The sequence below is a fragment of the Sturnus vulgaris genome, chromosome 2 (genome assembly GCF_052056855.1).
Source record: "Sturnus vulgaris isolate bStuVul1 chromosome 2, bStuVul1.hap1, whole genome shotgun sequence".
NCBI classification, from domain to species: domain Eukaryota; kingdom Metazoa; phylum Chordata; class Aves; order Passeriformes; family Sturnidae; genus Sturnus; species Sturnus vulgaris.
In genome coordinates this window covers 60,901,396-60,973,484 of record NC_142244.1, presented here as the reverse complement: position 1 = coordinate 60,973,484, position 72,089 = coordinate 60,901,396, and the positions used below count along the sequence as shown (strand labels likewise).

General features: G+C 40.5%; 1 protein-coding gene across 1 annotated transcript; it reads right to left on the bottom strand.

Annotated features, from left to right (window-relative positions):
* Positions 1 to 44,514: 44,514 nt before the first annotated feature.
* On the bottom strand, positions 44,515 to 67,218 carry OLFM4 (olfactomedin 4). The gene is made up of 6 exons (XM_088159723.1): positions 67,138 to 67,218; positions 64,848 to 64,925; positions 61,229 to 61,381; positions 55,068 to 55,280; positions 54,009 to 54,162; positions 44,515 to 46,680 (listed from the first exon to the last, which is right to left on the bottom strand). Exons 1-6 carry the CDS (start codon positions 67,216 to 67,218, stop codon positions 45,887 to 45,889), a joined length of 1,473 nt encoding a protein of 490 aa, XP_088015849.1. The 3' UTR covers positions 44,515 to 45,886.
* Positions 67,219 to 72,089: the final 4,871 nt, after the last annotated feature.

The window sequence follows — 72,089 nt, the reverse complement described above, 5'->3', positions numbered from 1 at the left end:
ACTTGATGCAGAGAATATTCTAAATTAAACCAGTTGGATCCAAAACAGAACAAAAATGCCACTTTCAGAGGATCAGTCTTCCATTTCAGTTGTGCCAAGCTTAACATGTCAGCTGTTATATATAGAGAGAAAAAGCTTTCCACTGAAAAGACACAATTATCATAAATAAATCCCTGAAAGATGCCCAGGATATGACATTTGAGAGGCTAAACGTGACTACATTGTGCTTTAGTAATGTATATTGGTTCCTAAGTGCAGTGCACTTAGCACGGAAGAACCCAAAATAACCACCTGTAGCTGCAGTTGGCAGGATTGCCACTGTCACTATCCTGATACACAGGTCAAAAGCAGCCAAAGCCCACACCTCTGAGTCTGCCCTGATCGTGTGCCAGCAAAGGCCTGTCTTTTACCATACTAGTGGTAAACCCAACCACACAGCATAATTTGGCCTGAAATCCCAAAATCACTGAAATCATCCTCACGTAGACAGCATAAGTGCTAAACCCAAATTGATCTGGAACTGTAAGAACTGGGTTTCAACAACTCCCTTCTAGTTGTGACTGAGTCGCCCCCCCTATTTAAAAAGCCAGTCAAGAAAGAAAAGGGGAGAAACTTAGCAGTCAGCTAATAAACAAAATTCCTCTATGGGTTTCTTGTATGGATGCTTTGAGCAGGCTGTGAGCACACCTCTGCTCTTCCAGAGTTAGTCATTTCAGTGTGAGTGAGATGATAAAAGTACCCAATTTTAACGTCTATTGGTTTTTCACTTCAAAAAGACTCTCAGAACTTCTGCAGGACTGCAAAAATTCTTAATGATATTTGCTTGTGTGTCCCAATTCACCCAAATGTGACATTTAGAAGCGCTTTTGCTAAAGCAGAAACAAATGTCTATTACAGACTAGGAGAGATATTATGCCATAATGACTCTTTGGCAAGCTACTGAAACATAAAAAGCTGCTGACAAATCAATATAAGAAGTGTTTTATACAACATAATAATTGCTTTAGCTATCTACAAGACACATTTTTTTAATGTCCATTATCTTTTCACTATAAAAGCATTAGAGAATTAGAGAATTTAGAAACATGTGTGTATTTTCATGTCTGGCTATTCTCATGTGTATTACAAAAAAATAATCCTTTCATCAGTCATTAATCATTAGTACTAGGCAAATACTGCCCTCTTCCCAAATAAAAATCACACACATCCTTGTAGATGGCCAAATTAATCCACTTCAGTCCATAATGTGTTTATTTTCTCCCATTGTTTTAGGGAAATTTTCCTAGAGGAAGGGGAAGAACTGTTGAGATGGGTAACTATGAATATCAGAAAACGGAGAGCTTAACTTACAACAGAAGATAACTAAATATTTTTACTATAAACTGAGTTCAGTGTGTTGTGACACATTGCAACATGCTGCATTACTTATTAGATCAGTCAAAACCATCCACATTCTGAATAACAAACACACACAAAAAGTCACTTATGAAATGGAGAATTATTTCCATGGATTAATTGGGAACAGATTTCCTCACATCTATGCCCACAAAGAAGCAGCTTGTTCCACAGACAGGTTTTTTTGCTTCAAGATGAGTAACCAGGCAAGTATTTGACCCTTGACAAATTATTTTGAAAAACGATTATGTTTTTTAAATATTCCAATCTGCTCATGGGCAAATTCATCAGCAGAACAGCAGGCAAAATATTCTAATTTCATTACTTTTTATTATTTAGCCATCTATTCTAATGTCTCTTCGTAAGCTCTCCCTTTATAATGCTCCTGCCCCCTCCCTCTTTAACTCCAAATGCAGCAGTAGAGGCTTTTGTAAAAACCTCCTGTTGATAGCATTCATTACATGTTAGTCTGCAAAGTGATGAGGTAGAGAATGCTTGGAATGAAAATAGGAAAATGATTACTACAGAGGAAATGCAGTGGCAATAATTATCAAGTACACTAAGTTTTCACTCTTTGATTACGAATCTCAACCAGCTACCATAATTTTGCATTCAGAGGTGATTGGGGTGGAGGAAAAAAGGAGTATGTTTTTTATAACTTTGTGAGGCTCCCTCACTTCCTCTTTATGTCAAGCTTATCTACACAAAAAGATACTATAAATGAATGTAGTTCAGATTGTAAAGTCAAGCATTCCAGTGTCAGTAAATGCCAAAATTAAGATTTCCTGAAAACATTAATTCAGTCCCTTATACATATGCATTGTGCTTCACTCTTTAATTACTTGATGACATACTATTTTTTCCACAGTCCTTGCCTCGTTCTGTACTCGTGCTTGGTGGTGCTCACTTAATGAGTAAGCTATTCAACCTTTTCTTTTATCCTCTATATCCAATGTGGCCCCAATGCTTTACTTATGGCACACTATTGAAGCCCTGCTATGAAGACAGAATTAATTTTCTCATGGGCTTTTCTATGACTCTCATCACTATCATATCTTAAATATTCATTAGGCCAGAGAGGGAGAGTGAGAGAAAGAAAAATATGCTGTAGTTTGGTGTCTGGAAGACACACCTGGGAGAGACCTCCAACGCAGTATCTGCTCCTATGAATACTTAAATAGCATGTATCAAACAGAATACTCCAAAATGAGACACTAATCTGGTATTTGCAAACTCCTTGTTATAGCAGTCATCAGAAGGGTGGGAAACTTGGGTTGGAGACCTTCCCAATCGGGCAGACACTGTCCCTAGGCCTTCAGAGGGTTCAGTATCACACAGCAGACTGACGCTTGCTTTTCCAACAGAAGACTACTGTGGATAACATACTTAACTACAGGAGATGGCTTACCACTATGTGAAGAGATGAAAAGCTGGCTTTCCTCTAGCTGGAGTCACCTCTCCATGGCCTGTTCAGGAAGGTCCTCACCAGACTTTCTGTCTTCTTCAGAGTCTTCTTGAACATCCAATTCCCTCCATGTCCCCTACCAGGGCCCAGCATAAAAGACCTTAAGTCTTTAATGGCAAGTCTAAAGTAAGCACCAGTGAAGGACCTAAGCCTAGACTAATCCATAAGGATCTTAAAATACGGCAATCCTTCTTCAGCCCCACGTTTCCTAGCACTCAGTGCACATGGTGTTACACCACTGCATAAGGCACAAAGTCATCTACCCCAAGCACTCACAGCTCAGCACTCACCTCTTTCTCAGTGAGATGTTTAACAAACAAGCCCTTGGTGAGTTAAATAGTCTCAGGGTGTGGACAGAAGCTTGAGGCTGAAATACACAATTCTTTTTATTTTTTAGGCAAAGGACCAAAATAGGCTGGAGCATCTCTGTGCTTCTTTCCTCCCATGCTTAATCACAGCCCTGCTGAATCGGTAGCAGTTTCAAAAGGAGGAGAGAATACCACTCCAAAACATTTAGTCTCTTGACTAAGGTGGCTTCCTACTAAACGTGGTACTGGGTCACAGAAGCAGCTTTTCGGCTGGGAGAGATTAGCAGCTTGTTAGACTGGCTGTACATGAATGCAGCTGTCTTTGCCTTTTAAATTTGTTCTCAGCTATGACAGTGGTAAACACCAGTTTTGCAAAGTGAGAGTGAACCTCCACCCACTTTAATTTAACTTCTTTCTAATTCAAATAAAACTTATTTATGTACTGCCTCCTTCACAGTTTCTTATTTTGAGGGCTTGGTTTCTTAATTGCAGAGGATTGAAAATTAATTGCAGAGGGTTGAAATATTTCAAGTGATTTGCTGACAAATATATCTTATCAGCAGGTTTCAGCTAGCTGTCTGCTCTTTTTTTTTTTACCTTACATGTCTGCCTGTGCTCCATATAAAACATTTTTGTAGATTGCAGACATTTTTCCTGTGGGATTTTCCACCTTTCCTGAAAATCATCCATTTTTGAATTTCAACTTCTCTTTTAACCGTCAGAGCACACATTTAATTTGTCATAGAAACACAAGCTTTGCCACATCTAACATCCCAATTTAAATTTAAATGAACACTGATGGAGCCAAAAATAATCTAAAATTTCATCTTCCTGCCGGGGAACTATTGGAAAGATTACAAGAATATGAAAATCTTTTCTCCAAAATTAGTCATAAACACAAAAGCAATCCTTGACTCATTTCACTTATGTCTCCCAGCTGGTCATCAGGTGATAGTAACACCTAATCACCATTAACAAGGGTCAGATCTTAACTCCAATGTTTTATCTGAAAATTACCAATTCTTTGAACTGTCCAGATGGTATAGTAGGCTCTTTTATTCACTCGAATCTAATTACTTGTCTCCTCCAAATATTTGGTTATATTCATTAGAACACTATGTGCTCAGGAGACACCAGTCAATTCATAAAACCTTTATTGGAGGTTACAGTTTAAACAGCCCATTGCCACCTCACCATATTTATCATCCATTGGTCCAGATTCCTTCAGCAGGCTGTGAGCCAGTGTCATTGAAGGGTGAAGTCTTAGATAATACAGACCTAAAAGTCCAATTATTGTAACTCTGTCACCAAAGGACATCTGAGAATTGGTACTGTTTAGCAGCTAGCCTAACTTGCAGCACATCTGAGTTTCATCTCAGGGCTCCACAAAACATATGTGGCACTGTATAAATAGTGCATAGGGACCAGAAAACTACCAAATAAAGAGCTCCAAGAGATATAATTTGAACTGAACACATGGTGCTGGCAATGATTGGCATTCGAGTGCATGCTGAACACAGGGTTAGAGGAACAAACAGATTACACTGTAATGGCAGGGAAAAGGATCATTAGGAGAGCACATGACACAACATATAATGAAGTAATTATTTGTATGAGAAGGTGGATCATGCCTGATTCTTTGGATGTGTGCTTCTTCAAGAAGAGCAGACAGACCTATGCTTCCTAGATGTCCTGTGGCCTGAGAAAAGGAACTTGTCTTACCCTTCCAGTGCTAAGCCAAGCTGTGCCAGAGGCCTCATGGTGTCTACAGGAAATACCAAGATTGGAGCTGGCTTTTCTCTAAAAAGCCTCAGTTGTCATGGGATCCCTGAATGCCAGAAGTACAGGAGAGCCAACAGGAGCCAACTCAAAAAAAAAAAAAAAAAGGAAAAAGGCAGATGACAGCAGAAGTAGCCCAGCAAATAATAACCCTAATTCTCTTTCTTTCTCCCCATCTGTGGCCATACCAAGAACCTTAAGTTTGTTCTAAGTCACTCACATTAATCCTCCTCTGCTCCATTCCTACTTACTGGAAAAACAGAAAATATTTCATTATGGGCTGGTTACAAATAATCTCTTAAGCATATACAGGTTGCCTAAATGAAAACTGTAACCATAATTTTAACCAAAATTGTCCATTTACATGTATCAAGGGCCTGGAGTTAAATAACAACTGCATCCAGCTCCTGGGGACCATCACTCTTGCCATGGCCTCATTTTATCCCTATCAGCCACAGCAGAGCCCTGCCCTGCCCCAGAGGCAGCCAGGTCTGCACTCACCGACACTAGTGACAGGCGAGCCTGCAGGCAGGGAGCAGAAAGACAAACACCTTCTCTTGCTAGTGGGCAGCCTCAGCAGAAGCAGCTGTGAATGAGGATTTGTCTCCCCTTCTTCTCCAAGGCTTGGTAACCTGCTCACACCCCCCTCATTTCTCTAATGAGACCAAAATTAATGGGATGGAGTGCAAGGAGACAGCTGACTCCTGTAGCAGGTTCCAGCTGTCTTCTCCATGGTGCTCTGGTGTTCTTCTTAGTACCTGAGTGGGCATTGCTTCCAAACAGCTTGGGGACAACATCCTCTAGAATTTCATACAGGCAAAGAATTCAGCATAGTCTTACTCATTAATGTCAAGGCTACATCTCCTGCCATCCTGAAAGTGTCCAAGCTCCAGAGCACAGATTTGTCAGAATGATGGTTATGCATCCCAGGGAGTGGAACCTTTTGACCCTGCAGCATTCAGAAAGGAATGAAAAATTTATGGAAGGTTGAGGGGAGGAAGAGGGAAGACGGTGAGATATGAACTTAGCAACCCAGCTAGTAGGTAGCTCACCTGTGTTCAATCTGAGCCCTGGGCTCTCAGGACTATGTCCGCCTTCATTTACACTCAGAATATGTTTTAATGGTGTTTATTCCCTAACTGTGAATTCACAAACATTATTGAAAGCAATTCATCACAATTGGCAGCTCAGGTTACACTCTTCAGAATGATGGAAGGTGTGAATGGGATTCTGTTGTGCTAAGGAGAACCCTGGAAAAAACCTTTTCTCCAAAGTGAGTGCTCTAACTACCACATTTTTATGCAGAAAACTGGCAGAGATATTTCCTCTTTTGACTGTGGGATTGTGGTTCTTTTCTCCCAAAGGAAGAATAATATTTTTACAGCTGCAGGGATTCCAGTTCAGTGCACTGCAAAGGGAGCACAGGGTAATCCCCTGAAATCTGCAGAACTGCTGCAGGAGCATGGGGAAGGGCAGGGACTCATTCATCTCTCTTTGCTCAGTGTTCCCCCACTCAGCCAGTCCATGGGTGGGTTTGGATTCCAGCCCAAGGCATTTTGCCTCCCTCACACACAAAAGAGGGAGCATGTGTGTCTGCTTGGGGATTGTGCAGTACATAATGAGAACCAAACACTTCATTTCTAATAACATCTGTCTTCTCCTGTTTAAGCCATAGTCTTTCACTCTCTGATACTAACATATCACCCAGCCTTTCTGAATATTGTATCATTTTGAAATCACGATGAGTAATGTTACTATTTTTATTTCTTTACTGCTTTCACAAACACCCCTCAGTTTGTCATTTATCTGACTATTACGTTTGCTAATTTATATCTGTGTCTATGAACTTCTCTATTTCTCATTCATTTTGAAAATATCTAAAATATATTGATGCCTTCTTTTTCTGTCTGGCAGAATGTCTTGATTTTAAGGAGAAGAGGGTAACACCTACAGAAACATTCATTTAAAAATTGCAATTTTCAGATATGTATTCTTTTTCTCTCACTGTTTCACTCATAGTTATTTTCGTCTTTGGTAAACTGGCATTCTTATGGACTCACCTCAATTTAACAGTAGTCATGTTTTGTTCAGAACAAGTTCTACAATGCTACAGAGCTGCTACAGGTCTCAGGTCCCTGAGTGCCCTGAGCTGCACTGAGCAGATTGGCTTCATCTGAGACCTGCCTTATCACTGAGGACCTGTCTGAAGGCCCCTGGGTTCTTGGACAATCTCCAGCCCCTGTCACTACTCTGCTGGCCTCACTGAGGCACCACAACTTGAAGGGAAGGACACTGTCCCTGCCTGCCTCAACATCACCTCCACTCACTTCCACTGTCGAGCAGCCCTGTCTGTGCACTGACACCAAGAATTTTGTTAATCCTTTGTGCTCTGGCATGCTATTTTATGTAATAATTAGATCCTCTAAACTAATTTCTCTTAGCAATCCTGTCATGGGTCCAAGTGACAAGAGTGCACCAAAAACATGAAGAATGTGTCACAAAATAAGTGCAGCAACACCACTGACTTCAGGCATGGTGGGATTTTCACAGCAGTTGTATCTACTGGGATGCCCTTGACTTTCTCTGCTGGGACTGCTTATCTATGTCTCTGCACTGCTTGGAGTTGGGGCAGCCCATACAAAACAGTGTGAGTAATTGATTTCTCAGTTCTGCCAACAAAGGGGGAAAAAAAACAAACATCATTTCAGAACCTTTGGAATTTCTTTCATCTCTTCATCTCCAGAAGAATAAAAAAATTAAATTATAATTGTTTTTTCAGTGCATATCATTACATTACACTGTTAAAATCAACAGAGAAGGAGAGTATTTTGGACACCAAAAATGAGCAAATACCCATTTCTCTCTAAAGAGGGACAGACAAATTCACAAAACTTACTGGTGATATGATTTCCCATCTAACCTGTTAGCAGAACAGGGGCCAGGATTTTGCAGTCCTGGATTTAAAAAGTCTTCCCTCCTTTATGGTCTTTGAAGTTACATCTCACAGACCCACAGCCTGGGCCAACCTGGGGTTGAGAGCACCCCCAACAGCATTTCCCCATATGTTGTTAGCAGAACACCATCTTAATGTCTGCTTCATAAAGTGGCACAGCTCTGGGAAGAACATCCCAAACCCTGCTGCTCAGGGCTATCTAACCAACAGGACACCCAAGCCCAAGGCCACCTTCTGACCAGTTTGTCACAGACAAAAGATCCAAGGTTGCATGTCTTCACTGAACAACCCAATCACCACGAGTCAGAGTCTCCTGCATGGCTTTCCCTCAAGCTGCTAGAGGAAACATCCTGTGTCCTAAAAATTGCAGCACTCGAATTTTCGGGTGAGGATATAAAATGAGACATTATCCACAGCAGATGAGAGCTACCTAGCCCTGAGTAGCTTGACAGGAGGAGGCTTTCCCAGGATAGATCAAGAGAAATGAAAATTGTTTCAGCACACTTGAAGTTGTCAGTCCCAAACCACCCAGAACCTGAGCAAATGCTGCACCACCCTATACTGCTGAGTAAAAGTTGCTTCCCAAATTAAACCTCACATTATCCTATTTCCCACATTATTCAACCAGATTTACACTGTTAATCTAAGTTTACGACAAGCTTTAGGAAAACTAAGATCATATTTTCCAAAGACTTTAATTAGTCACAGAAATAAATACCAGTTACCACCTAGGTTTTCTACTTGTTCTACTTAAATAAGTATGGAAAATCATACCAGTCCATGTAAAACAGATTACAGAGATACTTTGAAATCAGTCCACCACCCAAAATCACTTGCACAAGCTCAAAAACAGTGCCAAATGTTATAATCTAAATTAACAGAATTTTGCAGCCAATTTATATTGGCAATATGTATTTTAAGAGAGAAAGGCTTCTGACTTATTTATGTCTGTAAAACTGTCTGGATGAGAAAGTACTCACTGCCCTCTTCTCTTTTTCTTGTCATCTCTCTCAGTCACTACCCTAATCATAAGCCATCTCTTCAGATTTCCCTCGTAAAATGATCTCTACATCTATCTGTCATCTAGCCTTGAGTGAAGTGGCTCATTCACTCATCTGACAGAAGTAGAGTTGGTTTGCCAAATTTCCATCACTATCACTGCATGGCACAACTCTGGGATATTAATAAATAGTTTATTACCTAGGGCCACCCAACATGGATTACTTTGGAAGCATCTCTTATCTTACTGCAACAATTATAGCATTTAATAGGTTAAAGGATATAGTGTATGTAGGATTTCAGGAAGCCCTTTTGCAACATTTTCATTCCTTAGTTGAGATGCAGGGCACAACTATAGAAGGATTAGCTCGTCCTTCTCCCAACACATGCTTCTTTGATGATACCACATCCTTCTATCTTCCTCTGTGGAACAGAAATGGAGAATAGTCACGCTAGGGGAATTATTAGCCTCAGCCTCCTTTATACCTTTAAGGCAATTACATTCCAAGACAAGAGTATCTAATGTGCAGCACTTTCAGCATGTGTAACTTAGGTAGTTTTATGAAGTCATAAAAACCTCCAGATATATTCCTCTTTTAAAGACTGCCACATGCTATAAACCTTAAGCCAGGTTTAATGCAAGTGTTGATTTTTTAGTGTTTTGAAGATGGAACATGTTTTCAAATAAAATATATGGGCATTTTTTTTACACTGGAAAGAACTCTGTGAACCTTTTTCTTTTCCCCTGGTGGAGAACTAAAGGCAGAATTTCCTAATAACCCAGGATAATTAATTTGGTTGTTTGTATGTTTTAATTTGACACTCAGAACCATGGTATCTGAATGGAATATTGCTGCAATGAAGGAACATATGAAATAATTTATGGAGAGTGACGTCTTTCAGCCCAGTACATTAAAGACCTAATAGTTGCATGCAGGCATCTTTTGCACAGTACCTTGGACTGGGCAGATAATGTAAGTGTGATTTCTACCAAAGATGTCCCAGGGAAAGCCAATCCAAACACATCAGTCTTAGTCAAGATGTAGGGACGAAACCAGTTCACAGTTTCCAAGCAGACATCTCTGGCATCACTGCCTAAAGTGATAGAAGACTGGGCATAATAACAGGCACAGAAGGTGCCAATGTTGTTCTGTGTTAATCAGGCAGAGCTACTTGAAAATTTCCCATCAACATGATTTTCTGAAGGAAAAGGATGTACCAGATAGTTATAAACAGAAGAATACTTATCTCTATGTATTTTCCTGCCTGGCCAGTCCTGATCTTTGTTCAGCTTCATCTGCTCAGAATTGCTCTTCCCTCTCACAGGTAGAGCTTCTCAGAATCACACTTCCACCCCACAATCAGACTTCTTTCTTGGCACCTTTGCTATGAAGTATTTCTCCCCCCTCCATCTATCCTTTCATAGGCTTTCTTTTTGTCTGTCAGTCCTTCTGACTTCAACTTTGTTGAGAAATTTTCCCCTAAATTTCACCAGGTTAAAACGACTTCCTCCCAAGTAATCCATCACTTCGTTAACTCTCCTTGAAGTGCAGAATTGAAAAACTGCTTTGTCCAATAACGCTGCCTTTACTGGCAGCCATTCAAGGTTGTTATAGCTCTGTTATTATTCATACACTAGATGCAAGACTTTTTCCTATTGCAAACCACGGATTTCATTCTAATAGATGAAGAAAAGCATATCAGAGAACAAAAATCATATCCCCAAAATGTATTTTTTAGCTGAACAGTTGCATGCATGGCAAATTCCTTTTATCAGTCTGACCTAGCCTTTGTACGCAGGCAGGATGCCTTCACTGGACAAAAACTGTCTCTATGGGGAAACATCTGTCTTACACACAAACAAACAAACCCACAGTTTCCATGAGGAAAACAAAACCGAAACCTTTAATTTTCCTCCTCACAAATAAACATGTTCTCAGTTACAAGTTTCCATTCCATCAGGATTTTTCACAACAAAAAGACTTGTCTCTCAAGCTGTTGTATCCAAGGGGCTTGCAAGGTCATAGCTGACCGAGTTTCACCTGGCAGCAAGCTGGAAGAGATAGTAGAATGCAGGGAGAGCAATGGTGTTTAGTGACCAGCCCACTTCTATTTCTGGCAGACATTTATAAATCCTTTCAAAGCAGAATAAGTTGCAGAGATCTTGCTTGGAACGACAAAGACGTGAGTAAGTGTGACAAGCTCCTTGTCAAAGAAAAAAAAATGTTTCAGTCCTCTGTCCAAATAGATTTCAAAAGACTCAATGAGATACAAGTTTTGTCTGGAAATGGACACAGAGTGACACATGAAGTATGGCTTTCAGCTGATGACCACATACTAAATAGGAAGAAAATTACTCCATCAGACAATTTAGACACCAACATTATCCAGCTTTCCTGATACTTCCATAACCATTTCTATCTTGCCTACTCTGTTCATCCTAGTCATCTGGGGTCAGGAAACATGAAATTCTTCAACAAAATGAAAAACCAAAGCAACACTTCCATTAGCAGTGCTGACATCCTTGATGGCTCACAGTCTAACCTGGTGGATCAGCTAAGTCTCTGAAGGAAAAGAAACACATCTGACCTTCCAGAGTCTTAAGAGGCAGGATATTCCCTTTGAAGAGGAGCAGATAAAACACCTGTACACACACAAACACATGTACCTACACAGCATTGGCAGAGGGTCGTGGTGCTCCAGCCACCCCGGCTCTGCCTGGATTGTGGGCAGGGTGCACATCTTACCCAGCCTGTGTGGAAGTTGTGGCTGTACCCAGCAGTGTCCTTATTCTCCACGAGACATTGAGGGGACCTCTCCAGCTGCCATTCCAACTCTACTCGAGTCTGTAAATCCAGCAGCATATCTGTTATACCTCTGCAGATGTCAGAGATGCATTCATGTATCTAATACAGAAAAAAACAAGCGAACAAACAAAAAAATACAACCTGTTTCAGGCACCTGCATCGTTCCCTTGGGGTAATACTCAGTCTGAGACTAAGACATCTAAATTTAGGAGTAGTATTCAGCTGACTAAACCAAACCATGCAGTGCCATATCAAGCAGTCCTCAGTATCTAGGACAGTCAGGTGGAGCATCCTGAGGCACCTCTAGTGGCAGGTATGACAGGACATCTACCCCCCCCCTCCTCTCTACCACAGATAGTTGGTGCATAAAGAGACAATCTGGGCTGAAAGGCTCACCAAGGGGTCATCCCTGGAGTCAATACGGCTCAGACCTCAGCCAAGAATCAACATCTTAGTCTAGAGAGGTGATGTGGGAAGAGATAAAGGAAATATTCTTGACTAGGAGACACTGTTTTACAAACTATAAAAGGCACACGTGTTGTCACAGAGGCAGAAGCCTTCTACACATACACCTGAAAGTGTATGAGACAAACCTCTCCCTGGAGCCTGGATACAGGTTCCATGGTTACTTCTCTGGGATTGAGGGAGGATCTCGATGTTTGCTGCACTAACAATTAGATGGTAAAATACGTTAAATCCTAGGTTACATTATTGCTTTGCTAGCTGTAACATTAACAGGTACCTTTAACCTCGAGTTGTACATATCTACTAGTGGTTCCTCTTTCATCCTTATTCCTGTGTAGTAATAGTTTGTTTCAAGTCTTACGTCTGTTAGTTTTCTGTCTATTAAATAAATCATTCATTCTATAATAGACCAAGTCAGCCATTATCAAAGAACTTGTGAATGAGAGTGGGTTTTGGGGTGCTGGCCACCTCAATAAAGCTACTGCCTGATTAAACTCCCACATCCATTCAGAACAGCAGGAGACTCTATTGTTTAGCTCAGATGCTTACCTGTGACATGTACAATTCCCATTACAGTCAATGCAGATTCTGACTCAAGTCAGTTGAACACACATATGTTTGGAATTGCATTATTGGACATTTAAGATGTCCTATAATATGGAAGACACTCATGTGAGGAGGATGGGTATGACAGCAGGCCTACAAGAAGCAATAACTTTTCATAGCAGCAAGTGAAAACCAGGGAGGGTGTCTCAGGGGATCTAAAACATCACAGAGTCCATGTGTGGGCATCTGAATTCAGTTACCAGCCAGTACATTCAGCAGGGCCTAGAAAGTGACTCAGGTAATGATGAAATACTGCAGTGGGGCTTTAGTAAGATTACAGTAAATGTCTTCATTTCGACATTTACATTTAAGCATCTCTATCTGGAGCTGAATCCCATCTTACTGATCAGATAGATGCAGTCAGAGCAGACACAGGATCTAGTTTGTCCACCATTTAACACCAAGTCTGCAAGCCTTGGTTCAGAATGGCAGGAGAAATTCTGGGTCACTACACAACTCAGCACACTTGGACAGCTATATAGTTCTTGCAAAAGGGAAAAAACAGGGTGAAATTCTCCAAAGACCACATCTGTCAAAGTGGTGTGGATACAGACACTGAAGTCCCACTCACTATGCAGAGCTGGTAATATAAATGATCCTAGCAAGTGCACTGGTTTTACCACCTATGTGATGATCACATCACTTACCTCAGCTAACCACTAATAAAGCAAATTATTCCATGATTCCTGGAGGTAAAAGTAACTGGTTTGCTATAATTTCCAATCTCTACTGTTTAAGAAAGATTCGGTTTATAACCAAACTACCAGCAGAACATACTTTCCTTTCCTCTTCTCACTTCCTTATTAAACTGCATAAATTGGAAGTCACTAAAAGTGTAATGAATGCCCCAATGCTATAATAGCTCCCACCATGACCTGCAGGTGTGCATTTAATCTTGGAGAGATGGAACAGACTAATCATAGAAGATATTAGGTCAGCTTACTCTTCATAGATGCCATTGAGATTCAGGTCAGATAAAAATATGTCAAATATTTAGGCTGACCTCTACCAGAGGGGAAAACAGAGAATTCCACCTGATACTTTCTTGTCAAGAAAAGAGAAGTTCTTCCATTTTGGCAGTGAATATCAGCAGGGGTAAGAGAGGACTACTACAGCTGTGCTAGAGCTCCCACATGACCAACAAACTGCCTGTGGCCAGGTATATATAGGGAAACATCGCCATTCATAACATCAAACCAACAGTAACACTCCAGTTATTTATAAGTTTTGCATTGTTCTTGCTTGTGACCTAAATTTACAAGAAGTCTGAGGTTAATTTTCATCTTGCTGGAGTTCACTGCTTTTGGGAACATTAAATGCTTCATTGCTATGTGGGATTCTGGCTTCTGCAGACTGTACTGTCATTCTGTCACCTCTATGTGTTCCCTTTAGGTGATGTTAGATCTATAATCTATTACGTTCTGCAAATACACTGCCAGTGTACTGGCACTTGCTAGTCTACTTTAAAAACCTTTCTTCCAACAGTAGCTGACAAGGACCGGGAAACTAGTCAAAGCCATTCCCCTTTGGGGACCAGGAAGGCTATGCCTCGAAGATGTGAAGGGAAAAGCCAAATTGTGTTAAATTCTGGTATTAAGAGAGCCAGGAAATGAAGGAAAGCAAAAAAGAAAGAATTGGAATTAGTTGTTGTTATTATTATTTATAACTAGTGTTTATTTCCAAAATCATAAGCATTGAGAATGAACATGCATCTATCCAGATTAGATCATTTTTTAAAGTAGCTACATTGTGCATATTACTATAAAGGAACTAAAAAAATTAAAATTAACCTCCACTAAATATTCTGAAAATCCTGAAACAGGCAGTGCTGTGTCAGTAAGCCATTTTTACTCTTTGTTCATTATTAAATGAATATATTTATTATTTACAAGAACACATTATCTGCCTTAACTGCCTTGGTACTTTAGGACCTTCAGAGTTAACTTAGTGTCTTGCAGGACTAACCTTAATAGAAGACACTGGGGTTTTTTACCTGCAAAGCCCTGGGGGTTTGCCAGCACAATCACAAATCACAAATGTGCAGGTTAACTGATGGGGCACCGAATGCTAGAACCCAAGGCAGACAAGGAGTGCTTTGCACCAAATCGCAGCTCACAGCACTCAGCTGGCACACACCTGAGCACTGCTCCGGTGCCGTCTGAAGCAAACAAGGAGCATCGCGTTACACAGCGACAGACTGAAACATCAAATCACACTCGAGCAAAGACCTGCCAGGAGGACCCGTGACCGTGGCAGCGGCAGCAAGGCAGGAATCGGCTCTGGAGCCGGGAAGGTGCCCGCAGTCTGCCGGAGCTTTGCGAGCAGCCAGTAGATGGTAGCAGCTGTCGGTCACTACCGACCTGAGCTGGATTCCTGCCACCGCCGGCATGCAAAAACACTCTGCTCTGCCTTTCGGTATCAGCCCGCTGCTCTGCCTCACAGCACACCGCCTTTGCTGTAGCTGATTCCAACTGAGAGGGCAAAAAGCTTTCAGAAATAATGCTGACCTGTGTGTGGGCTTCTTCAGCTACGCTGTTCACTTAAGTCAATATTCAGGGGAAAAGGAACACTGGGGCAGAACTGCATTGTCAGAGTGCGTGGAAATGTTCTGAACAGATGGAAAGACAAGAAGAAAAAGACTGTCTTGTCTATACATGGCTTTGAAAGAAGGGAAGTTAATAGAATAAGAACAAAAGCGTTATTACATATGTGCAGAACTTTCAAAAATCTGTATCCCCATGTTTTCAAAAACCTGTCAAGTCTTAAACATTAATTATCTTTATGAGGAAAATATAAAAATGCAATCATCATGCTATGAGGAATACATGAAAGGAGCAAATATCTCACTGTTGGAGAAAATAATGCCAAGATTTCTTTTACAGGAATACTCTCTGGTCCATGATGACTGTTACTGATCGAAAATTATTAGCTTGAAACTACAGGATGTGTCTTATAAAAAAAATTTGTAAATTTAATAACATACTTTCTGCATAAATTAAAATATTTTAATAGAATATACTTGCTAAATAGTTGAATAAATGCTAATTGAGGGAAACATCTGCTCTGAACAAGAGCATTTACCACAGGCAAAGTGCTTGTCTGCAGTGGCAGTTTGCATGAGGAATAACAGGATGCAAAGCCTCAAACTGTATTTTTACTCTGACAGGGAGTTTAAGGATATGGCACATCGAGTTTAACACACATTGTGTCCCTGATTTCCGTACCATACTTGCTTAGTTTTCACAGGAAAATCTGAAGGAGGTGGGAGGAGGTGGGAAAGAGATGTTGCAAATGATAAGAGATGACACTCAGAAGCTTAAACTGGGATACTTAAGTCAAACTGTAGTTTTCTTTCTCTCCATTTTCTTCATTATCTCCACTAACAAAGGATATTAGGCACATCTGTACAGCCTCAGAAGCATCTATGTCGTGCTCACCTGCTGACTGTGAAGAAGGTACAGCTTGCTTAGAGGTCCTGCAAATAGCTTTCCATCAAAAAAGAGGGCACGTGATGCAAATGCAACCTAAAGAGCCTCCATCAGCTTTCCCAGTTCTTCAGAGCTGCCAAGTTATATGGGTTTGAAATCTTTTTTTTTTCCCCTTCCCTCTCCTTTTAGAAAAGCAACATCTCTGTCCCTGAATAGACCCAGAGAGCAGAGCTGCTGAGTAAGAGGACTGAGAGCTGGTGTAGATAATAGCAAAGCTCTGCCTGCCATTTTCACATCCCTGCTAAGCTGTCTTTAATAAGCATTACAATTAGCTTCTGATAGCTGGCACCGAGCAGGCTGCCTGGCTGAGTGTGGGTCTTGTTAGCGAGTTGCCTCTTCACAAAACTGCCTTCACAAGTGACACCCTCTCAGCAGCCTCCGGGAGAGAAGGACTGAACCCATTCAGAGACTGAACAGCCTGCAAAGCCCCTACCCCAAAGGACACAATAACAAGAAAATAATGTAAAGAGGGATGGAGGAGCAAGGACAGGAGTGCATAGGAGAAGCTGTGCTCATGCCAAACGGAACATGATTGTCATATGGGTGTTTTTTTGACCTCTAAGCTATCAACCTGATCGTTTTCTCTTGGGCTAAATATGCTTACAGCTAGTTTCAGCAACAAGCAATTCTCGTGCCAACATCTGTAGCTTTTAGATATGGAAAAAAAAATAGCCTCCTCTTAAAACTTTGATTTATTCTCCACAATAAAATAAAATTATAGTGTAGCTGAAAATAACAGCAGCCCACAGCTCTCAAATACCTGGTAAAAACAATTTGGCTGGCTGACCTCTCGCCTGTGTTTCCTGATTATGTTGTCACTAAAATCTAGTTATAATGATATTTTCTTTATTAAATTATGTGCTCCTGGCAGGTGTGCTTGTTTTTGTAAAGGACAAAGAGTATAATGCATGATCTCAATGCGGTTAAACATCTAAGTCCTCTTGTTGTGTAGAATAAAAACAATGCCAAAATGAAAAATGTGCATGCATTGAATGAACTAAGTTTAAAGCAGGGTCTACGATTTTTGTTTTCTCTTATCATTATTATGTTATGCTGTATGTAATGATATTCCAGACATCATCAAGGACTTCTCACAAAATTCTGCATTTATGGAATAATTTTTTTCTAACCTCCAGCTGAGAAAATGTCTTTTAGTTTCATTTAAATCTGATCATTATTTTCCTTTCCATTCTGCATATATATTCCCTGACACAAAATCTCTGAACAGAAAGTAAATGTACAGGCAATTGCAGTGTTTTGGTTTTTGTTTGAAGACTTACTGTACACAATTCAAAGTTTAATTCTACTAAAAGGCAAAACTGACCGATTTCCCATCTTTGTCTGAAAAATCAAACTTGTTCTCCAGAGTGGTCTCTATCATAGAAGCATCAAAGTGAATAAAGCAGAATTTTTCCTACCAATGTCATCCATCTGTAACACTTCTTTGTTGGATCTATATATACAGGCATGTACATGCATATAGCTGGATTCATACCTACTAGAAATGCTTTCAGCAAATTTAGGAGGATTACATCACCTAAGATCTTGACCAATCGTTTTGTGTAATGCAAATTCAATATTCTGAATTTACAATTATGCAGGCACTTCTAATAGGAATAATTATGTTGGCAAGCCCTTCCTGAATGGTAATGTAATAATAGTCTCATTCTGAAATCTGTAAGAACTGACCTCAGGGGAAGATCAAGGATTCACAGCAGCACAGACAAAATCAAATTTTACTGTCCCAGGAATGAGGACAAATTCTTGCAGTCTCAGTACTGGATAAGGAAATGCAGTGTTGCAGTAGCCCCGAGCTCCTCCCTGCCGCAGCCAATTGCTGAGGATGCAAAGGAGCTGGCACAGGGTTGATAGTAAGGGTGGCCATGCAGGCAGTGGGATCTTGGCTAGCCACTGATGGGGATGTGGAGGTCCACCAGTCATGGCATTCTGAGTTGCTCAGGAAGGACTACACCAACAGGAGAAATCTGCCCTGCCTCAGGTGAGCCAGTTAAGCTCACCTTATAAGTTCAGCAGCGCAGTAGCCACTGTGATACCAAAAACATCCTTCTCATTCTTTCCCTTGCTTTCCTGGCATTATTTTTTGGCTGCCATGCCAGTCCTGGACATGACTGATCATGTTGAAAAGTACCCCAGAGCAGTTGTGTAGAAAAGCTCTCCGGAAAAACCAAAGTATCTTGATCAAGTAAGCTCCACTTCAGATGAGAGCAAAATGTGAAAGTATGAGGCTTTAACAGCCAAGCAAGACAATCAGACAATGCCATCTGACAGAAGTGACCAAAACCAAAGCACACACCAACCCTGGAGGAATTTATTTCTGCACTGAATCATCTCACTTGCTTATCTCCAACAATGACATAAACCAGAGCCATGAAAACAAGCTTTCTTAGGCCTTCTGAAATGTTTGAATCTCAGGGCTTCGGCTCAGTCTGACCCTTAGTGAAATCTTGACATCTGCAAATACAGGCCTTTCACATGCAAATAGAGGGATGTAAATAGGGAGCGCAAGCATTTTGGAAATGCTTTGACATAGTGGGCCCTTAGACCAACCTTTTCTGTGGTCATTTTTTCTCAGTAGTTAAGAAATGTTAAGACATATGCCATGCAACATTGTCAGGGATTCTTCCCCTCACTACCCATGTGCCTAATGATTTAGATGGGAACATATTCAAAAGGGTCATTCACCAATCTCCCTGCAGGCTTAAATATTTTTAACTCAGTGTCAAAGGGTACTAGAATGGGAGTGATACTCTGTCCGGTCCTTTTCACAATACAAATCATCCAAGCCATGCAAGCAGAGAGTGTGTGAAAGAACACAGGCAAGCCTGATGTTATTGTAAGGTTTCAGTGTTAGCACCCTCGTGCTGGGAAAGGGCTCTGCTCAACTTCTGTGGTGATGAGAGTTACCTCTGCATACAGCACATTTCCAGACCCTGTGACCCTGTAAAGGCAACTGCATGCCTTCACCAGATAATTCAGATTTTCCCGGCACAGAATCCTCTGCTGCAGTGTTCACACCCCACTCTCTCTTCAGGTGACAGTCTGAGTGCTAAAACAACCCCCAGTTCTTTGTATGCTGCTTTCATTTTTACTATTTTAAATCTGAAATTGTCAAAGAGCAGGTTCCAGACACTCTTAGAGTCTTGCTAAAATCTCATGAGCAATTATGATTTGTCAAAATAACCTTGATCCTCTCTTTGGGATACTGGCTTAAGTTACTTTCCATCTCATTCCAGATGATTTCCTTGGTCAACACATGGACCTTGTTATTCAATAACTCCTACCCATCTAGTTAATTTAATATTATTGAAATGCTGGGATTAGTCCAGAAAACATGATGGAGTCTGATTTTTACTTAGATTCTGATTTCCTCTTTCATGGGACTCAAAGCACTTATAATTTCACCAGCTGAAGAGCCTCTAGTAAGTCAGTTTATTTTTGTACTTTTGATATCAGATTTATAGTCAGGTCACTAAGAACTTAAATGACTACAGGGTCTTCTCCGGGGAAAGTCTCTCAGTAAGAAAGATTTCTTGGAAGAGTTTTAACCTTTCTTAACCACAAAAGCGTTGTAAAATTCCATCTTAAGGCAATATATGACTGACAGTTTTTTCCATTTTATTGCAATAATCTTGCAATCCTGCTTTACAATACATCTTAATCTTCCACTTTCTTCTGCACTATTGGATTGAGATCACCAACATCAATAAAGAAGCAGAAACAGCATCTACTTATATTTATCAGGAGGAAAGAATTTCTGTTGACAGTGATGAAGAAAGATTAAATTCTTGTTCACTTTCAGCCTGTTCCTGGGGATTTTCTGATGTATTTTAATCTGATGGATTTTTACAGGACCTATAAACAAACTGAACTAAAAATCAAAACAAAAAAAACCAACAAAGACCCTATTTAACTGAGTTTTTTCTTCAATTCATTGTATAAATCTTTCTCATACATTTTTCCTCACTTTCTCATTTCCAGGTTAGAAATCAGTGCCTGCATTCCAGATGCAAATGTTTTTAAATAGCACTGTTAAATATAGGGGTGGCCAAGACACTTACTACATGTATGTAGTGGTAAGTGACAAAGTTGTTTTGGCTGTTACAACAGATCTATGTAAAGAGAATAAATTTGGAAGGAAGGCAGGAAGGATTCCAGGAAGGAAGGCAGGCAGGCAGGAAGGAAGGAAGGAAGGAAGGAAGGAAGGAAGGAAGGAAGGAAGGAAGGAATTTGAAAATATGACTGCATGTCCCCAAAGGGTTTAAATTTGGTTAATTCTTCCCATGCAAATAGGTCATAACTCTGAAGAACTAGACAGCATTAGCTTCAGGTCTCTATGAGCAAACCATTCTTTGGATGCAGCAAGTATGAGTACATTTAGGGGATATATACTCCAGTTACATCTTGACATGTCTTGACCCTTTCTTCTTCATGCCAGCTCTGCTGTGGTCTTTTAAAGCTGGCCAAAACATCCGATTTTTATAGCACTCAAGTTCAAAGAACAGCATGAAAATTTCTTAAAAATATTTTGCTTGGTTGCTTTACTTTTATTCTTTCCTTTTCCACTTGACCACATTTTCATTTTCTGTGGAAAGCTTCTGTACTTCAAGTTGGTTTTCTTCTTGGTGGACTAAGGTAATCAAGCCTCTTGTCAAAATCTGGATGTATTTCCAGGAAATCATTTCCCCTGGTGCACATTATCCCACTAGGATGGACTAGCCTGCTAACTATATGTTCTTATGTTACAGAGCACTTACTACTAAGGTAGAGGGGCAAAGTACAGAGGAAGTGTAATTTTACTGCTTCAGTCTTGCAGAAGGGGAATTTAGGCCAATATTAAATATCATCTTAGAATATCATAGTCTATTGTAATAGCCTGAAGAAATGTGCAATACTTGGCTTCACAGTCAAGCCTTAAGACAGCAATACTTCTGTTGGTGTCACTGGTGCAACAAGCAGAAGATCCAGCTGAAATCAGGAGTTAAAGTCAGGGAGATTCAGTGGAAAAAAATGTGAGCCTGGCTCACTGCAACTTGCTACCTCATGTAATCATTGTCATTTCTACGGGACACTTTGTAAATTGGAACATGTGACAATGGAATGTTCTGACCAAGAAACATTTTGTACCCACATTATATATATGTCAGACAGAAGAGACCATGGATCCTGCATGGCCCAAGTTTGTGTTCACGGCCAGAGGATCTCTCCAAGGGGTTTAGCAAGCCTTTTGGACCACTAGAAGTGGATCTACAGGCCTCAGGTACAGAGGGGTTCTGGCATCCCAGCAAGCATATTTCTCAGTATTTCACTTACAAATAGTTCTAGTGTGGTTCTATGGACTAAGTGCCTGTCTACAGCTCATGCATAATAGGTGATCTCCTCAGTCATCACTTACAATTCAGTTCCAAGCAAAAAGAATCATGAATTGATCATGAATGCTGAGATCATGATAGAAATCAAAGCACAGAATGTGACGGAGAATTTGCTTTTAAGGTTATGGAGAACTGTTGGAGGTTCCTAAGCAGTAGAAACACATTCGACTTACTAATTCCAATAATGCATTTACAGTAGGTAGTGCCTATCACACCAATGACTCCTTCAGCGGTATTAATTGCAATTTGTTATGCATGCATTCATTAGGCCCATTCCTCCAGATCTGGCTGTGCTCTGCTTGATTCAGCACCCGGGTGCAGCATAATTTTCTTTGCACTTTCCGGTGCCTGTACTCATCATTTCAGCCCCTGGCATAATTAGATTCCCTGTTGGGAATTACTGATTCAGTCAGAGATTGCTGAAAGCAACAATGATCCACCAGTGCTCTTTCCTTTAGGAAAATTTATCTTGGGGTATGCTTGGTTCTGAACCAGCCAGGAATTACTCCCAGCTTGGCTAACCTCACAGCAGCTTGAGAAGGACAGGATCAGTTTGGTTGCATATTTCCCGATTATCATGCATAATATGTCACTTGCTGTTGTTCTGATTTGTTAACCACTTTATATCAGCAGCAGACATTAAGCTTGTGTTGATCATTCCAGATTAAATCTAGCAACACACAAAGTTCTAGTTTTCACTTTTTGTCCTACAGCTTGATAAATGTCACAACCCTGTGTGAAATGCTCCCTTTTACATTTATTAATTTTTTTAGATATGTCTCTATTCTATGCATGGGATGATTTCTACAAGAATATAAAGATGCAGCTCTAACAGAAAAATTGCCTAGGAAGCTCAGAGCATTTGAAATCAGAAGATGAGAAAAGAAACCATTCTGCAGACTTAATTAAGGCTTTTGCTAGCAGCAAAAACTATAATGCAACATGACAGTTATTTGAATGATTTTTCTTAAGATGACTATTGCTTTTCATTATCTAATTTGACATTAAGGTTGGTGCTGTGTGTCTAGCCTGCAAAACAAAAATAAAAGTTAATAAAACACATGCTAGAAATAGAATACAAGTTTACAGGGAATGCTCTGGGGGTTAGGCCTTTCTCATGCTTTGGGGAGAAATATACTACCATACCCTTGTCCTAATTTTTTCAGTGTGGTTTAGAAAAGGCCTTATGGCTAATATGTCACATCTAATATAATTTGCTATTTCTGCCTTGCATATTATTGAACCTTACTTTTTCATATTATAACTGCTCTGCTAGAAGGGCTATAGATAAAGTTGTGTCAGCATTTCATTATTAACACTGGCTTTTCAGTGCTTTTCAAGTCAGACATTAACATAATTCTCATCCCTGGCTTTAGACTGGTAGATATTTAAAACTTAGGTAAGAATCATTTGGCATAATTTTTAAAGAAACATTCTGGCCTACTTTTTATCTGAAGATCCATTTTTTCTTCTCAACAGGGAAACAAAGCAGGATTTCTACCAAGTGCTGCAGCTTAAACCAGAGCAAATTTCTCCCGGTGGTTTAACCTTCCAGGATCTCTTCTTCCCAGTTCTCCAAAGTATGCCAAAAGTCTAGTGAATAATAAAGTCTGACTTTTGTAGACGCTGAGTGTACCTTACACAGAATGAGGATCTAGTGGATCACTCAGACTTAGGAGTGTGCTTTCATAGGACAAGGAGCTGTCTCTACAGAATCTGTAGATCCACACGGTTGCCACACAGTTCAGTTTCAGGCTTGAAATCAAAGATTAAACACAGTGTTGTCTTAATGTTAATATTTTTAAATAAAACTGCATTACTCGTGAAGGTTTCACTGCATTGGAATAAATGACCAGATCTTCTGGGACTTTTACTTAAAACACAGCAAGAAATAAATAAATAAACACAGTAATTCTCCCTTGAATTATTGAACAATTGAATTGGTTAATACCCTCAATGCCAGATGCATGAAGAAAATAAAGAAAGAAGTATTTTTAATGAAGAAAAAAGGCTCTTGTCTCAAGTGTGTGCCCTTCTCTTGAGCAACGTAGATGCTGAACTGGAATATTGATTGATAGGTAATTAACAAAACATATCTAATTTAGCTGATTATTACAGATATAAGAATCTCTTTCAAGCGGATTAAAAGAAATTCAAATATAAGTATTTCATTTGTGAAACTGTATTGCTTAAGTAATTCTGTATTAATTACTTGCAAATGAGGTATTTTTGTTTCATATGCTTTAAACCTCAACAAATACCCTTAATGAATTAACTGATAATGAGTGTCTTTTTAAAGCAGATCAGATACTAATTTGAAGTAGCTTAATAGGTTCTTAGTGCTGATATTGTCATTACCTATTGCAAACATCAGCAAAATAATTTTTTCTTTTTTTTTGCTGTCTCCTTTTACTATTTTTTCTAATGCATTAATGTTAACCCTACAGAAAAGAAGATTTCATTAGTTTATGTCTTCAGTATGATATTTTACAGGATAATGCCAATGGAAAGAACTTGTGCCCCTTATCAATGGACAAATGAAAGAAAATACTACCATGTTTCTGTAATTGATTTGTGAAAAAAGGTATGAAACAATAGAGTGGCTGAAGTTGGAAGTCACCTCTGAAATAATCTCATGTGACACCCTGGTGAAACCAGGGTTGACCACGCTCAGGGTTTGAGATTTACTCAGGGCTTGAGATCTGAACACCTCCGAAAACAGAGAATCCTCAAGTTCCCATGGAGCACTGCCAGAATTTAATCTTCTCTGCCTTTGTCCATGTATTCTCTGTCTTCCTTTGACTGCTCTCACTAGCCATCCTGCACCTTCAGAGGCAGACCCAGAGCACTCAGTGCCCAGACTCTTCAGATGTTCCATTCACCTATCCTTCCGTCTCACCTTTCTCTCATCACAGTATTCCCCCTCCAAATGTCACTGTTTGTTTCCTGGTTTCTGTATCACTTATGAGTAGGTACTACTGCAATTTCCTTAGCTGGCAGTCATGGCTTTCCGACGTCTTTCACACCCTTTAGGTCAAGGTCAGGATACTTCTAATGCTGGATTCAGATTCTTCATTGGGGTTCTCTTCTAGTGTTAAAATACCACATATTCATATCAGCCTTTCTTATTCTCAAAGTGACATTCTTATTTGCAATTAGATGTTGACTTAAATTGCCTACAAAGTTATGGGGGAAAAAAATAGAAAATAAAAGAAACACAAATAAACCAAACCTTCTGGCCAAAAAAACAAACTCTGAATACTTTTAAGGAAAAAATGTAAATATTTTGGTGGAGCTGAGTGATGCTGGCACATGGAATCTAAAACTTCAGTGTCTCATGCTCCAGTTCATGGCCATACTCTGCTTCCTATTACATAAACATCTACTTTGAGGCATCTATTTAGCGAACCCTTATAGTTAGTAGAAAGGTATAATTGCTCCAGAGAAAGATCTAGCCATTTTAGGATGCTTGTCCCAAAGTACTATTACTGCATATGCTTTTCTCTCCTTGTCTCCACCCATGAGCATCTCCATCCTTTTTAAGATCCTACTGTCTGTCTCTGTACTTTACTAGTCATTGACTTCCAAAGATCTTGAGAGGGCATTTCTAACAAGGAATATTTAGTGTCAAGTCCCTTGGACCATGATGTTGGCTATTCTTCCTAGACACAGCAAATGCAATCTGTGAAACTGGTTTGGAAGAGCAAATATGTGTGAATGACAACTGAAAATTCATTATGCCCAGTCAGTGAAACATGGGGAAGACAGAATTGAGGCCAAGACAGGAGAGAAAGGAAAGGTGAAAATGCTGAAGGCAAAAAAGAAGTGTGGTTGATGCAGAATGGTCTGAGCAAAGAAAGACAGCAAACAAGTCTGAAGCGTGCAGAGCAGATTTAGATAGCAAGAATGAAACAAAACTCATCCATCAACAGATGACATGACAACTATATATGAAGAGAAGGATGCACAGCCAGAACAATGAAAAAATCAGACTGAATATGTCTAGTAATTATTGCTAATTATCAGTATATTGCTCCTAACAGCACCACAGTGATTGCACACAAAGATGAGATAAATCACTTAGCAAAGGGAAAGAGATGAAGCAAAACTATTCATAAGTGATCCTATAAATATAAATTCAGTATATCTCAGTCTGTGTCCACTGACAAACTTAGCCAAAAGGTGCATTCAGGAGCAGACCACCTCTGAGTGCCGTCAGACAGACAAGATACACTGGTAGGAGGTAAAATGGGACTGCTTTCCCATGACCACTGCCTGGTACAATGTGCATCCACCTGCTCTCCACAAGAAAGTGAATATAAATCTGCTACCAATAGACTGCTTCTGATCTTTCATGTATTCCTTCACAGGCAGGATACAAACCTCTGGGATTCTGTGACACAAAGCTACTGATTAAACACCTTTATTATGTAGCTCACAGGCATCCCTTTGAGAGCAGCACTTAATTACATGGTGCAAGAGAAAGAGGAGAGAACAGGCTACCAGAAAATTTGGGAGAGTTTGTCTCTGCCCCCCATTCACTTCAGTGAGAGGGACAAAGGCACCTCCCCACTGCCATGCTGATCCCACTCTGAAGGACAGGGCTGTACACTGCATCCTTTATAACGAAAGATGTACAGCACTGAAAGAACAGAGTAGAAGGGAAAGAGAATATTCAGCTCGCCCCTCATTTAATACAGTTTAACATATGTGCTGTATCTCTCTCTTGTTTAATATCTGTATCTTCTGGAGGAGAAGATTCATTTCCAGGAAACTACCTAGCTAAAAATATGATACTTTTGAAGGGGAGATATTGATTTCACTTCTGATAAGAACATACATAAAACCCCCTTTTACACTGATCTTTCTATGATTTCATTGATGCCTTGAGTGTTTTATTTGAAATTATAGACATTCCTTAGACAGAACTATAAGGTTTGGCTTTTAGCAAGACAATCAAGGTTTTATTCTTTTAATCACCATCTGTTGTTCAATAAATGTCAGATTGTTTCTAATGCTATCTTCTAGCATACGGGGTTTTAATTTGATTTTTTATTCTGTGTTCATTACTGGCAACTGAGAGCTTGTCATGTAAGATTTTCATTCCTTATACTGTCTTGATTCCAGTAGGAAATAAATATACGCATGCATTCAGACAAGCATGCAAAAGATGGGCAGGCTTTTCAAAGCAGAAAGCATACAAAATTGTTCTTGCAGTGCTCATTGTGACTGAGGAGCCCACCAAGAATATAAAAAGAACAAGATAACAACAAATCCTTTCAGCACTTTTGAGAAACAGAATTGTTGGACTGTATGTTTCAATCAGAAAGATAAAAAGATATTTTAGTATGTTACAGTGAGGTTCAGAGTGCAACCAGAGGACAGTTTCCAAGCCACTTAGAGAAAATAAATCAGACATTGACTCAGAAGGTGGTTTGGAAGTCACAGAGAAAAGTCAATACACTCTGAAACACCATGTAAGTCCAGACTGGTTGGACTGTGATATTCAATATGAGAGGGTTTTCTTCTGATCACAGCAGAGAAAGCAGAAATGAACTGCCTTTGATGAGCTTCTGCAAATGTCAACAGAGAAAGCAGAAATTCTATGCTGCTCCCTGATGTGGGATATCAGGTCATCTGAGAGTGACTGGTTAAATAATAGGAATACACTCTTTTCCTGAAGAGTTTTACAAATATTTCAGGACTTCTTTTTTGAAGTATTTTCTTTACAGTCATCAAGGAGAGGTGAAACATCTTTCAACTGCCAATGTGCTGTTAACAATTTGAGCTCTACATGGCACATCTGATTGCTTAGGTCAATTCTGAAATACCCTAAAAAGCCTTGGGAAACTGTATGTAAAGCCAGTTGGGACAGACTCAAGGTTAGAAATACAGAACACCAAGGTAGGTCACTGTAAAAAGTATCACAACTAGTCAGGCTGCTACTGTTTAGATCCTCAACAGGTATAAACTGATTTTAAAAGAAAATAAAGATGTCTTGTGAATGTATATAAGACAGTAAGAGGCAACTAGCAAAATTCAGGAATGAAGCTGGAGCTCAGTATTAAATCTAATTCTAGAACTGATGTAAGTCAGAAAAAGGGAAACCTTGTTGCTGAGCTGCCAGACAGGAAATGGATGCACAGACACGAGAGCAGGATTTCTGGCATGACAAGAGGCTGTTCAGACTAGAACCAGCAGCACACCACAAACAATCAAGTTTGTGTTATTCTTCACAGATGTTTGTGCAGCCTTAAAGATGCTTTTATCCCCAGTCATTCTCTTAGGTGTTTAACTGTCTTTCCAGTTAGAAAATCTTCCTAAATCTTGATCATTCTGTTTGCTTGCTGTAACTGAAGGCTGTGACTCCTCGTGCTATGTCCTCCTGGTGTGTAAAACAGCTCATTCCTTTCTCAGTTGGCACAGCCCTTTGCCTATTTATTTCTCCTCTCAGCATCCATCACCAGAAAGAAGAGCACTGATAGAATTCGGGTTTTTCCACACATTTTCACAGTTAAGTCATTCTGAAGTTGTCCAGGTGGGCCGTGATAAGCAACAATTTTGTATGGTGAAGTGGAAAGAAGCACCAAACATAGAGCTAAGAAAATAATAGCAAAGTAGTATCTCAAGGATAGCCAAACACCACAGCTATTTCTTTCCTTGCCACACATACAACTGGTCAGCAGATCAAAAGGAAAGGGATTTGATATGCCACAAACCACAGCCAGGGGACAGTAGCTTTTGCACATGGTAAAAGCAGCAATAAGGTGACGAGTATATTGTGCACACAGTAAAAAGCACGATAGAAACAGATAGTACCACCAAATAAGACTTCTTCTTTTCCCTGCCTTTGTAGCTGAAATGCAGCCACAAACTAGACCAGACTTCTTTTGCACTGCTGCAGGAGCCTGCTCCAAGGACCTTGCTGGTATACTCAGGATGTAGCAAAATCCATGTTTCCTCACCTCTCTGCAGCCACAAACTGTTGGTGATTCCAGTTCAGGTCAGTTGGTGAGCAGAACCTAAGTCCTACAACATTCCAGAAATGCTGCTATTCGATGTGCACAGATACTGACTGGAACCATGGCTAAGGTTTTGCTGAAAATGTGACCCAATTCCAATCCAGCACCTATTTTACACTAAATTTTCAGAAATCTTCCTGAGGTGTCTAAACACAGTGATGGTTTGTAAAATGAGTGGTCACGTGGGTGGGAAATAATTAGTGGCAGGGAGGTGGGGAAAGGACCACTGTTATTTTACAGGAAGAAGCAGAAAAATTTTAACATGACCTGTATATTGGGATTTGGAGAAAGGATCCAAATGAGAAAATTATGATGCCCAGTGGCAGAGGAAAGAAGGGGGCTTTAGGGGTGACACTAAGAGTTCCATTTTGTCTGCATTAAGCTTACTTACACTGATGGCTTCAAAAACATAATTGCTTCTAAAATGGTCAAATTACACATTATGAATACATTATCTCATGCATTTTGATTGCTTTTTCTACTGACAAATAATTCACAAAACAATCCAGATTTCTGCAAATGTGCCCACTCGAAGATTAGCAAGTGATGTAAAAACAGATCTTTACAGCACAGAGAGAAGCCCCTCAGCCAGCTCAGCTCTGCTGGTAGGTCGGATAGATCTTCCATTAGACATTCATTCTCTCTCACACACATACATGCACACAAGTCAGGACATACTATCCAGCTTCTATATTATGGCAGCCTCCTAAACGTTTCTCAGCTTACAAGAGCAATTGCCATGGAAATGTTGTGACAATCCCCTCAAGGCAAATGAGTGGTCTACACAACAGCATTTCTGAGCTCAAGAGGTCCCTTTTCAAGGCTATATTGAATTGAGTAAGTCACACCATTACCGAGGCAGTCTCAAGACTGGCAGTGCAAAACTATACAGTGATTTGCCAGCCTTAATCGCTTTTCAACTCTATGCAGCCGCTCTCTGGAAGTCCTGAGACATGCTTTTCCAACACTTCCACACTATAACTGAAGTATCCATTGTTAAGGAGCTGTTTTCAATTTTTCTTAGCACTCCCTTTTGTGGCAGGGTCAGCTTTTTAAGGACGACTAGCACTCCTTTAGTGTCAAAAGGACCCCAGTTTCCAAGAAAAAGATCCCACAAATTAAAAAGAATTAAACAGATTATTTAAATAGCCTAATGCTGTATTATCACAGCTCAGGTTACTTCTGTCCTCATTCTTCAGCACAGCTAACCTCCTCTGCCATTTCATATAGCTTTCAAGTATGAGCCTTTTAGGGGTTTAGGATTCACTTTATTCTTTCCATTCTTTACCTCTTCACCTCTTTTCTTCACTCAAGGTTTCTCTCTCCTGTCATTTGTGTGATACATAGGTGTTAAAAATAAGTGCTTATCATGACCTGCTGTGCACCATCGAGTGTTCCCACTGCCCTAGAGCTGTTATAACCTACCCCAGATTAGAATATTTTCTTATGTCTTTTTCTAGGAGAGACTCTAGTTTTCAGTCATTGCTTGTAACCAATACTTCTTCAAGATCAAAGGTCAGGAACACTTGAACTGAGGAAGGGGAACTTGCCAGATATATAGACTAAATTGCAAGCTCTAAGGTCTGTTTGCTTACACTCCTCTCTGGGGTCTGGTTCAGTGCCATCACTCTCTGTAAGGGGAATAACTCTCACTTGAAGAGTAAGAATGACAGTCTGGGAATTTAGGAGACTTACTCAGGGACAGAAATTATGTAGCATAAGTAAGAACAGGACAAGGACTTTAGTTCATGGTATGTGTCAATGCTGAGTTTGAGGAAACATGCCTGTAGGAGTAAAAGGCGTTCATTCTTTTCTGATACATTTGCTGATATGCCCAACAATGCAAAGCATTACAGCAACAATGCTGATGTGGGGATAACCTTTCTTTTAAGAGCCAGGCTGAAAAATAATTCATTTCCCATAAGCTGCCAAATGGCCATTTCCACAGTCAAAGCCCATGGTATGTAGATGGAGGCTTTTGTATTCAAACTGCACTTGCAGACACCCTGCTCAGCCCTTTTAGGAATACAGACTCTCTCAAGGAGAGGAATAATGATGAGAACAAATGTGAGTAACCTGCCCATAAGTAATTGGTTCACTCCCTGAACCTGCCTCCAGCATTGTCACCAGACCAGCCCCTCCTCACCAAACGGCAATGACTTCCAACGTCACACCCCAAGCAGAAGCTGGCTCACTCTTCCCACTCAACAGAGTTATGCTCATCCCTCCAGCTCCAACTCCAACCACCCTCTATTTCTCCAGGCTGTCATATGCCTGGTCCCACTGTAGCCAGACTCATAAGGAAGGTGCAGATCCATCTTAAAGTCAGAATCCTGCCCAGCTGTCCCTTCCTGGAGAAATTTGTAGCTCTGCTTCCTAATTATAAACAGCAAGCATGGAAAGGAAAATGGAAACATTTGTGACCAAGCTTGGACCAGTTTCAAATTTGCCCTGCCTGCCCAAATGCAATACTGTTTTTCTTGAAAGGCTCATTGCTAATATTATAATCCACACTGGCAAATAAATGTACACATCGCATTGATTACTGGAATGACTGAAATGAAATTATTTCCTCACGTCTTTCTGTCTTTCTTATCTCCGCACATGTAATTTTCCACTCTATTGTACTTGCTCTGAACTCTGCTTTGAAGAGTTTTTCCATTTACTGAAATACTAACCAGTCACAACAATTTATTTGCACTTCTATTGTGCCTGCCTCCCCTCAGAGAATATCAACACAAATTACAAACATCAGTGATTTTAGCCTCCATTCACTCCAGCAATATAATCCCCAGCCTACAGAGGAGGAAACTAAAGCGTGACTTGTCCAAAGTCATATAGGAAACTCACTCCAGAAATCCGTGAGGTCTTAAGGATGCTGGAGGCCATGGGTACTGTGAGCATGTGCATCAGAAACACTCTCTGTACATGCAGTGAGGCAAGCTCCCCGAGCAGGAGGTGTGGATTCACTCCATCTGAGTCTCCAGTCTTGCAGTGCCACTGCCCAGAAAGTCTGACCTATTTGGCTGTCAGGCTGCTTTTGAAGGAGAGACACAGAACCTGAGCCTTATGGTACCATAATTTAAGAAATCACTGACAAGTAAGAACCCAATTCCTGCACAGGTCCCTGCCAGCTGAAGTTTTAGGCCGCACTTAAGAAAGTGATGTTCACATCAGCAGAAACTTAATTTCATTTTCTTTTCCTCCTAGAGGTGTCTTTGGTCCTTCTACCCCTACCCTTCACCAGTGGTCCAGAAACAATGCCATTAGACAATTAGAAAAGAATCCACTCTATCATCTTGGCTCGTATGTTGAGCTTTAAATGCTAGGCTTATGGTGAGGCAGAACTCCTAAATTGTGTTTCAGTCCCTAAATACCAAATATGGAATAGTGAAGACTTCAATAGAGAAGTTATGTACCCAAATCAAGTGACCAAATATAGATGGACTTCTTAGAGCTTTTTCAAAAACATTTATCATTCCCAAATATTTACATAGAAGCCAGCCTTATAAATACTTAGATACTTACTATGGAAGGATCATTTAAACAGCACCTTAAAATATAAGCTAAAGTTAAATACATGAAGTAAGAGAACTAGACCTTATCTTCATCTTGTATGCCAACTTCAGTTTGCTTTGATTTTCAATTCAACTAAAAACTTAGTAAAAAAATTTCCTTAGAATTCAAAATTACTTCCTTATAAATCAAAATTATTTTCCATTCATAATCTATTCAGAAAAATCATCATACAGCCAACCTTTTTAACACAAATACCATGGGAATGGAATTTTCACTTGTTCTTTTACAACGTAGAGAGTCACAGAGAATGAGTTGTCATCTGCCTCTTACAACTGAATTCACACTGTGCTAGTTTTATAGGTTGCCTGCTCACACATCAGACAGGGATCTATTCTGAAAATATAGGTGAATAATAGAGTTGATAAAATATGTTGTTTCCACATGATAGAAACTGTGTAAATTTGATTTGCATTTATTTGACATTTCATTTGAAAAAAAAAACAGGAATGAAACTTTCAAAATGGCACATTTCATTTCAACACTTTCAAAAGGAATCTTTTGCATTTTTTATTTCGAAATGGCTTTTTCATATCAAAATTGACCTCATTTAAAAATAAGAGGATTCAACTATATAGGGAATGGGTGGTTTTAGTTAGCTACACATTTTAGATATGCCTATAAGCATAACTTATAGGCATATCTTCATAACTTCGTAACTATGAAGCAAATCATATTGTTTTGGGGTCCCTGCATTTCCCCCCAAAATGGGAGACATGCTCCAGTTTGATGTGACTTGAGCTAGCTTTTTTTTTCTCATAGTTTTTTGTCTCAGCCTTGGGTAACATTCATCTCATTCAACTTAATTCCCCCCCCCCAAATGCAACAGTGGAATTCAGATATATATGTGTAGGTCTCCCGGGTGCTGGTCTCTGCATCTGAGGTGAGTTTCATCCAAGAGCAAAAGAGAACAGAACCAACAGAAACTACAGAGGTACTGGGCACAATCCAGAGTAAACATGTGCACCTGATTATTAAGGAAATCTCCAATTTCAGTGATCAGGACAACTGAGGCACCTTTGTTTAGGTATTTGGTTGCCACACACTGTAAGAACCTAGAGCAGTTTGAGGTGCCCTAGAAAAGGTACTTGTGACAGGGGCTATGGGAAATGAATCCCTTAGACCAGACAAGAGGCAAGGCAATATATCCTAGGACACTCCAAACAGCCCTAAAATATCAGAGTGGGACACAGAAGTAGCCCCCACATGTTTAATCTAACCCACCTAACATGCAAAAACACTCCAGAGTGTTATTTGGTCTACCTGTTTTGACTATTTCATGTTTTCCTTAAGAAGAAGGTGGATCAGTTGGGCAGTGTCTAACTCTTTCTATGGATACTGCCTATCCAGCTAGCTTAGAGCCATATGTGTTTCAGATTGATAAAATAAATTTCATTCCATTCAATTCATGTGGTTGTGCAGTACAATAACAAGTGTGAACTTTGAATATTCACAGCAAACTCATCACACTGAGAGGACCATGAATGTTACACAACCTGTCACAACAAGCACTTCATGAGCTATTCATTAATACTCTGCAAAGAGGAAAAGTGGGCTCGGTTTTATAATTAAGGCATCCATGCCAAATAATTTGCTGTATTATAAGAAAACTACTCATTATAGAGTCATAACAGCCTCAAGTTTCACTTGAGGAAGCCTAGGTACAGTTCTAAATGGCACTTGGGGGATTCATGTTGCCAGCTTTAGGCATCCCAGAGCAGTGCCTATATTAGGAGGCCAGTTTCCCTGGGCTCCCTGCATTATCCATAGGGAGAAAACAAATGGAACCAATCTCCCTGTAGGACGACTCAGTCTCAAACACCAATCTATTCTGCAGGATTTAGAGTCCTTCTAGCCCTGTAGATGATTAAAATCATTAATAAATTAGTTTGTGGTTGCTCTCACGTGGGTATTTAGGACCTTGCAACACACCCTGGGGTATCATGGCTATCAGATAGGAAGCACAGACCCCTCTGGAACTGCTGTGGGGACCAGGCACAGCACCTCAGACAGTTCTAGACCTAAACTACATTAAAGTCCACGTGACTTTCCACTTCACCTCGAAATTCCCAGAAGTTTGTCCTTAATTACCCATGCACACTATAAAGGAACTCTGTTTTGAGTCTAAGTATTTATTGACTGCTCAAGCTCTATTGTAGTCCAGGATTAGGCAGACAGGTGACATTCAGGACTAAGTCACTTGGAAAAGCTCAGTGTATCTTGGTCTGGCAGAAATTCCATGGGAAGTCAAATGTCCGTCTTGCTGAAAAGGCTCTTTGGCTGTAGACGAAAAAGGTAATGTAATGATTTAACGGTAATATTTGAAATTCACTTCACTGTGTTTAGACTTGTTCCCTCCACAATTGCCTCCCTCTTGTCTGGACTGAACAATCCCCATAATGTAAGTATGGAGGTCCTTGAGATGGGCACAATATTTGGGACAAAACAATGCTATTATCATACAAATGATGCTGAAGAGCCTGCCTCTTGTGCAGGCTACACTAAAAAATGAATGAAAAAAAGATTAGATTCTGTGAGATCCTTCCTTGCAGGAACAATGTATTGTAAAGCAGATTTGCTTCATTTCCTTCAAAATCCCTCTGATAATGCAGGACAATACTTTTCAATGGTTCCCACTATAAGCACTGCGTGTCTGAGTAAATGGGAACATGGTACACTTCAGAAATCATTGTAAAGAATTACTGTTTATCTGGATAAGGAAGGGTAGTCTTAAGACCTGATTATGCCTACTGATCCGAATGCATTGAAAACTCTGTACTCATTTTCACATTCCTCAAGTAGCAAAACTTGACATCTGTGCAAAAACTGTCCCACCAAACAAAAAATATGGCTGCTAGTGCAACTAAAAGGGCTAGAGTTTGTTGCTAATGAAACTTTCACCACATTTTTGTCTGTCCTTCAGAGGACTTTGTGATTATTGTTTTTTTAAAGTTCCCACAGGAAATCTCTGTGGTTTTATCTGCTCTTCGAGGGTCATGTAAAAGGTTGGGGCATGTTTGAATGCTGACGAAATTATTCAGAATGCAGATTTGTAAACGAGGGCAGTTATTTACTCAGAACAATTGAGCCTGGGCATAAAAGCCAGGAAGCACATATACAGTGAGGGGGCTAGATGCCAGCTCGACGTGCTCACTGCCTATCTGTGGTTCTGAGCAGCACTGAGTATCTCTAAGTCAGTGACACTAATGAGGGATGAGGATATTCAGCATCTCACAGGCTCTGACTGCTGCAGGGCTGTTCGCATGGACTACTCCAGGGTGTGCAAGCCTGCTATAGTTCATAGAAATATGGCAGTGGGGATATATCAGCTTGCACCTGGACTTCTGCTCTAGCTTTAAACACATGGCACTGGTTCTGACTGCTGTTATTTGTTCATCTCTTTAACACTAGAACTGCCACAGTCACAGTTATCCTCTGTAACTTGATAGTATCCTGGCAACAATTTTAATTAAAAGATGACATCACCAAATATTCCTAAACAGTCTTTCCATCCTGTAAAACATGGCTGATATATCCCTGAAAGATTTGTATCTGTTCCATGGAGAGAAATGCTGAAGTCAATCATGTGGTCATTTGTGTAGTGAAATCAGTTGTCGACTGTAGTAGGGAGCAGGCTGCAAACGGTGCTGATTTCATTATGCACAAAGAGCAGGTATTGAAATGATGCAGCATTCAGGCTCTGCCTCTAAAGATTGCCCACCACACAAAGCAGAGTAATATAATTGTTAAGAACGGAGGGGTACATTTTCAGAGTGCTTTGCTCAGCAGTTTATTCTCCTGACTCTGATTAAAATTAATGGGAGTCATGCAGCTGAAACCCCATGGATTGCTCATGGTTTGATGACACAATACAGCTGCAAACGAAGGCAGGATTGTGAAGAGTCAGGTACAAAATGGCAATTTTTGCTCCATTTAACCATAATCTCTTTTCCAGCTCTCAGCACATTAACCACTTTTCTGCTGATCATGTCTGAAATGTCTAAAACTAAGCAGTGCTCTTTAGAGTGCCCTATTTCAGCAGTAAAACTGAGACCTTGTCAATACAACCACTAGTACCTATGGTAACACCTATCTTGTAATTTTTCTCCAAAGTAGAAGGAATTTTACAATGTGGATTGATGCAGGATGCTTTTCACTCTTTTGCAGTCTGCTAATAATTCCTTACTAAGATATGTGAAGGATTTACTCCTGGGAATGCTCCACAGGTGCTACTGCTAAATCCTGTTTAGTGCATTGCTCAATTAACAAACTGTATTTTTCACTGTATGAAATATACTTGTGTGATTTTTGGGTATAAAATAATTCTTGGCCAAAAGAACATTATGAATATTGTGAACAAGCTATAAACGCACACTATTGAAAGGTAAAATGTGTAAAATTTTATTAATAAAGTACTTAACTGCTAGGAAATTATGGTTAAGTATTATTTCTCTTGAAAACTGAAAGTCCAGAAAAGAAACCTTGTGGTCTGTCCTTGTTATTTGCTCATCCCTAAAAGCTTTTCATAGCCAAATCATTCAAACTCCTTCTTTTTGTTTTGATAACAAACCTGTATCTGCCACTTCCACTTTTATCCTGTAAACATCATCTTTAGACTACTTTGGACATACCACTTAGGACACTCAGCCCAAACTCCACCGTAGGCTGGCAGTAGAAAAATGTATTGCTCGTGTTTTACAGACACATTTAATATGGAATTCTGTTTCCCAAGCTGCAAAAAAATTTTTTTAAATGTGTATCCATATGATATCCTGTGAGTCATAGAAACCCCAATGCTGGAAGCTGAAGCTATTCAGTAACAGAAGATCTCTGCTGGATCGTAAATATCCAAGGATGAGGAACCATGCTGCACTGCTGACCATCCATGCAGTGTTTCCTCACTCGCTGTCTCTGCTCTCCAGGCAGATTTCTTCAAGAATTAGCTATGAAAGAGCTGAGATCTCTCATCAGTATGTCAGCCTGCGTCACTTGGACTCAGCCCTATTCTTCTTGCAATCTACATAGTGCCAATTTTTTTATGAGGGTTGCAAAAATGGATTTTTTTGATCTGCTTATGAATCCACCTCCATTCCCAGGAGGAATAAGTGCACTTAAAAAGCCATTTATTTATGAATCTAACTATATTCAAATGTTTTCAAGAAGGTTGCTTTGCAACAGAAAGATATTCCTTGCTCCTATTTCTCCATATAGAAACATAAAAAATTAACACAGGATAAAAATAAAAATCAACAGATAATTCTTTTGTCTTGAGGCTCTTATGCCATGACCATCACCCCAGATTCCAGACATCACTCCAGGGATCAGAATAAGAAAAATAATTGCCAACCTCCTTGAGCTTTTTTCAGTGCTACAGATGCACATCTGAATCTCTCTGGGCCACTTCTCTTACAGCTGATACAAAGGCAAAAGCAGGAATTATTCTGAGCTACAGAAAAGAGAAAATACTTCCCATCTCCAGCAGAGAACAGACACACAGTCAAAGCCCCCAGGCTCTCAATAAGAAGACATCAAAGAATCACTTCCAAAACATAATCCGGTTGCCAAAGATTTGCACTAAGAAATCCCTGCAGGAGCTGGTGATGCCAGAAACAGTACCATTCCCCATCCTGGATCCTGTCCTGTGTGGCAGGGAATAGTGTGAAGCTGCACCCCCAAGTTTTTAAGGGAGTCCTATTGGTCGAAAAGGAAAAAAGTCTCAGTAGTCTGCAGACAAAAGCCCAGGTGCACAAACTTCTTTTGTCCTATGGAAACTTGACTGTCCCCCATTCTGGAAAGCTGCAGATTCTTCAAAGGAAGAGAAGATATAAAAGGAATGTTTTTCAGATAAAGAGATCTTTCACAACTTCCAGCTGACTTTTCCTCCTTCCCCATTTAAAAGGCATGTAATTTTGCATGAATATGAGGATTATTATTATTATATCTTCCCTTCCTCACATTGAGGTTTCCAAGTTAAATTACTTCTAGTGAAAGACTGGGTGGCCCATAGAGAAAAACCACTTTATGAAGAGCTAACCATTATTACTCCCATTTTGAAAGCCAAACTAATCTTTTCCTTTTTCCTAATCTTTAAAAAATACCAAAATGGAGATGCAGAAAATCTTAAATCAAGGTGCATTTTATCACTCCAAACTTTCCTGAGTTCCAAGAGTCGGCATCTTTAACATCACTATTTCTTGGGGGTATTTTTCATCACAATAAAACAATTCAGCAGGGAATGTTTCCATTCAAAATGGAAAAAAAAATTGCATTCCTGTCAAATATATAAAATGTCCTGCATTATGTATAAGAAGGATTTGTACCTCAGCTTTGCTAACATAAAACAGTATTTCCAGCATAGGCAACTAATATAACAGGTTAATGCTCTGGGGTCTGTTCATAATACAGGTGGTAATGATTTGAGCAGCTTGTGTATGTGCTTCCCAAATAAACAAGAACCTGAGCTCTTTCCCTCAATCTTTCCAACAATGATCTTCCATCACACGGGTAATGGCAGCAATCTTCCATCACCTTGGTCTTTCCAGAGTATTCTTTGGCCCTCCCTGATTACAGGAGCTAATTAATTGAGTCACACAGATGCATGTAAAAATGAACCCCGTAGGAACCCAGTAGGATAACCAGATTACAGCTCACTAAGTAAAGAAACAAAATTATTTCCACCCCCAGTTGCAGGGTGTCCAGCACTGATGAAGTCACCTGTCGATGTACCCATGCCACACTCCTCTGGGGGCCTCATCAGGAATTTCTAAACAAGCTGGGTCATTTCTGTGCTTGCACTCTGGAAGCCAGTTAGCCACATTAGCATAGCCTGCTAGCCAAGTGCTCATGTTAGCATCAGCTAAAACAGCTATCCTGTTTTTCAGCTTCAAGAATCTGTCTATACCGCCAAATGAAAGACAGCAAAGAGGATTCTGTCCTTGGTCCAAGAGGCACTGGCAACTTTGCATCATCACAGCTGAGCGACTCAAGTGTGACTGTAAGGACTTGCACTGCAGGGCACAGACATTCTGCAGCTCCCCACGTAACACCCTGAGAGACCTGAGCTTCTCAGAGGAGGATGCACAACAACCAACAAACACACTGAGCCAGCCAGAAGGAAATGCCAAAGAATGAAATCTCCCAGTAAGTTGGCACTGCAACGCTAGGAGTCGTAGCCAAACCCCATACAAACCCACATATCCTTCAACTCTCATTACAGCACAGCAGGGAATAATACAGGTGCTGGGGTTTGGGTGAAAATTCTCCATTCCTCCTCTGAAAACTGTATTACCATGCAAGCAGAAATGCAATATCCCTGGGCCTTAAGGGTAATGACTGCCTAATTCTTCTGCGCTTCTCTGTAGAGGAAGTGCTAGGCTGGTTCCTCTACAGGACAGCTTCTGTGTATCTCATGCACATCATTCATGAACATCCAGTGCTGGGGGCAGGCTGTGGGACTCTCCATGTTAAGGATATTGCTTGAGCTATAGGGTATAAGCCCTATCTTCTTGGTTTTTTTTTTCTTTATGGCTCCTTAGATTTTTTCTTTCAGATAAGATTGGGCCAAAACTCATCAGCAATAGGAAAGATAGTGCCAGTTCAAAGTGTTGTAAACTATGTGATTAACAGGTAATCAGTCCATTCTTCTAAAAGATGATTAAAGGAGTTGTAGGTCAATGGAAATGAGAATCAACACACATTTTATAAGGTTTAGAAAACTTGACCAAGGTGGAAGGGGCAGGAATCTGGACTTTCCTATCTAGAAAAGAGAAGACATTGTAGCTGTATTAAAAGCATTATCCACAAATGGTTCTTATACAGAAGACATTTAAGAGAGTTGAGCTTCGAACCTCTTGCAGACAGACCAACAAAACATTACAAAACTTCGGGCTACAGAAGTCCAGTGGCAGGATTGTCACTGCATCCTTTTCCTGTTGTTATACACTTCTGTGAAGTCTCTGTTATTGTCCACTGCTATATGGAGATGCTGGGGCAGCTGAGCCTTTGTTCTCAGCAACATAGTCATGCTTATCTCCTTAAATCCACTTAATTTTCAGCAGAGAATGTTTATGAAAAGTTTCCTATTTGTGAGGATAGTTAAGTGACAAAAGAGCCCACAGCTGTCAAAGGCAGCTCAGACATACATGCTTCTACCTTCAAGCAGAGAGGTGAACAAGGAGACTTCCTGGGACCTGGGTCTAGGATCCTGCCCTCTTTTGCACAGCTCTAGCCAAAAGCAGTACCCTTGGATGTCTTCTTCCAGTGACACTTCCTGCCATCAGCAGATCCAGTAGCTGTATACCAACTGTATACCTTCTCTCATCAGCATAACACATGGACCCAAAGCAGAGGGATGTAGGTGGGATATAGCTGTGTCCAGTTATTGCATAGGAATCACACTTAGCAGGCAGAAGTTAAGGAAGTTAAGGAGTGGAGACTGGGCCACCGATTTCCAACCTCATTGCTGAGGAAGAGCAATGGTTTAAAGCCAGATTTGCCTTCACATGTGTTTCAAGGACAAGTACAGCCAACCTGGCCGAACATACTGGAGAATGCAGGCCAATGGCAGGAGCCATTCCCTGAAGGCAGGAAAGAAGGGCTGCCCATGCATCCTCCCTCACTCCATTTGCTTCCCTGTACGTGGCTGACAGCTTGCAAACTGGCAGCAGCCCACAAAGCAGAGGGGAAGACACACACATTCACCCTCACACGTGCCCACTTTTACAAACTGTCATGTTGCAAGTCCTTAATTCTCATCTCTCCAAACCCAACTCACCAACAAAGCAAACATTTTGTCCTATTAGGAGAACTCCTAGTCCTACAAAATGACAGGTTGTTTGGCAGTATGAAACAGGTTGTGGCTGCAGATTCTACACATGGCTCGCATTTGTGCCATTGGTCTGTGGCTTTCAGGGAACAACTGTTGTGCAGTGACAAAAACGCAAAGAAAGAAGGGAAAGAAACCAAATATTTACAGGAGAAAAAGTGATTCTACCCCACATGGTACAAATTTAGGGATGCATTGAAGCTACATCATGTGTGTATAGCCACTGAAACAGTTTCCAACAGAATGTTTACACTGTTGTCTGGAAGCATATTGTTTGCCTACTTTTCAAAGCCAATTTATATGCAGCACACATCGCAGTGTGCACGAAAATTCAGACAAAAACACAGATGCATGCAACAATCCCTGGCTAGCTCTTGTTGTCCCTTATTGTTTGTTTTTTAGAAGTACCCAGGAAAGAGGAGGAAGGTAGCAACCCATTATGCTGGGTGCTGTACTACCCCAACTCAAAGACAGGTATTTTGCTTGAGGAACGTGCAGTCTCTGTTTAAGACAAGATATAACAAGTAAATGTAACAGAGAGTGAGGGAGTGACATACGGGAATGAATAATAAGAGAGTTTATGTGCGCCAGCTTTATGCACTCATGTGCCAGCTAATTGAATACACGATGCATATAAATACCAGTCTCCTACTGAAGGCAACAAGTTAACTGTAGCCAGCTAGCAATTCATCAGGAGCTTCACCGAGAAATTAATGAGAAATTTGAAGGAGTCCAGGCAAGGACATCCCAGAGAAAAGTGTCAGGCGGGATAAGCAGAAGGGCCTGTAAGAGGGGAGCAGGAGGATGAAGGAAGTTGGCATTGTTGCATTGCTTAGGCAGCAAAGCAAGGAGGCTCCAGTAACTTGGTTGCTCAGAGGAAGGGATGTGAAAGTCCTGGATCAAAGAATAGAGGGTTTATATCTAATTTACTAAAGATAGAGTGGGACCAAGGTGGACGGCAAAAGGCAAAAGAGGATGTTACTGCACTTTGAATAGACCAGGTAGAACAAGGTCAGTGAGTGTAGGAATGTCTGATTGAAAAGGGTCAGACTGCAACTTATGTCACTGCAGGCAAAAGCCTTCTCAAGAAACAGTGTAGAGCCACCAAACCAGTAAGAGTCCATGCTGGGAAGTATGAGGTAGGGTCTTCTCCACATCGAAGGAAGAAGGAAAGGAGGGAACACTCCTCAAACAAAGCAGAGGTAGCACTGGCAACAGGAGAGGGGGCAACAGGGACAGTGAGTGAGGCTGCCCAAGGCTGTGTGCCATGGCCAGATCAAGAACACGCATTAATTTTAACAGCCAGCTCTGCTGAGCCACCTTCAGCCAAGGCTTGAAAGGACAAGTCTAAGAGAAGAAGTGAAGGGATGTATTACTCCCATTTCTTGAAGTGCTCCTTTGCAGAAAATCCCCCTCTCCCTACAGACCATCGATGCATGGATCAGAGCCAGGTCTCCCACCTTAGGTGTCTTGAGATAGGTGGTGTGAAAACCACTCATCAGCAAAATTGCCTCTAAGTCCCTGCACTGCAGTTCCCTGTGTCACCATGCAGACAGATGTCCTCTCCACCTACCTCTGTGGCAGGAACTATTTATGTTCAATATTGTTTATAGACCCCAAAGCCTCCAAGGGGAAATGCCAAGTCAATAGGCTAAGAGCTGAAATAAAGCCATTGTATGCTTTTATCTTTTCTGCTTTTAAAAGCACAGTGATCTTTTTATAATTCTACAAAGCCTCTTATTAACAGAAGCACTGCCAGTGCCCCAGAAGCACTTATGTACCTCATTGCCCAGGACCCCATGTCAGCCCCCAGGTCCATCAGCCCCCAACCACCAGCTACATCCAGCTCCCCACAGCCCTGTCCAGCCTTGGACTGTCCCCAGACGGGTGCCTGGTTCCTGGGGCTGCCCTCATGCCCCCCACAGCTGCCCTGATCCTGACAGGGGCAGTGGGATGGTCCCTGGCTGCCTGGCCTGCCCTGACAGACCCATGGGGAGTCTCCACTGCACCCTGGCACCTGCCACCTGAGAAATATTAGCATAGGACAAAAATCAAAGGGCAAACTCAGCCTTGCCAGCACCCAAACATCCTGACCCAGCCCCTCTACACTAGACATTTTAAAGTTTTGAAAGTGCAGGGATGTTTCTGCTTTCTTTCTGGTACTGAACTACCAAGGCCCAACCCAGTTGTGCTTTATCCACTCTGCAGTGACATTGAGTGGCATCCTGAAGAGATGGCTGGTGTCACAATCTTCCCCCCTCAGTGGTCACAGTTGGAGCCTAGTGCCAAGTCACACAGGATCTGGGCCGTACTACAAATGAGTATGGTGGGCACCCAGAGCATCCCCACCTCCAGCTCACCATGGAAGCCTCCAGTCCAGACAGAATGTGGTTTCCAAAGGGGAGAAAGCTGTCCCCAGGAATCATAGAACAATAATCATAGAATGCTTTGGGTTGAAGGGGACCTTAAAGATCATCTGGTTCCAACATGCCTGCCATGGGCAGGGACACCTACTTGACCAGGTTGCTCAAAGCCCCATCCAACCTGATCTTGAACACTGCCAGGAATGGGGCATCAGCAGCTTCTCTGGCCAACCTGTGCCAGTGCCTCACCACCCTCGCATAAAGAATTTCTTCCTAATACCAAACCTAAATCTATGCTTCTGCAGTTGAAAGCCATTGAAACATTAAAGACACTGAAGGAATGACTTGAGAATCACAATCAATTCACCAGAATCTATTTACTTGCATGCTAACATCAACTCCCTCCCTAAAAGGTAGTGAGCTGAGGAGCCTCAAGGCCCATGCTGATGGCATTTCTTGATAATAAGTGGAGAGCTATTCACCTTCCTTGACACACACACAGATGAAGAGGGGAAAAATTTTTTTGCAGTATTTTCTTCTTCCTTTCTCAGCCAAATCCTTATTTGGTCCGTTGCAGATTATTCACACAGCAGCCCTGCCTGTACTGCCTGATCTGATTACTGCACCAACGCCTCCATGGCTTTCAAATTCATTTCACAGGTTTCCAAGAAACAGATGCTGATACTTGATAAGTGGCAGCACCTGGATTCAAAACATGTTATCAGTTCATCTGCCTCCAATATCTTGAGTAACATCTCAGCTTGGTGAAGAAGTGTTGCCCTAACCAGCTAACATATTTCCATGCAGGGAAATAAAGCTCCCCTTCCATACTTGTTGACACACAGATTCACACCTTTGTGTTGTTCCTACTTAAGCACACACAATCCAAGTGAGTGCAGTGATCCTGTTTCAAATATTTGGTGCCCAAGGTTCCCGTTGCATCCCAGAAGTTACCTATTCTATTTGTCACAAATAGCTTTAAATGGCTCTATAGAACAGCTGAGATTCTTTGAAAACAGTTTTTTATTAAAACAAAAGCAATCATTTGCATACATGTTGATTTTGATTATCGGAGGACACAGACATGGTTGCATATATAACAGAAGAAAATTAACCACATGAACTGCTTTCTTTGTCGATTCTGAGCTCTGAATTTCAGTGTATTTACTTGCTTTCTGATATGATGAAATAAGACATTGTTACAGTACACATATTCAGAAACTATCACACAATACTAATTTAAAAAAATTAAAACCATATAATATATTCTTCAACTAGTTTGACCAGACTCATGCTTTCCACAAGACCTCTTACCTTGCTGTAAGACAGAATTACCTAGGGAACAAACTGGAGCCTAGATTAACAAGGCTCTCAGGAATCTAACTACAGAATGGCAAAAATTTTGAAAAGAGGCACATCAAATAACATGTTTGTTGTTCTATGGCAATGTATTATATACACCAAGAGCCACTAGTGGCAATAAAGTCAATGGGAGGATTTGCATAAACTTAGAAGAGCATAAAGAAAAGGAAAACAGTGTTCTTTGCACTGCACTGGCTGAAAAATGGAGTCTATAGCTAGATTGTAGTAAGACCAGTCATAGGGCCAGGTTTAGACACACAGAATTAATAAGGGAAGCAGAAATAAGGGAAGCAGAGCAGGAAGGGAAAACTGATGAAAACCATACCACCAGTTTTGCAGCACTCCAATAAGGCAGCCTGGTAGAGTAGTAGTTTGGAAGAGTGTTGAACTGTTTGGAGGCAGCTAAAGGCGGTGGCCAGGGGCCACTGTCCCACTGCATCACTGCTGTCAAGGGCAGCGAGCCCTGTCCCTTCCACAATGCCTCCCTTCCCTTCCTGTGGTAGGGCTTACACAGCAAAGTGCATTTTTACCCTCCATCCTGAAGTCTTGAGCCAGATACTACTGCTTCCAGCTAACAAATGGATTGCTTTCTTCCAACCAACTCTACTTCCTAATCTATTTTAATCCTTGAACTAATTTCTCTGAGGCCTCATTTCACTCTGATGAAGATCAGTGGAAATACATTCTGTTTCTGAGTGCCTTGCCTGTGTTACTCTGACAAATGCAAATCAGTGGGTAATTATCTACTCAGTCACCAGATAGTCTGTGCCCAGCTATTTCTGAAAACAAAAAGCACTAAATCGATGCACTGAATCTACCCCTGGAGACAGGACAATTGTAAAGCACTGAGCACCAATAAACACCAAGCAAAACCCAAAAAAACCCATAGTGCCAACTGCTGCCAGCAATATTAGTGGTCAGAGTGGGCAATCCCTCTAAAGAGTGTAAGTACCTGTATGACATCCCCACATACAGTACATCAGGCCAGATGAACTCTGAACTGGCAGTAGCATTGTCTAAAGGTCCATTGGATCTCTCATATTGGCTGCTGCCAGTTCTACCATATGCATATGTCCCTGAGGTACTAAGGCTGAAAAGTCACATCATATCTTACAAGGTAACTATCACTGTAAACATACAGTTTCTGATCTGTGGGGTTATAATCAATACTCTGGATTGTATCTAACTTTTTATCCATAATGATACTAATTCTATCTTCTTGGCCAGTACTTGTGTCATACATGTAGAAGATCTCCTCTTTCTTAGTGTTCAATGGCCTTGTGGCGTAAAGAACACCACATAACATGAAAGCATTGGAAACAGATGGCTTGTACTGTCTCGTCTGCCAAGTATTTAGCACATCAAGTGTGGTCTCATTGAGCTTGCTAATCACAATGTTGCCCACGTTATTTTCAGTTGAATATATTACCCATAACCCACTTTCATCCACGGCAAAATCTATGTCCTGCCATGCTACACCTGCATAGGAGAAGCGGTTACCAACAGCAGCACCTGGAAGCTCCTTCTTTAAAACCTGCGTGTTTGTTTTTATATCATGCTTCACCATATATCTCGAACCATAAGCATGATAGTACAAATGATTTTTATAAAGGGCAGCACCACTTCCTTCCCCATATGTTATCCTCCTTTCATATGTGTATTTAAACAGCAGCAAATCATCAAAGGAACTATAAATTCTGAAGTATTCTAAGTATCTCCCATCAGTGTTCAATGGTGCAACCCAATAGACTTCCTTCTCTGGGTTAGAGGGATCGTAATCTCTACCCCAGGATCCATATTTGTAGGAAAATCCCCTCCAGTTCAGCTTGGCAACATAAGGCTGGCTAACATTCATCAATCCACGGTGAATGCAGGTACCTGTAAGTAAAGAGAAAAAAACCAAAACAAACAGGTTTTCCAAATGTCATTACTAGGAGAGAGGTTTTGCAGACAATAGCCTCTAGACTGTGTTTAATAGGGAATTGCTTTGTGACCAAGCACAGACATAAATGCACAGCTTTGTGTGTAAAAGGCTCATTTTGGGCCAAGGTCAGCAACTGGATGGCATCCAGTGTTCCAAGTTGACTCAAAAACTCAGAAAAAAAAATAGAGTATATATTATTACACTTATTTGAAAGGGGAGGTGGGGGATTAATTCACAGAAAGTAAGTGCTTGCTCTGCTGTTCCATACAAGGGACAGATTTCTGTTTCTACCCATTTGAGGCAGGCCAGCCTGATGCATTAGGAAATCCCTTGGAAAATACAATTTCAGAAGCATTTTAGGTTATTTTCTACCTCAGTGGAATTGAAAGCATGGGAGTTGGGGGGAAAAAAAGAATGAGGAGCATCTGATTTCTGTGTATTTCACTGTGGAGGGGGAGAAAGGAGCAGGAGCAGCAGTAATTCCAGAGTCATATTTCAGATTAGCATTCTGCTGTCAAAATCACAGCTTTACAACTGTGTGTCACAGCCACATGGTGCCTTCTACCTCAGGCCCTCAAAGAAATCTGCAGACAGTAACAATCACAGCCCAGGAAATGTAGACTGATATTACTCTGACTTTCCATGTGGGGTGACTCTAAAGAAAATATGATTTCAAGCTGAACCAGAACAGCTCTGTTTTACACATATCAACTGCAAAAACATTTTCAGGATCATGGAAAAAATAATTTAAATACAAGAAACAGTTTCCTTTTACTCATGCTGAATTAGTGACATTCCTGTTTCCTGATAAATTCTCAATATTGTAAGTCACTGGTAGAAAAAACTCCACTCAAAACATCCCTGGGCTTCTGATGAGTGTGAAGCTGCCACTGGCAAAAAAACAGCATGCACTTTTCCAAGTGTTAACATTAGCTTTTTATATTACTGCCACAAAAGTGTCCCAGATTTTTCTCTGTAAGGTTATCTCCACCTGAGGTAACAGAGACAGAGATATCAAGTGTCTGGCACTAGCTCAGAAGCTTAGTGGTATTCCAATGTTTCCCAGTTCACTGGGGTGTTCTAGCTACTAGATAGTCTTCCTTATTAAAGATGGAGTAGAATATGAATAGACCCAAGACTCACACATCAATTAGTTAATAAATTAATGGCCACAAATTTTGGTGTTAATAATACCTCCCTCAAAACAGGAACTCTGTGCAGTGACAGCTGTGGTGCTGATGAAAGTCAAGACTATCTTTGAGGTTTTAATACTTTGAGTGGGAACCATGTCACGATTTCTTGCAGTTTCTATGACAAGAATGGCTCATAAGCTCAGTCATATGAAGGGATGTCTGGCATATAAATAACCTCTGTCTTAGCACAAAGAAGAAAGAGGAATAACAGAGAAAGATTTTATCTTTTGCCCTTAAAGCTGACCATCCCTAAGCATGGCCAGACAATACTTATGGAGATGAATTGGAAACTCCTGAAACCACAGACAGAAAAAAATCTAGGAAACATTTTGCTCTCAAAGGCTTTGCAGTCTATCTCACAGAAAGAGGGAAAATTAGAGGCAGACCAATCTGAAATGTTCTGCTTAGAAAAAGACTGGGAAACAAGATAATTGGTGAAAAAATGCACAGTTGCAAAAGCAGAGACATTTTTTTCTGATCTGCTTTGCCCAGGAGAAAGGTGCTCTACCTGTGGGATTAGAAAACCTATGTCCTGAATGTTAGTAGTGTTCAAGCACTGACATTTGTACCACTGTGCAAAGTCGATTTGGGCAGTGAAGCTCTGTATGTCTCCCACTTTCTCAAAATGTACTATTTCTCTGCTTCTACTACATAACACCTTCACTTCTCACAGTTTTGTACTGTCTTATATGCTAGTGACTGTGACCTGAAGGACATGTGATTCACCTGCAGCCTCCTCTCAAAATCTGTGAGGAAGGTGGGGAGCAGTTTTGTATTAAATATAAATCACTATAATGAGATAAATCCCTATGTCCCAGGCCATGTTGGCAATTTCCTGGGGGTCAGTATTGCCCATGGGAGCAGCTTTTTATCACTAAGTCTCCATCTGATAGCAGAGAAGGTGGCATGAATTGTAAACACTCCCATCTCCTCCCTCAGACAATTTTGTATCCTGGGTTTCTTGCAGCTGAAGCAAGGCACGACCCTGGTTGAATGCTGCTTTCCTTCGTGCCACCAAGAATCCATTCGAATCAGCATTCCTGGCTTGGAGCAGATGAGCATTTAAGCATGCACTTAAGTGCTTTACAAAGGACGAGGCCCTGGAGCAGAAACCTCATTTCCAAATATAGCACACAAGGCAGGCACTGCTGTATGGCTGGCCAGGATGTATCTCTGGAAATGGCACGTAACATGTCTAGTAACATGGCCTCAGCACTTGGCACAGCTACCAGCATTTGGAGGTGCTTACACCTCAGCTCATGCAAAGCAAGAAAGCTATGGCAGCCAGTGCAAAATGGCTTGCAGCCTGCCAATTTCATAAATCAATTTGAACTGTTTTTTTCTCATATCTCTGTTATGTATTGCTACCTCTGGCATGAGGACTTCTTTAAAGCTGGTGACATACTGAATATATTACTGTGCTTAAATGACAATAAACTCATCTCAGAATTAAATGGTTATTAAATGCTCTAAAACCCTTCAGTTGTTTAAAAAAATGTAGCACCAAAGCTTGCAGGTAGTGAAGCACTGCTAAGCTCATCTATATGCGACCTCAAATAATTTTTCATGTCATTAAGCAGAACACAGTTCCAGATTTATTTTAATAATTTATACATTGTTTCATAAATAAAAAACAAACGTGTGTTCAGCGGAGAGACCTTTTTTTACAAAAGAAATAATAAATTATTATTTCTTCCCTTAAAGAGATCTCTCTGCTGAACACTTGTTTGGTTTTTATTTATGAAACAATGAATTATTAAAATAAAGTTAGAAGTGTGTTCCGTTTTAATGACATCAAAAATTGTCTGAGGCTTCCATAGAGTATGTGCTTGATTTTTATTTCCTTGAAAATTCTCCCATAATTATTTTTTTTTTTACAAAAATCCTCTGTGGTAGTCGGGGGTGATGTGTCTTTCACACAGGTTCAGAAGAATTCATTGTTGTTTATTTAATCTAAACTTGCCTCCCTGTCTAGGTCTTGTGGGAAAAAATGCATAAAGGAAACAAAGTGTCATGTAATTTTGTAAATATTAGAAAGTACTTGAACTAAATCCATATGCATTATTCAAACTTTCAAGTTTTTAGCTCCTTTCTCCATTGTTTTGGGCCACAGATAAATGATGTCCCGGTATTTCTGCCTTCCTTTGTCTTGTGCTTATGTAGGAGAGAAGGGAAGGACTAGCACAGGTATATACACATACTTATCCCCAAATAAAGAACCAGTATCTCAGCTCAATTATATACTAATCCTTCTGATTCATCAGAAAAAGAGGTGACACCTCATTGTCAGGACTGAAGGGAGCCTGACTTGCTTGGCTAACAGGCTGCAGAACTGAGCACGAGGCACTTGCTGCTGGGTCTTGCTTTATCCACTTCACTCTGAAGCACTGGCAGAGCACATCAGCTACTTACTCCAACACAGGAAAACATTCCAGCAGCCTCCTCCCACCAAGCAGCTGCATCTGATTGCAGAAGAGAAGGAACTACCCTTGGCCTATGCAGCCAAGGGCTGAGATACCGAAGACAGAGCTCTAAAAGCTGCCACTGTCTCACTGGCTGCCACTGTCTCACTGACATAGGAAGACCCATAAAGATACTCCAGTCTTCCACCCGTTTCATGGGGGACAGACAGGCTTGCAGCTGCATAAAAGAAGATCCATGTTGGCAACATCTAACCGGGGATGAGGTGGAGGGAGGGCCGGGTTTTATCTGACATGCCTTAAGGCAACTAAACAGCTAAGGTATTTCAACTCAGCTCCCTCCAATGCCAGTGAATAAATGCATGTGTTTCCAGGGCAGTTCAGGAAGTCCTGGAGAGGACAACTGGCCAGTTCTTTCCAGGTGCCTCTAGGCATATCGCTCTCTTTGTGTATGGATGCATTCAGTTCAAAACATAACCCAAACTATTCAAAAAACACAGATGGCTTGGGTCCATAAAACATAAGCTAAGAAGGAAATCACTATAAAGCTCCAATAGAATTGCCTGAATTTCAACATTAGGCTACTCCAGGTATTCTTCTTGCTGAGACCTACTCACCAGTAGCTTGAAATCCTTGATTTCTGAGTGTATAAAATCCAGGAATTAAAAAAAAACTGTTCCTTTTTTCTTTTCTTTCCATTTTGTCTTTGAATTTCATCTGACTCACTTCTCCCTGTGTCCTCTCTCAGATCATTTCAGTAAGGTGTAACACAGAATCCGCTGCAGAGTCCTCAAAAGACCATCCTGGGGTCTTTTCTCTCTATACCTACCCAATGCAGCCACAGGAGATCAGCCCAAAGGAAAATGAATGGATAAAAATTTCTTCCCACTGGATGGGGAGGAGAGAGATGCCACGAACCATTGCAGATAGGAAAGCCGGTGACAATGCTGGGGATGACTACCTATATATCAGACACTCAGACATACAACTCCCCAGTCAGATAGTAAGGCAAATGGAAACTAGTGATCTCTTTCTGCTATGTTATTTGAGAACAGGCCTGTTCATTTGGAGAAATACAGCAGCAAAAGCCTTGGGGGACAGAGTCAGAGGGGCTGCATACTATAGCAGTGTGAAGCAAGAAGCTTTAATTAAACTTGCATTTAGACTCATGATCTTAGACAGCTCGGGGATTAGCCAAGCTCTCTCTAGTTCATGCTGCCTACCCAAAATATGCAGGAGAGAGGATGAAGGGGGAAAGAAAAAGCAATCTGAAAACAGGACAAAGAGTCAGTTTAATACAAACATTATAAATATAATATGAACTAAAATCGGGGCAAGGCCAAGAGGTTTGGCAGGAATTCAAGGCATTCAAGCTTGCAGAGAAAACATATGGAAATTGTATTCAAACACACAAATGGGTGCTAGAAAGCTCCAGAGGCTTAGCTGTGAGCATCCATGCAGCACCTTCAAAATGACCAGCTAGGAGATGCAGCTCTCTCACATACTTACTCCATCTTCCCAAGCAAAACTATCTTACTGCTTCTAACTGTTTTCAGATACAGTCTGCAAGACATGTAGTTGCTCTACAAAGTTGTCTGCATAGATGATAGTTGCTCCCCATCAGTCACACAAAGTCACAATATGCTAGTCCTGTGTGGATTAGCAGGGATCTGAGCCTACATAACCCCTGGGTTATCTGTAGAGCTAGCATCTTCCAACACGAAGAAAACTTGCTAGCCTACAACAGTTTCTCTGCCAGTCCTTTGTGCCATCCTCAGAAACCACGCTCACCCCAAAGGAGGCCATGTGATAATACACTCACAAACATCCTCCAACATCTCCCAGGTTCCTAACTCTGGACAGAAAAACTCACAGACATCAGAGGTTGTCCTCAGTTGATGTCAGTGCTGGTAACTCTCTGGAAGTTGTCATACCAAGTAGAGTTTTGACCTCCTTCATTCTTTTCTGCTACAATGCACTGTTGCATATGCAAAGGTGCCTGTGCAACCAGTCAGGAATAAGGCAATGCCAAAGGAATACCATTCTGGGACCAGATAAAGTCTATCCATCTCCCTACCATGCCCTGAGAAACAATGCTGAATAAGTCTATTACAGTCACAGTTCCATGCAGTTCCATTTACCCATCCCAGAGCTACCATCCTGCTCTAGATCATGACTTTTTCACCAAAACAAAAGCTTGCTGTAGGCTTGAAGAGAACGAGATTGTTTCTTTCCACACACCATCACCGTCAATAAATCAGTGAGATGTCCTTCAAGTATTTCTAAAACATTGTGGAGATTTTTTCATTGAAACATTTTAAGCCCCTCCTTAAGGAGCAGAGAAAGACCTTGAGATTTTTTACTGCAGCTTTTTGTTTCAGATTTCTCTCCTGTCTGAATCCCAGACAAGGTGTTACTCATGCATTCTGTCAGAGAAACACAGCAACTGCTTGCACTGCCATGAAGCCCTAAGGAGGGACTGCTCACCCTAAGGGGAGCTTGTATTTCTGCCTCTCACCTTTCCAATGAGATGCTTGAATTAGCTGACCTCAAGGTGATGAGAGGTAAATGCTGGTAGGTGCAAATTTTTGCTCCTTGAAAGCAGGACATGGCTCTTCCTTTATAATGGGCTCCTCTAGCTGATTGGTAACCAGCTTATGTGAAAAAGCAAGAATCTCCCCCTAGGTATTATATACAACACAACACTTTTGGTCTTAAAATACTCTGGCTAAAGGAACCCCCTGTGTATAAAACATTCAGGGGACCAACATTGTTTTAGAAATCCTCCTCTCTGTTAGCAACTGGGATTCTTGACCTGGCATATCTAATCTAATGTTCCTAAATGTTTTGCTCCAGTATATCATATCTAACTCTCAAAATTTCTCAGACTATGATTCACTCACAATGTGATTTTTCAAACTGAACACAGTGTCAAGACAAAAGTTCTTTCAGTTATAAACTAATTACCACACACTCCATAACTCTGAACACCATTATATGAGCTGCACTCTGGGAGTCACCAATCCAAGCCACAGAATATAACCTTTCCTAGTTAAGAAAACTAAAAGCTTAATTCCATTGAAATCAGTAATACAGCTCCTCCTTATCTTCCTGAGACCAGAATTTTTCCCCAGGTCCCTTGACCACTGTTTTAGAAGCATCTTCAGATGGTGAAGCAAAAGTAATCTTCATGAGAAGCTCCCTTCTGGAGCTTGCATCTCAACGGCTTTAGTACATCAAGAGTTGCTCATACATACAAGCAGCATTAGAGCAATATTGCCATGAACACAGGAGCTACTAAAAATCAAAGCTAGTTAGTAAAAAAACATCGTTTCCCACAGATAATTTTTCTGGGGGGAAAAAAAAAGAGAGAAGAGGGATAGAGATTCACTTTTCACACTACAGGTAAGAGGAAGACTGCAACTTCTTCTAGCTGAAAACAGCTACTGTGTTTGTAAGACTTTGATTACTGCCTTCATTTTCCTTTTGAATCATTGATGAAACATTAGGAGCTATCTGCTCAATTTTTTAAGAGCTAAGGAGTATCATTACGATTGTATTTAACAAATTGTATTTAACGATTGTAATTAACAAAGGGAAGTCTCTGCATTTACAGTTCTAACTACATATTATATTATCTCTTCTGTGTTATCCAACAGAAATGCTTACCTGGTGGGAAATAAGGGGGTGGTGTAGTTTTGGTTGCGTTCTCTTCACACTCTTTCAATCGATTTTGCAGAGAAGCAATTTGTCGACGGATTGCAAGGACATTGTTTTTGTCCAGTGACTCTAGTTCATTTACCAGGATAGTCAGATTAGTGATCTAGAGGGGAAAAAAAGACAACAAGTTTAATGTCAATGTCATATTACAGATATTTGCAGACAGGGCTGATCACAGAGGATGCTACTACAGAAAAAGGTTCTAAGAAACAGGCCTTATCCTGTAGCCTCAGCTTGACATTTCCAGCAGAGTATGCAACATCAAACATATGCTTTAAGACTAAGTATAACAGTATGCAAAAATAGTATTATTTTACTCATAGTGTAAAAATATCCAGTAAATCTTAGGCAAGTGCTAGCAGTTAAACATAAAAAGTACTTATTCCAGTCTTACAAAAGTATCTGCAAATTTTATTTGCAAAGATAAATAGTGATTTTAACCACCTGCTTGATGATCTACTGGGCAATGGAGCAAATGAGATTTCACTTTCCATCTTAAGTAATTATTCTCTCTAGGTGAATGATTAACTACAATTTTGAAAATGTAATTTATAGTCTGCTAGGAAGGTGATAGTCTTTCTCACTTCTTGATTTCATATTGATTGGGCCACTGCCTTAGCAACCAGCAGCTAATTTTTTAATTATCTAAATTGAAGCACAGAGGCTTTCAAGCATGGAGGTCTGTAAATTAATATTTATTATAATAATTTAATCAGCTTGTGTGTTTAATACTATGCAAAACTTTTAACTTTCAGGCAGATATCTGGCAAAACCAGAGTGGCCTCCATTTGCTTTGGGGTTTCTTTGCTTTTCTGTGCTCTGTATCAAGAAATAAGCTGTTAATACATTTAAGGTCAAGCTTTCTTTTAATTTATGCTGATGAAATGCTAAAATAATTCTGCTAGCTGCAGTAGAGACAGACTGCATTTCCTCAACTTAAACACTAAAGAGAGAATAGACTATCTGTGTATTTGAACCCTCTGTGGCTAAGTAAGACCTTGGCAATACCTCCAAATGTATTTGCTCAACGATGGCACTGCTTCCAACAAGGCTGGGTTTCAGCTGAGTGACCAGTCTCTCCAGCTCACTGATTTCCACTTTCAGTAACTGGAAGTCCAGTTCTGTGTAAGATACACCACCCGTCTCCACTTGCTGCACTCTGATGGTTAGGTTGAAGATTTGCTGCTGATACAGTTCAATTATTTTTGAGTACTCCCTAACCTGAAAGAAAGAAAGAAAAAAAGAGATACATATTCAAGCACAGGTTGGCAAATAAGATAAGCCTGTTTGACATCCTTTCCATATTTCTGAGTACCCTATACATAACTTCCACATACTTGCCACATACATTCTTCACATAAACTGCATAAATGTAATTCTCATCACATACATAAAAAATATGAAGTTTAACCCTCATTTATTGTTAGCAGTTTCACAAAATCCCCTCAGGAATGCCTGGGGATAACTGAAGGCAGAATTTTACTCACAGTCTTCCATTTTTTTAATTCATTGCCAATATTGTCTTTGTGAGCTAATTTTATCCTCAGTATGCCAAGAACTTACATTGGTGGAAATTTTATTAGGAAATCTGCAGTGTATTATCTCTCAAAAGCAACCAGAGAAGGCTGCAAAATGCAATAAAGTATTCCCAAGTTTTTCAGCTTCATTTCCTGTTAACTCTGAATCCAAATAGGACTTTACCCTGTGTAAGTTTGAATTGTGTCATTGGCAGAACTGATTTGATGCTTGTCTTTGAGCAAGGAGGAAATATTTAAATGCAGTTTTAAAAATCAAATCTGGTTTAAATGAAAGTATTAAATATATGGCTGGTGTTAGCTGGAGTAATTGATATCGCAGCCTTTTCAGTCTTTGAACTATTAAATAGTTGTCCAGATAAATATATCTTCACACATATATCTGCTGAGGTAAAGGTCACAGTACAAGCATTGTGAAGCAGAATGTTAAGAATATTGTATAGATTTGGGACTTCCCTTAGAAATGTTAGTTCCTTGAAATTTAATGCTTTGGTAAAGGTGCATAATTTCTCTCCCATATGCTTCATATATCATTATATCACGAATAGATAAGTAGGAATAAATATAAATAGTTTTTGCACTAATAACTTCATATTTATATCCTCAGATGGTATTTGTGCCTCTATCTACAGCACTGTAATTTCCATTACTATTATTTCTTTAGCTGAAAGGCTTAGCCTACATCTTCTCAAGCATTCTTGCATTATCTTAATATTAAATAAAAGTTAGTACTTTTTTACCATTGTCTCTGAAATTCTGCCATTATGTGAAGACCATGGACTTCCTGTTTTTCTGCTCTGGCAGCAGCCTTGAGATAGGGACCCAGAAAAAAAACCCACATTTATCAAATGATTCCTTTCAATCTTGATTGAATCCCTTGTGTACCAAAGAGGAGGTATGGGAGATCATAGCAGGGAAATTTATGAAGAGGATCCTTTAAGATCATAAATTATTTAGTGATGTGGATTAAGGAGGAGAAGCATAAGAGTAGATCCTCTGCTCAGAAGTATAATTATCAATAATGGCACAACAACACTATAAATCTTAAACCACTACCAAAAAAATCCCTGCATGGACATACATGGTATGCACCAAAACCAGGATGCTCAGTTCCATGTATTTAAATCTGAGGTTGAAACAGATCTTCTATTCCAAATGTGTGCAGCCAGACTTCGAGCTGCTTGAAAGAGTGCAGTTCCCACAGTCTGTAGCAGAAGTACCCTGGCTCACAGCACTGGATGCTCTAGATCTCCCAGATTAAGCCGGGATAATTTCAAGGTATTGAATTAAGAATCAAAAGTTACACAATTCAAGTTATACCATTAAGAATCAAGGAATAACAGCCTAAAAGACTTAGACCTGGCTCCTTGTAACTGGCTAGCAACAATGATAGCTGGGATTGCTTGCCCTGGCTGCTAGGGAATAACGGGAAGAACGAATACTTGTGGAAAAGTCAGAGGTAATTGGACCTCACACTTTCACTGATCACCAAAATCAGTTTGGCATTGAAAGAGAACCTCAAAAAAAAATCATCCGGAAAAATTATTCAGAGGTGAGTGTTTAAACTGTGTGTCTAGAGTTTGTTCAACAACAACAACAAAAAAGAAAGACTATTACTACACCCTGAGAAGTATGAAGTCCATTTTTGAGCAAAATTGTACTGCTGTGTGAAGCTATGTCTATCACAGAGGAAATCTGTCCAGGTATTAATAACCTTTGTAATACTGGTAATAATAATGCAATACAGACCAAATCTGTGAACCACTGAAAAAAACAGCCTGTCGGAATTAGTGATGGCTACTCATTAGTGAGAAGTCTGTGAATTTGGAGTTTTCTCCAGGGCTTTCAGAGCCTGGACAAAATGCTGAGGGCTGGAACAAGGCATACATACATAGTTATTTCAGCCCTCACTGCAGAATGCAGACCTGAAGTTCTCCTCCCGTATCAGAGGATTTTCACTCAGTCAACTATCTAGGTCATTTAAGGACATGTCAACACCATCCAGCAGAGTATAGCTGAGTCTGAACTAGCACCATCACTCTGCAGTGCTCTGCACAGCCACACCAGCGTCGCAGGGAACTTAAGCTAATAGCTCCCCTGGCGAATTATTGGACAAATAAAATTTTCTCAGCAGTGCTGCACTAACAGGTCTATACTGCTTTTGCAGATAAATCCAGCACATATGTTAAGCATTGCAATGCTCTGTGTGGAGATTCCCACCTGCTCAGATCTGCTTTAGGAGTTTCTGTGGGTTAGAAATATCAGTAGAAAAAAGAACACGACATTGCTCTGTTGATTGGCAGATAGATTTAAGCAGCTTGTAATCCCTGCTCTTCTACTGCATCTACCTGCTAGGGACTGCCTGTAGTCTCTTGACAGGCTGGCACAGAAATTCTGTGCACATCCTATTTTTAGGGATACAGACCAATAACTAGTACTGATTGCTGCTGCATTTGTCATAAAAGCCTAAAGTAGGGTATGATGAGTGCATAGGGCCTGGATTAGTCCTTTATGGGAAGAAAATGGAACCACGTAAGGCATACGTAAGGAAAAACACCCTCAGTTTCAGTTTTTCTTCATTCCAAGCATTTTCACCTTCGTTTAATGAAAAGGGCAAGAAAAATCTGCAATGCTCATTTAGTGTGTCATTTACCTGCAACTGGTATTTATCAAAATAGGTTTTGCAGCATGCAAGCAGACACTTCTCCAGCATATATTTGGAGAGTACAGAATGGGGAACAAAGGTGCAAGATGAAGATGCGAAAGAAAAAAATGTGGGTGGAATGAGGGAAGATAAGAAAGAAATTACAAACCCAGCAACTTTCTAAAATATCTCAGCCCAGGACACTGACTTCGAGCAGGCTTGACCTCTACAGATCCATAAGGAGCAAGGCTGGCAGTCTGCCTTCTGAGATGGAGAAGAATTCTATTGCAGGTTAACCTGTTTTGAAAAGCAGGGGGCTTTTTTGCTCCTATTTCTGTTAAGTGAGAATGTTGTGGCCATTGTGAGCGTGTTCTGAAAGGCACTTTCTCTCCTTGTGATCATCTGCTGATCCACCCCTGTTATAGAATTGTCCTCTCCCTTTTCCTATTGAGAGGAACAACCAATTCCCACTTTGCTTCAAAAGGTTAATTTTCTTCTGTAATCATAATTATGCTGGCAAAGGTTGATGTGACAGAGGAAAAATTAGTCTGGTATTTTCAGCCTACGGTTTGTACTCACTTGGCACATGAGAGCATCTCTTTATCTGCAAGCTTCCTTGCCTGCTGATTCTATAAAAGGACCCCCTTGCTTTTTGAATTAGCCAACAATCAGGCAAAAGGTTAATGATTCAATCAGATTGTTTATCTGGGACTTTTAGCACATGGAAAGCATCCTTAAGAGGGTCCAATCCTGCAGCTCTTATCCAGGAAATGTTCCCATGAGCTTCAAAGAGTGTTTTAGAAGAGCAACAAAAGCATGGATTTTCAGAGTCAAAAAAGGAAGAATTCAGTAGAAATTCCCACTTCTGTGGTGAGACTAGGTTAAGTCCGAATGCAATTCCCTAGGAATTTGCTCAGGATCATTTCTAATAACGATCAGTATTGAAAGTCTGGGTTTCCTCCATTTCATTATTTCCTGGTCTCAATGAGTATTATCATGACTGAAGTAATATACAGGATTGCACAAGAAGCATTTTTTTCTATAACTGGAAAGGTAAAGAATTTTAGAGCGTGGAGATTCATGCATGACAGGATCTCAGAATACTTAAGTTCAGATATCAATAGGGTAATGCTCAAAAACTCTCTTCTTTCTACAAAAAAAAATAGAACATTATAACTGAGACATCTCACACACGTCAATTTACACCATAATTCAATCTGTTCATTTCAATTTCTGACCTAAAGTGTCATATCACGCCAAAGTATATGTCACACTTCAACTAGATGCATTGTAACACTGCTTGGCTGATTGGTCTCGACAGGATGAAATTCAGTGAAGCTTGAGTTAGGTCAAGAATTTTCACTGTCTGCAATGAGAATTGCAAGTCGAGGTCAGTGTCTACACTGTGGTACACTGCTGGGCACGGAAAGGTGACAACAGTCACAGCAGCTGACACCAGCTGGCAACCTAGACATTAAAGCCTAGGGTGGGGACTCTGCTTGCCCTGAATTTAGAGGTGAGTTTCAGGTATAAATCTGGACATTTAATTTTAGGTATCTATAGTAGTAACCTGTGTTTTTATATGAGCAAGATGTTTGAATTCATTGGAGATCTGAGGCTGTCCACATGGAGAGGTCAAGCAACACTTGAGATGCTCCCATACCTGGCTGGGCATTAACCTAAAGGGAACATGCACCATTCTTAGGAAAATACCAGTAGGAGGCAGGTTACACCAGCACGAGAGACTGGGAAAGGTGGTGCACAGCCACCTTGAAGAATCATGCCAATATTTGTCTGGGAATCATGCCTCTCATCCTGTCCCAGCGCAGTTACCTTCCAGTGCCAACACTGACCACAGTGGGAGCAATATGGGGGCCTGACATCTCCGTGATTTTCATGGCTTATTAACCCTGACCTGCACTTCCATGCTACAAGAAATCAGGTAACTCCTGCGCTTGGAGGCAGCAGGACTTATATCAGTTTGTCCTTCATGTGCTTGCTGACAGCTGAATGTGTTTCACTGTTAGCTCCAGCTCTTTCAAAACAAACTGTTTGAACTGAAAGATCTTACCAGAGGATCCTACGCCTGTTGTTGTGGGTTTTATGCACAACTTCTTATCTGTTCTTGATTATACCAGAGGAGGGTTATGAATATTTATTATTAGAATTTATAATTTAATGCTTTGCCTTTTCTGCTGATTAATTCAAGGACACTTCATTTCTTAAGATGCTTGGTTTCCAAAGAAAACACTGTCTGCTGGACACCCAGTCTGAATCCTGAATATTTATCCACTGTAAAAAGTCAAAGGCAGATTCCTGTCTTCACAGGCAGCTTCACCCAGTGCACTTCAGCATGTGTATGTTTGCCCGAGCTCCTCAAAAAATGGATCTCAATTCATGCAACAAGCAGCCAAAGCAGTGTGAGTTTGTCTTCAACAGAAATGCATAATTCAGCAGTCTCACTGCCACAGTTTCAGATGTTGACAAGAAAGATTTTTTTTTTCATTTATTTATTCTTCCCTGTGAGAGCAGAAGCAGTGAAGGGGCAATTATTCACCTACTTCTTCACTCTGGGCTCTGGTGACCTTTCCCCTCTTTCCCTTCACTGCCTTCTCACAATCTGGCTGGCTTGATACAAATAATAACACATGAAAGAGCAGGAGGCTTGCCTTCCTATAGCATCATGTAGCAATCGCAACCTAATAAAACTGAGCCAAAAGAGGAAAAACATAATCATTCTTCCAAAACATACCATAGATCTCTAGCTAAAAAGGCCTGGAAAAGAGACCTGAGAATATTCAAATGTATATGACATGTTACAATGTCAAAGATTAGAGTTTTAATCACTTTTGTCCTTGTTCTTATGGAGCCCTGTTTCCCACTGTTTGAAAGACACACCATAGAAAAATGATGACCACTGTACTTTTTCATAGGCAACCATTCTTCAGAAAAGATACAGCTGTTATTTTTAAGACAAAAGAGCACCTTACTTTAGAAAGCTCTGCCTCAAACTTCTTCGAGAGCGTTGCAGTTATAATTTCCAATTCCTCAACCCTCTGCACTGGAAAGGTGGTATCCGGCAAGTACACGGAGCACTGACAAGTCCCCTCATCATTCACAGAACCAGACACATTGGCAAAGAGCTGCAAAAACAAATTGGGGGAAAAAAAAGTGTTAACATTCTTCTCTAGAATCAGTATCTAATAATGTCTGGCAATAATATAAGTTTTGCCAATCATCAATTGGTGATGATTTGAGATAATCAGTTTCGTTACTAGCCATCCTTCACCTTTTTCTTCCAAGGAACTCAAAATATCTGGCAATTTTTATGACTCTAATCTCTCTAAAAATAGTTAAATATTGCTTTAAAGATTTTACCATTGGAAAAATGGAGACATATAATAGTCCTTACTTTCCCAATCTTGTGGACAATATTCCTAAGATAATGAAATAACTTTGCCAGCAGATAGAAAAGCAGGAAACAGCAGGAAAATAATAATGCAGTAAGTTAGGTTTTACAGCTACTATTCTGCTCATCTAAATTGGACAAATCATTTAGTCATTTACATCCATAGAGAAGAAAGCACTGAAATAGAACTAGTAACAGGGGATGTTTTGAAAAGAAAAATGTTTCATTTGAAGATTTGCAGCCAGCCACAGCAAACAGACGTGCATTTAATTATACACCACTGAAAGGTGATGAATTAAATATGCAGGTTTGGCCTAGGGTAGAGAGTCTTATTTTGCTACAAAATATTGCTCATAACAGCCACCCATCCATCCTTGTGGATAGTTGGCAAAGCTCTTGCCCATGAACTGCCTTGTCCCATTTGTCTACATCCTCACAACATCATCACCAAGCAATGCACATGAGGGATGGAAAGGTCAGGGCTGGCACCTCCTGACCTTGCCATAATTTACAGCCAAGGCACACTGTAGTCTATAAACACCAGGCTGAATACTGAGTGTGTTCAGAACAGTTCTTTTTTGTTTGTACACAAAATGTTTCCAATTCATAAACCTATCACGAATTTATTAATAAAGATATTTGATGTTACTTTAAAATATTCTGGCACACACTTCAATGCAGCTGCATATTTTAAAGCTACAGACTTGCTCTTTAAACACTTCTTTCTATAATCTCCTCTCCTGTCTTGCAGAAATCCCAGTGTTATTCATGTGTTTTCTCTTTTCCTTTCCCTCTTGAAAATAAAAAAGCAAACAACAAAACTATGTCATGAGAGCTGACATTTCAGCACTTCTTCCCTTGCTTTTTCACAGTGGTTTCAACAGTGATCCTTACTGAAAAACCAGCCCAGGACACACAGTGATGACCAGCAGCAAAGTTGTCTTGATCTGTGAGGCCAAAAAGAGAAGAGCAGCAAGCAGGAATGATCCCAGTTCACACTTCTGGCAACCTCTTTACTGCAGTCACAACAAACCACATGCATCTCATTTTGAAAGAAAGCGTGGAAAGTCGTTTTATCTGTGTTATTCAAGCACTCACAACTTCACTCAGACTGCTGAAGACATTTCACATGAAAGGAAGCAGAGAAGTATCTCATGGCATTCCAGAATGTCCCAGCACATAACTTCCATTGATTTCTCTGGCAGGCAGGCTACCAAAACACTTCTGAAAATCCCACTAAGAACGCATTATGTCTAAGTTTCCAAGTATTTTTGAATATATGGCAATCAGTATGTAAATTACCATGAAAAATTAGTTCCTAAGTCACTTAGGTATTTATACACCTCTGAGTCCTCAGTGCATTGGCATGGTTGGGATGGCAGGCAAGTTGCTCAACGATAAAAAAAGGAACAGATGGGAGAGACCAAAAGAAGAAACAAATGTGGCTTAGTGAGTATGTGGGAGCTTCTTTGAGACTGTTGCACAATTAGCATGCTAATTTTTGTGTGGAAGGCACTGTGTTTTGTTCCTTCTGTGTGTAACACAAATATGAGTACAGGTATACAAGAGAGAGTATGCTATACATTGTATAGCAATAGCTATGCCTTTATATGCTATATCTTTATGTGCTATATCTTTGTATGCATTATATACCCCACTGTAAACTAGTCTTGACTGTATGATACCAACCAGTTTTCTAGACTTATCCTGCCTATTTCATGTGCTTAAAAACCCATTAATAAATGTGTTCAGATATCTCCCAAAAAACCTCAACCTCGTGCTTTTAACCACCCTGTGAAAAACAATCATTATATTTTAACATTTGAGTTAGAAGGGAACTTTGAGTTGAAGGCAGAGCTTCACTGCAGTAAGTGCATCTTATATTGAAGCCAACAGTTCCCCCAAAAGTGTGGAAACAGCCTGGGCAGACAGAACTGGTACCATTCTTCCACTGACATTACAAACATTGGGATCATGATGTTGACAAGACCAAGAATTGTTTAGTTAAAAGCCCCTTGGGTCAATAAGTGCTTCAATCAAAATATAATACCAGCCAAATGACAACCATGTAAGAAAAATGTCTTCCGTCATCCTGTAGAAATATACATGAGATAGACTGCTACTTTTGATGGAGTTGTATGGTTTTTAAAGTTTAATAATTTATACAGAGCGCTTAAAAGAGAGCAAACTGTCCTAGCCTACAGCAAGGACTTGACAGCAACATTTCGCTCTGCAAAATTAAGCTGTTACATATACATATTTGAAGCTATGAGAAATGTTCCTTTTCCGCATCCCTTCAAATTAACAAAGGGAGTAGGAGCAAGCAGTTACTCAATTTTTTGAAAATCAGGAAAGTTGTCACTGTAGCCTAGTGACATTCTCAGCTCTAAATCAGCTATTTGCTTATGCTAAGAAAAAGAATGGGACCCACAGAAAGCACATAGCAGGGCCACAGTAGGGACAGAAGCCACCTCAGATGGGCAAGGAGCAGACATACAAAAGATCTGCTGTGAGGCTGAACCTGTGCTTTGGATCAACTCTGTTTTTGACAACAATCTGCAGGACCATACTGAGCAAGTGTGGCCCATTGAATCTGCTCCCAAGTGAACTTGTAATTAAACAGTCACTGATACAAAGAGGGAAAGAAACTGAACTCGGAAATCTAAAGACCGTGGATTTAAGCACTGTACCAAAAGGCACAGAAATAAGATTCAGGTCCCTCTATCACCAAATAGCTGATAGTCTTTTAACTAGGTAGAAGAGGGATAATCGAGATTTCTCACTCCCAGCGATAAGTGGGCACTCCTCAGAAGATACTTTCAAAGTCCTGTTCTAGTTTATGAGAGAAGTCTTGTCAGGGAGATTGTAATCCCCAAACTGTTTGCCATATTGGCATTAAATCCCCAGGGGCCCATCTGTTTCATGTCTGTGGTCCAGTTCAGTAGTTACAAGGTTAATGACAAAGTTTTGTGTCTGACTTAAGGCATTGAATGCCATGGTAACAGTAGTGATGATTTTGGAGATTCACTACTTCCTAAAGTACTGGATACACAACATAAAAATGCTTTTCCAGGCAGCACGACTGACTTACATGTGTCAGAGTTAAGTCACTAAATGACTGAGTAGCATTTAAAGAAAAGGACATAAGTTCCTAAATTTAGTCTTTTCTGGACGATATTGAAGAATAGTAATGGTTATACCTTTGGGGAAGTGTGCGATTTCCCATTGATACTCCCAGGCTGAGTCAGATATGGAAGCATAGTACTGAGATGAGTGGTCTGAAAAGCAAAGGAAAGATTTTTTTAGTGTGATTTCCTGCATATGGCACCATCCCTTCTCCACCAGTTAGTCCCCATCCCACAGCTCCAAAGCACTTTGATTTTATTATAGGAGCTATCCTGAGCAACTAAAATTTCTGATCTGCTGAGGCGATAGTTTCCCTGGGCACAATGTCGCTTCACAGACACCTTTTCCTGAAGAAAGGATCTGTGTGACCAGAGCAAGGCAGGGGATGCTCAGCCTGTCCAGGAGGTGTGAGCTGAGGATGTGACAGGCAGCCGTGGCAGATTGCATGGCACTCTAAAAGGACAGTGCCATGCCCCTCTGCCCTAAATCTAGAGAATACTGTCCTCCCAGCAGGAATGTCCCCTCCTCACAACTCAGCTCATGCCCCAGCCTCTAAGTAGAGGACTGACTGCCCCTTTCACACCAAGCTGTCAGGCTGTGAGCTGTTATGGCTGGGAAATATGTCCTACTCTGTTAGTAGCACCATGGAAGTGACAGCATCCAACCGTGGAGAGGGAGCACTGTGAGAAGACACCACATTGCCAAGGATACAGCCAGATCCACCTTGGGAGCCTTTTATGCAATAAGAATACATGCATTTCCTTTAACTTCCATCTGTGGCTAACACCTGCCCTCCTGCCATAGCAAGGACAGCAGCTGCCAGCCCGGCACCATACTGGGGGTTACCATGGCCCCGCACAGTGTGAAGAGCACGGTGCATTCCTGTGATGCAGCACACTGTCACCTGAAACGGGGTCTCACCAAAACCTCTGTCCAGCTGGGAATTGGAGCAAGACACCCTCAATGTCAAATGGTATAACAGATGGAGCATCAAATGGGCTTCCTCTGCAACAGGATACTCACCACTAGGTCTTTCTGCATTTCCCAAATCCCAGCTGGAACCCTGTTCCTGAGCCAGGGGATGGTGATGAAATCCAAATGGCCAGCAAAGGGCAGGTCTATTAAGTGGCACGGTACAAACAAGCTTTGTGGGACATTTTGTCAAATTAACCTTCTTGAACAGGCACTTGTGTGCTCATACAATTACACTGAACATGACGGGCAGCTGGTAGCAATTAACAGTGTTAGGGCAGAGCATCACAAATTGTGCAAATTACACAAACTGAGGAGTAGCTTAAAGCTAAGCAGACTAAGGAGGACTTTCTCCCCTATTAAGCTTTCTATCCTCAGCCTATCAACATACATTATAACACCTCCATCCTGAATTTTGCAACTTTTCATTTCTTGAGCAGATAAAAGCACCTTCCCAAGAGGTGCTAACTTCACTGCCTGCATCCACAACACTCCCAAACTTAAAAAATGTAACTAGGAGCACACAGCAGTTTTCTGGTTGGTGAATAAACCAGATAAATTAGAAAGAACTATCAGGAATCAAAATGGGTTTTTTTCTCAAATTTTGACTAATAAATACCATTTTTGGTCAAACAAAACCAAAATTCCTTGCTTTATTGAAAAAGTTCTTAAGATATTCACAAACTTTTTTTCTGAAAACTGAAGCCTCATTTTAAATTAAAAAAAAAAAAAAAAAAGAAAAAAAGGGACAGTACAAAATCAAAACTGTCTTTCACTAATACAATTTTTTGCTTTAAAAAAGTATTTTTCAAAGTTTTATCCTTCCGCCCTGAATTTGATGTAGCTTTTGGTTGGGGGTTATTGTGGTAGTTTTTCTGCCTGATTTGGTCTGCTTTGAATCTCTGTCTTGCTCAACCAGATACACTTTTCTAGGGAAGAGGGAGTGCACCCAACAATAACCAATCAATATGGCTTTCATGTGCCAAGTCACAGAGTATGACAGCAATCACGTAACTGGGAAAGCTCCCACCTCCCAATTCCTTCCACATCAAAGATGTGGATCTGTTCCTGCTATAAGCCCTTGCTAATTAATTAGAAGCTACACAGAGCATTTAATATCCACTCAGATCCTCACTGGGAGTTGCACTCATCTAACCAAAGGCAGAATTTAACTCTGACTTTAAACTTGTGCCTCACTTTTACATTTATTACCCAGTCCCTATACATTAGCTGGGGGGAGGATGGAGGAATACTTTAAACTTTCTCCATGCAGAGACCTCAACAGTTGTCTAATAATTTTCCAGTAACCTTAAAAGAATTTTCAGCAATCTAAACTAGAAGGGAAAACAAAAAGGCACCAAAGCTCAGGTTATGAGACCCCCCCCATCTTACCACTCCTGCTGCTGCTGTTGTCTCAGCCAGAGCACTCATGCCCTGCATGAGGAAAAGCACAGCCACCAGTGTGTGCTTCATCTTCTCAGCCTGCAGGTGTGACTGCAAAGGGAGAAGGGATGTCTTTTATAGTACAGTCTGGGAATTTCCCCAACCAAACCTTAAGGAAATTGTACAATATTTTTACAGGGTTTTGGGTAAGTGATGTCATGAACTCATATAATAACCAAATTACTAACGCACAAAGAGCCCATGAATTACCATTATAAATTAACTATGTCCAGGAAATCTTTTCCATGGGGTACATTATCTTTATCTTGGTTCTATTGAACGCCAGGTGCTTATTTGTTATGAGAGATAAACAGACCCTTATAGTGACTCAATCATAAAATTTCTTGCAGATACATTGAAGTTTCCTTTAGAGTTACGCAGACAGTACACATCGTTGTGGTATTTATTACTTCTTACATGTACAGAGAAGGGCAAATCAGGCTAGGCTGCTCACACACCAGAATCATCTTTTCCCAAGGGCCAACAGACCTTTCCCAATAAGTAAAATACACAGAGGTCTCTTTTCAGTTCCCTTAATTCTCACATTGCACAGGCGGGACACAGACTGCCTCCCATTTTGTTCCGAGCGGGTTTGTGTGTCATGTATTAACACTATGTGCCCATTAATGCTTACTCGTGCATTAACACTGTGTACCATCTATGCTTACTCACCTGCTCTTTTTGTGGAGCTGCATTCCACCTGACAACAACAAATCACTGTACTGTCTCTAAAGCACTGATCCAGAGAGATTAAAAAAGGTCACACACAATTCGCATGGCCCCCACACTGCCCAGCTATGCCACACCACCCTGTGAGAGGCAGCGAGCTGCCTGTAGTTCCCACAGCACCTAACTCACCATGGGAATTCTCCACTTCCAACAAGCCTTGCTTGTTGCTTGTTGACCTTGATAAAGTTAGTTGCAAGCCTCCTGTGCAGAAGAAATTAAAATTTTTCTCCTGAGTTCTTTGGATCACTGGGAAAATGAGCTTGGTATTTGGAAGGAAGGTTTTAATCAGGACTAAAGGAATGGCTGTATCTATGCTCTTGTAAAAGTCAAGAAGTCTCTAGACCAAAACATCACCATGACGAAAACATCATTTTCCTTTTCCTTCTTCATTCTGTCAGGCTTAATTCTTCTACTGAGTCAGCAACAAAAAGCTGTAGCTGTGCTTAAGTGAAGAAAGGGTTTAGAAGATCCTTATTTCTTTCCAAAGTTGGTGGGCAGAGGTCAGAGCAGGAGCAGCAGTACTTCTAAGCAGCAGTGCTGCCTCATATGAAACCCATCTCCCTGGTGAGGAACTCTTAAGGCTTCTTTGTATTACCATAGCACTATCAGCTCCAGGTGGCAATGGGAAAGCTGAGGCTTAGGGCAAATCCATATGAGAAAACTCTTGAGAGAAGCCATGTCCATTGGAGTAACATGTTTTTTAACCACAGCTTTGCATAAGCATAAGCTTCCTGACATATTCACAAGGCTGGCAGCAGCATCTTGCAGGGCAAGGATATAATAACTTCTCTCAAAGACATTTTTTCACAGCAGAAGCTGCATCTCTACTGGAGGATTTCATGGCTAATAACTCAATGTAAGATAGACAAGACCTGGAAGGCATGTGATAATGTGTAAGCAAAAAGAACCAGAGCCATGCTGGTAGAGCAAGAAAATGAATCCAGGCTTCTTCCTCTCAGGTATAGTGGTGTGTAAATCACAGAGCTGTCAAGGGAATGGAGAGACTGATGCTGTAAGTACAGTCAGGACTAAAGCCCTGAGCTCCAAGAGAAGCAGATTGGCCCCTGTCAGAGCAGCTGAAGACTGTGAAATATCATTTGCCCTATAAGAAAAACTCTTTGGCCACACCAGAGCGGATTTCAGATGCAAATCAGCACAAATGTGTTGCAAACAACTGGTAAGCCTATGCTGCCCACCAGGGTAGTTCTTCTCTCAGGTTGTGATGTCCTGATATTGCAGAATCACCACTTCCTTTCCAGAGGTCTTTTGGTTTTGGGGTTTTTTTGAGTGAACCAACTGATCTCCATACAAAACCAAGGGAAACTCTGGAAACTGGTCACTCCCAAAAGGTGTCACGAATAAGGGTTTGCTCCTTATCGGCCCTGCCTGGTTCTAACCAGCCCTCCAACTCCTGACATAATCCCTTCTGTCACATTGCTTGTTATGAAAATGCCACCCTGGTAGGCTTCAATCCTTGCCTTAGGTTCTTTCTGATGCTCCAAACAAAAAGAAAGACCCACATAAAAGCCCACACAGAAAAGTAAAGATCACATCTTAGCACCAAAGGGCCCAGAAGAGATCTAACAGGACAAGTGTTTCATCATGTGGATACAAAGGAAACCACTGGGCTGTTGTAAGGGAACAAGCTCTGAGCAGCATACTAACAGGACACTTTTCCTGAAGCCCAGGCATTATTCCAAGGGGTGAATGCATTTAGCAGGATAGATGAAGCAGCAAGGCAAAGCACAATACAGAGACATGGGCAAATCAAGCTGACAGTACAGACACATCTGTATATATGAAGACTCCAGGTTAGTAGTACGCTCCATGCCCCATGCATGCAACAACTCCTTGTCAGCTTTTAAACCACCTGAAGGCAGCTGCCCATGGCACCTACAACCCCACTGGCCTTGCTAAGGCATCATGAGTCCTCCTGGCTGCAGAGAGGGCAACTTTGCAGCACACATGGCCACATTCCACTGTGCAGAAAGCAAGTGAAATTTTATAGGCAGCTTTGTGCTGTCAGCATAGACTTAGCATAGAGTTTGGAGCCTGATACCTAATCAGGAGAAAAACCTGTTTTCTGAGCATAACAGTGAGTCTCTGTTCCTTCCAGAGGCCGTGACTGCAAATCACCCACGAAGCATAAAAGTTTCTCAACCATTTTTCTTTTATGTTTAAAAGGCAGTTCAGAGATAGGAAGCAAATATTAGCTAAGTAATGATAGTTCATCAGTTGCTATGGCATTTTCTGCAGTATTTGTGTTTGCACATGACCTCACAGAAGACAATGGGGATCTACAGTTTTATTCCTAATCAAAGTGTAATTAATGCTAAATAAAAATACCTTCTCTGGATCTATGTAGAAGTCTTAATCTGAAAAAGTAAGTTAGACTCATTTTCTACATTTTAGAGGAGAGAATCTTTATATATATGTCATATAGGAAAGTTGCACTTATGTAGGAATTTCCACTTGGGGAAATACAAGGATTTTCTCTTGGTAGAGCTGCAACCTCACCAGTACTTCCTTGTTTGCAACAGTCCTATTCAGGGCAAAGTCTCCTCTTTTGCATCAGACCTTGTCTTTGATTTCAGTGTGAGCTTTACAAAAAATGCCTTCTCAAAAAGCACATTTATGTCTCTCAGACACCTGTTCAGCAGAGCCCTTCTCAAACCAGCCTAACTTAGCCCTGCTTTTATTAGACCAGAGATTATCATGATTATTATTCAACAGAGAGACAGGTGATTCATGTCATCTGCTCTCTAAAGTTCAACTCAAAGTCACGGGACTCAAATATTACTCGATCATGGTTGGTGATATGAACATAACCTTTTACATGTCAGTTTCCCATCAACATTTGGAAAAGATAGTATTTCCCTGCCTCAGAGCCATGTTTTTCAATTATATGCATTAACAAGCCTAAGAGGCATTCAACTATTAGAGAACAGGGACCGCATTAAACACACAAAAATACAGGCAAAAAAGTATATATAACTTGTCTTGGTTTATTAGGCCAACAACAGGATGAATTGAATGTAGGTTATGTATCTTGGTGGTTCTATCTATCAAGTAAGCATCCACATGTATATTTATCCTAGCTGATGTCACAATTTCAAAGTCTCTTTGAATTGTTCAGTACATTCCCAGGACAGGTGTATGACCTGCACTTTCTTAAAAGAAGAAAATAAAAATCAGTGAATCCAAAGTGGGATATAGTACCTCACTGTACTAAGTTGTCAGAATGGTTCACACGGAAAGTACTGCACTGCACATTACATTTTGCAAGTCTAATGTAAAAGCATTTCTACTGTTTGCCTGCAGACGTGATAAGATTCCGAGCCTCGTGGAATCAGCATTTCAGTGCATGTCGTCCAGTACCCTCTATACTGTGGATTTAGCAAAGCTTGCCTAAAGCTTGTTAAATCCCTCCTCCCACCAAACTATGTATTCCTGAAGTAAAGCCAAAAATATGGAGAAAAGATTAATTCAAATTCATCCTATGATACAAGAACATAACAGCTAATATTCCTAGTTAATTTCTGAAGATGTTTCTGAAAATAATGAGTCTAGTCTTCTTTGATTATAGGATCATCTTGTAGTGAAATAAGGAGGTTAGGGGGGGTCAGCTTTCTTCAGTAAGGTGTTGTGGAACAATTGTCATCATGAAATCCATCTATTTCATGATACCAATGTTCGACATAGACCTTTTTTACTCTGCTAATCCCTTTACAAATTGCTTGCACTTTTTCCTTCTCCAAGTGATTCACATTTTTATGCAATATATTTTAGTGTCATCTATCATAAAGCTCATCTATTTGGAAGACATTATGCAAATACTTTCATTTAATCCCTTTATCAGTAGAATGTCAGGTTAGTGTTTTAAAAAACATCCCTCTGGGCCATGTTCAAAATAAGAAAGTGTATGGGAAATATTAACACCTAGTTTTAAAATTATGTTAGTAAGGGTGAGCCTCAATTTTCTGAGACTGTAGGAAAGGGGCATCTTCCTGGAGCCAAATGAGAAACTGAGTAGAATTTGCAGAAAAGGTGAAATTTCCTTTACACCTTTAAAAATGCCACAGACACAAACTGGGTTGATTCATACACCAAAAAAAGAAAGAAAGAAAAAATTATCCATAATGTCAAAAAGGAAATACATTCACTAAGAAAGA

Bases quoted from the DNA above. Each gene is read 5' to 3' on its own strand.
- OLFM4 (XM_088159723.1), bottom strand. From the start codon at position 67,218: ATGAAGCACACACTGGTGGCTGTGCTTTTCCTCATGCAGGGCATGAGT. The intron at 55,281-61,228 runs GTAAGGTGCTCT...TCTTTCTTTCAG, and splicing joins TTGAGGCAGAGCTTTCTAAA to GTTAGGGAGTACTCAAAAAT. The intron at 46,681-54,008 runs GTAAGCATTTCT...CTTTACTTACAG, and splicing joins ACCCCCTTATTTCCCACCAG to GTACCTGCATTCACCGTGGA.